The following is a 72,089-nucleotide window of genomic DNA, read 5'->3' as shown; positions in this document are numbered from 1 at the left end:
GGCGAGTATGTCAATCTATGCCATTCCAATACCATGTAATTTATCATCAATTATTTCGCATTTTGAACACTTCAGTTGATGTCTCACTATTTACATATTTGTATATGTATATATTTACATACAGTACATATTTATTTTACTAACTCTTAGCTGCTCTACATTTTTATTTATTCCTAGATCAGTGGTTCTCAAACATTTTAATTTCAAGGGTGAGGGTCCATTTGGAACCCCCTCAAGGAACCCAGAGAGGGGGGGGGGGGGGGGGGGGGGATTGTATCTGTAAATCTCTACAATCACTGCCAGTGTTTTTGTGTAAACTGACAGTCATGTCTAATGCACAGCACATCAGTCAGGTTTGGTTTGGTGTTGTCATCATAAGTACTATCTATACAGAGCATTGCAAGTGAAATGTGTAGTTAATCCAATCCAATGTCATCATGTGATTGCCAATGTGACAGCCAATAAAGTTCATGTAACTATGGCATAACTATCTCTGCTTGCTCTTGCAGAATGAAACATTCCTTCAGTAAATAAAATATTACAGCACACGCTGCCCTGTGAAAACATTTTTGTTTTGTGTGAAGCAAAATTAGAGCAGAACCACGAAGAAGATTGATGCTTGTATTTAAAATGTTATCTTGTTTTCAAGAGTCCTCAAGCACCACACAACTGAACAAAAACAATACTACACACATAAGGTTCTCCCACCACCTTAAACCATACATGTAAACATCACGTGATACAGTAAGACAGTAAATCTAAAAGGATGACACAAAAAACGTCCTGGGGACTTAATGTTTCCACTGGGGTCCAAATCTAAATAACAAAATAACAAAAATATGTCATTGACATGAATATATTTTGTTATTGGATTGTAATTGTACTAATTGACATGATGTCAAACACTATTTATGTACAAAAGAGACAGGACATGTAGGCCTACCTCCCATTTTGATCTTCTTATAGGTTTTTTCAGGTCAACTGTCTGACATGTGTAGGCTAATGCAAGGGTCTTCAATAGGGGGTCCAGGACCCCTAGGGGGTCCTCAGAGTCACTACAGAGGGTCCTCCAAATCTTTGTGTGATAGAAACCTCTCTCCTTTTTTACATTAACCAATTGCCAAAAATAGCAGATCTACAAGCTCACTGTGAGCTTGTAGATCAGCTATTTTCGGCAAAGAGCTTTGGTGTAAGGGGAAGAGGAGCTGACTAAGTACAGAGTGAAAGGTCAAGTTTATTAAGTATTAACGGTTCAAGTGGTTAAATATCTGAAAACACAAACTGACATGAATCCAAAATACACCGATGATTGGGCTGTCAAACGATGATGAAACTATATGGAATCTATGAACAATTTGTGGGGGGTCCGGGTCCCTGCTTCATCTCTCTCTCAACTAAGGGGTCCTTGGCCTGAAAACGTTGAAGAGCCCTGGGCTATAAGGCTAATAGTGCTAAAATGAAAGTACGCGACTTTACCCGAAAAAGTCAAGTCACCGTTAACCTACTAACTAGCCCAACAGATAGATACCAGACAGAGCAGATCATAAAACGCATGTACAGATACACAGTAGCCTACACACCTCTGAACTTGCTCTCCCATTCCTGCAGCCCTTGGCGGTGCAGGTAGGCGCACACGTCGTCCACAGTCCAGCCCATGAAGTCCGCGTCCTGCGCCACGGCCACGCAGGACACCCGCTTCAGCGGCGTCTGGAAGCCGGCGCACTGCTCCTCTTCCCCGGCCGCGGCTCGTTGACGTTTCCGACTGTCCATGGAGGATGTCTGTGTTGTTGTCGATTCAGTTTCGCGTCCCAAACAGCTAAAAAAGCGGTTTACCCTCCCGAACGTGGATTTTAAACACGATATACGTTTGTTAATACTGTTTTTTGAACGGGTTCGGCTTCTAAAGCACCTTTACGTGCCCTCTCTCAGACGGACAGAAAGCAACTGAAAACTGAATTTGTCCCCGCTGGAAAATGCCGGGTTTTGTTTCGCCTGCGTCACGTTAGGGGCGGGGCCGCTGAAGCGCGCTTGCGTCGAGCCGAAAGTAGCAGATCTGCAAGCTCACGGCGGGTGGTGGACGCGACGTATTGTGAGCTTGTAGATCTGCCGTTTACGACCAGGGGCCGGGATGTTACGTCCGACTGGGCGTTTAGCTCATCTCATTGGTGGTGGTAGCTGTCAGCTTGTGCCAGTCATAATATAAATAATATGAATTAATAAACAGCTAAATAACTAAACACCAGATAATAAACACAAAAACACAAAATAATTGGAATAAACAGCTAAATAACTAAAACACACTATTTCCACTAATAGTGGGTATCATATTTAGAATAATATTGGAATGAAATAATAATTTGGCTTATAATAAGCCTTCAATGACATGTGATATTATTATTTTACATTTGGTTGGTTTTTACTTAATCTTCTTCAGTGGTGCGAGAAAAGTGGGGTGGGGGGGCCTGGGGGGTACCTTGTCCAAGTGGCCACAGAATGTCATTATACTGTATACTACATACCTTTATATTCAGATGGTGTTTTCATTCTCTTCAACATTAGGCTACTTCACCCCTGGCCTGTAGCTAGTGACATTTTCAATCAACAAGAGAGAGAAAGAAAGAGCTCTCACCCTCTTTACTGGAACTTACCAGACAACAAACAGTCAAACAGGGCACACTCTACATACAACAACAGTAGCCTATGGAATGCACACAGTTTCAACACCATCTACAATGAGGAACATGACCTATATGCTGGCAGTGATGGGAAAAGTAGCCTACTTACTTTTTTACTGAAGTATTAATACTACAATTTAGAAAAGTAATACTCTGTTACAAGTAAAAGTATATAATTCAGAATGTACTTCAGTAAAAGTACACAAGTATTGGCATCAAAATGTTCCTTGAAGTACCAAAAGTAAAAGTGCTCATGAAGCAGAAATCTTCCATTTCATGTTTTCAAAATGTATACAATGATTTGAAAATAGCAGATCTACAAGCTCACAACATTGAGAGATTGTAAACCGGCTATTTTCAAATAGCCAAAGTGCTGGTGCTGGTCCCCCTTCCGGAGGGCATCATGACGACAGGACCTCAAACCCACGGGAACGAGGGAGGGTTCTGTCTGACCACAGCATCCCGTCCAATGCACTCATGCGTTGTCGGAGACCATTTGTAATGGGGACCTTCAACGCATGCACAGTGAGAGAAGAAGCTAGACTGGTGGAATTGGCACATTGTGCTGAAGAACAGGGGGTAGAGATCCTGGGAGTCCAGGAACACAGAAGAGTCCACACTAACACTAACGACCAGATAGTTTACTGCCAAGTGGAGAAACGCACGTTCATCACTGCATCTGCGTGGCGAAACAAGGCCCAGGCTGCAACAGGAGGCGTAGGACTAATGCTAGGCTCTCTAGCGCGCAGGGCCCTCCGACGGGTTCACAAGCACACCGAAAGGATCCTCATGGCTGAGTTCGCAGGTAACCCAGTGACAACAGTCATAGTGGTGTACTCGCCCACTAACACGGCAACACCTGAGGATGTTGAGAAGTTCTATGAGGACCTCACAACAGCAGTCCGAGGTGTCCCAGCGCACAACTTCCTGGCAATCCTTGGCGACTTCAACGCCAGGATCGGACAGGAGGATGCACCATTCCCATACCATGAGTCTACCAACCGCAACGGCGCATACCTCACAGCCCTTCTCATGGAACACCAGCTCCTGGCAGCGAACACCATGTTCAGGAAGAGAACAGGGAAGAGATGGACCTTCCGAGACCGAGCCACAAGGCCTGGGGAGCTACCCAGGCTATATCAGTTGGACTATATCCTAGTGAGGCAAAAGTGGAGGAATTCCATCCTGAATGCTGAGCCATACAGCACGTTCAGCTCTGTAGGCTCTGATCACCGTGTGGTCTCCATGAGGGTGCGACTGAGCCTCAGGGTCCCCAAGCCAAGCCCCAAGATTCGGCATGACTGGAAGGCACTCGCGACCAATCCGGGCCTCCAAACCAGGTACACGGAGGAAGTCAGGAAGCGCTTTCGGCAGCTGGATAGGGGAGGAGAGCCCAGCCGTGAATATGGGAGATTCATCACAGCGAATGAGGAGGCGACCAGACTGTGCGTGCCAGTGCTGAACAGAGTAAGAGCACCACCACGGTCCAGACACCCGAAGGTTGTAGCAGCACGAGGCAGGATGGAGGAAGCACGACTCAACTTTGAGCGTGAACCAACAGAGGAGGGTCGCGAGACACTGAACGAAGCCAAGCAGTCTCTCTTCAGCACCTACGACACCATCAAAGGGGAGGAAGTGATGGAAAGTGTGCGAAGAGTGCAGGCAGCGCAAGGTGAAAGGCAATACGGGGAGGCCTGGAAGGTAATAAATGAGATGACAGGGCGGAAGAGGGCCAAGGAGGGCCAGGTGGAAGGACACAGCCCAGAGGAGAGGGTGGCAACATGGTTCGACCACTTCCAGAGGCTCCTGGGAACATCAGTGGAAGAGGGAGAGGAGGAAAATATACCGACAGTCCTCCAGGGCCTGAACATCGACGACGGACCCTTCACAACCAGCGAGCTCGCCAGGGCAAAATCCACCCTGAGAGAGGGAAAAAGTGCTGGGCCTGATGGCATACCCCCAGAGGTCTTGAAGAACTGCGACCTAGACAACCTCATCCTAGACTTTTGCAACAATGCTCTACAGCACAACAAGCAACCTGAAATATGGTCTCTGTCTAACATCATCCCGGTGCCTAAAGCTGGAGACCTCTCAAAGCCAGACAACTACAGAGGCATCAGCCTGACATGTATCACTGCTAAGGTCTTCAACCGAATGATACTGAACAGGATACGGCATGCCATCGACCCTCACCTGAGAGAGAACCAAAATGGTTTTCGAGAGGAGAGAACAACCGTAGCACAGATCCTGGCATTAAGGAGATTAATAGAGCAGGTGAAAAAGGACAACCTAGCAGCTGTACTGTGCTTCATTGACTTCAAAAAAGCTTTTGATTCTATCCACAGAAGCAAGATGGTGAAGATCCTTGAGGCCTACAATGTCCCTCCCAACATTCTCCGGGCTATCGAGACCATGTACGCAAAAACAAGGGCCAAAGTGGTGACCCCGGATGGCAGCAGTGAGGTGTTTGACATCCGAGCTGGTGTAATGCAAGGAGACACCCTAGCCCCCTACCTCTTCATCATAGTTCTAGATTACGCGCTCAGGAAAGCCATAGGGGGACGAGAACAAGAGCTTGGCTTCACGCTAACACCAAGGAGGTCAAGGCGGCATCCCGCAGTAGTTCTGACAGACCTGGACTATGCGGACGACATCAGCCTGCTCTCCGACAGCATGGAACAAGCACAAGAACTCCTGAACAGGGTGGAGATAGAGTGTGCCAAAGTTGGTCTCAGGCTAAATGCTAAGAAAACTGAGGTTATCACCTATAACCTACCTGATCACTCACCTCTGACAACAACAGAAGGAGCTGTGTTGAAGGAAGTCAAGGACTTCAAGTACCTGGGCGCATGGGTCGACTCAACTGAGAAAGACCTTAAAGTAAGGAAGGCACTCGCGTGGAGGGCCCTGAACGGCATGAACAGTGTATGGAACTCTAACCTCCCCCGCCAAATCAAACTTAGCTTCTTCTTTGCAACGGTGGAGTCTGTTCTCCTCTATGGCAGTGAATGCTGGACCCTGAAGCCAACCCTGCAGAAGTCTCTAGACGGGTGCTACACTAGAATGTTGCGTGCAGTACTCAACATCAACAGGAGTGCACATGTTACCAACAGGAGCCTGTATGAGGGAATACCAAAGGTAAGCGAGAAAATTGCCACCAGAAGAATGAGACTAGCAGGACACTGCCAAAGACACCAGGAGCTTCCAGCCAGCAAATTGGTACTGTGGGAGCCAACACATGGGCACCGGTCGCAAGGACGTCCCACAAAAACATACGTGGACGTACTCAAGGAAGACGTAGGGACACAGAACACCAATGAGCTGGCCAGATGTATGGAGAACCGAGATGACTGGAAACAACGATGGAGGGCTCGTCTGAGGACGACCTAGATAAAGTCTATATAGGGCTGAAGTGGTTAATGTATGTTTTGTAATAATATTTAAAATCTACAAAGTAACTAAAGTTTTCAAAATAAATGTAGTGGTGTAAAAGTAAAATCCTTGGATCCGAGGTGTAAATTGCCATTTTCCAAATTGGAAATACTCAAGTAGGCTACAGTACAAATACCTCAAAATTGTATTTAGGTGCCACTGTGTGGCTACATCCAAATGTATAATGATTGGTCAAACACTTCTATAGCTCTGGCGTTAGAGGACTGTTAGAGAACACTCCTCTAAGAGGAGTGTTCTCTAACTCTATAGACCAGAGCTAAAACACTTCCAGCACTAAAGCAAATGGACACAGATCAATATTGGGGATCCCATTAACCAATAGAGAAGCAATCAACAAGACCACAGACCATTTCTTTGCTGTCGGGCAGAAACCTCTTCATCTCAATATTCTAACTTTTTGTGTTTTGCCATAAATGAATGAGATCATACTAGTGTCACACAGACAAAAGTATCAAAAGTAGCAGATCTACAAGCTCGTTTTGAGCTTGTAGATCTGCCAATAACAGTTTTGGACATAATGAGGTTTCCACCCAACAGGAGACAATTGTCTAGTAATGTTCATTTCAAGGATGATATACACTGACCTTTTTTATGGAATTGTTTTGATTTTGTATAGGCTATATAGGCCTATTTATGAAATTCATTTTTCAAAAATGTTGCTCTTTTTGGTGGAAATTTTAGACAATCTTTTGAAAACAATCTTTTTAAAAACAAAAAGGTAGGAAACCAAAAAATAAAGGGATATTTACAGCTGTGACCCATAAAAATCTATCCGAGACCCACAGATGGATCTCGACTCACTGTTTTGGAACCACTGTCATCTACCTTTAAAGGAAAATGACCGTTTTCCCTCTATCTATTACTCACACCATGGAGACTTGAATGTAATAATATCTGTTAGTATGTGACGCATTTCTAAGACAAAAATACAAATAAGAAAATATAGTACGCCGAAATTTACGCCCCCATTGATTCCAGATGGAATCATGACACTGGCTCTCAATCGTGTTCATCTGAAAATGCTTTGTGCCAGGAGATCCAGAAGAGAAGATGTGTAAAGAAATAAAAAATCTTCCAAATATTTTCTATATCTTTCAAATAAATTCAAAAACAGCAGTTCTACAAGCAGATTGATTGAGACATCAAAGGGCTCATCAAATTTATTGGCTTTGGAATGTGACAAAAACAAAATAATCTCCATGAACTCAAGGATTCATGGGGTGTAAAATTAATAGGCCTACGAGAAAAAGAATAAACCCACACACTTTTGCTCCAGTGTAATTTATGGACAACGTATAAAGCCAAGGTTCTTAATCAGGTCAAACACGACAAAATGAGTGAGCAGGTTTATTATTTTCCTTCATGTTTCTTTTCATCCCAGCACCTCAACCAAGTGATGTGTGAATTCTGTTAGTTTTTGCGTGAAATTTATAGAAACTATTATAATACTCTTTTAAGTTATACATTACATGAAACACACAAATATATATGGTATCAATATTACATGAAGTATGTTTAAATCAGGAAAAAGAAACATCTCAATTGTTATGTCACATCAGTGGAGATTGATTCTAAACATATTGAGTGCACGTCACACTCTAGTGGTCAAAATATTAATTGCAGGAGGACAGAGCAAGTGGGAAATAATAAATTTATTTCTAAACTTGTGGGCAACAATCACAATGTCTTTGCAACCTTTTTTAGCAGGAATAACCTCCAGAGGGGTTCCCAATAACCTCGGACAGGTTTTCCTTTACAATTCCTCAAACAAATATGTTCTTTTATAAACATCATGTGCAGTTTACATTAAGAAAAATATGTTTTTCTTCCCACCCACAAGATTAGCAGCACTCCCATCTTTTGTACAATGTAATATATATTTTGATAAAGATGCAGGCAGGCAGGCAGGCAGGCAGGCAGGCAGACAGACAGACAGACAGACAGACAGACAGACAGACAGACAGACAGACAGACAGACAGATAGATAGATACCTTTATTATCCCACGGGGGAAAATCAGTTGCCCAGAGGCAGCACAGCAGTTTAAGGTTACAAGTTACAAAGAAGTAAGAAAAAAAGAACAGTTGTGTACAGTCAAGAAAAGCAAGGCACAATAAAAAAGAAGAATATATATAAACATAAAGTGTCAAAAAGCTGTCACAAAAAAAGAATTTATACATAAAGTGTCCAAGAAACATTCAATGCTCATAAGTGTCACGTCACACACAAATAGCAATACTCAAAGCACAACTTTGCAGTGCCAAACCAAAGTGTACATAACAGTCAATGCAAGTCAATGCAACACAAGTATCTCACGGCCATGTCAACACAGCAATAGTACTCAATTCTACCAACACAACCCAATCCAAAACCCGATCAACCCCTACAACCCCACCCGCTCACTCAGATCAGCCAACACAGCGATGCTGACAGAACCCCCACTAAAAACCCCAGGACAAAAATCCACTCGTCCTAGACAATTTGCCCTCCTGGCCCCCATAATGTGGAATAAACTTCATGTCGCACTTAGAACTACAGACTCACTCCATAGCATCCACCATAGACTGAAGACTCACCTCTTCAGACTCCACCTAAACCCATAGCACTACTGTAACACGCCCCTTCCCTCAATGACCATACATGAAGCTAGATAGCGTTTTTGGAGCTGTGTGGAACACAAGCTCCCTATACGTGGCCGTGTGTGTGGCCGTGTCTGTGTGTCTGTCTGTCTGTCTGTCTGTCTGTAGCCTACAGGACCTTTTGTGACCACACGAGGGCGCTGTTGTTCAGGCCAGGCCAGACACCCACACACACACACACACACACACACACACACACACACACACACACACAGCTCCACTTCGAACAGAGGTTCGATTTTAGGTTTTGGAGAAGTATTTTTACTGATTAGGTGCGTGGTCTACCTATGTTATTGTTTTTCTAGATTGATATTCCTATGCATTTGTTGTATTGTTGTTGATGTACTGACATTATTATCTTGCTTATTATATATATATATATATATATATATATATATATATATATATATATATATATATATTTTTTTTATACTTTTTATCCCACAATTTTGCAACCCATTTTCACCCAGTGCCAATTGCCTATGTAATCCTGGGCTCTGCTCTCTGCCGCGCCTAACTTGCTTATTATATTGATGTATTACCTGCTTATTGTAAGTCACTTTGGATTAAAAGCGTCTGCTAAATGCTTAAATTGTAAATTGATTGTAAATTGCAATAGTGCAGGGCCAAAATAAGTGTCCATAGTCAGTGCAAATAAATCAAGAATAAAAAAGCAAGAAAGGGTGCCACAGCAAGACGCCACATGCAACCCTCTCTGGAAAAGTACTTATATCTGTACTTGTAAATATATAAGTGACAGACATAGTAAAGCTAGAGAAAGAGCAATATGGGCCAGTTGGGCTGAATATACCGTGCACACAATTTTAAGCATTACACAACATCAATCAGAAACTCCTCAAACCCAATACAACATGTAATAATATTCAAAGTAAATCATCCACAAAAACTTAAGTAAATCCACACAGTTAAATGCACAAATCACAATGAGACACTCAGCCCAGGCATGCAATACTCTCTTTATCATGGAGTACAAGAAGCATACTTTTGCACATTTCTTTTATCCTGAAAAGTAACAGTGTTGGACATATGAGGTTTCCACCTGACAGACGATATGAGTGAAAGAATATGACCACCGCCAGCCAGAGTTATGTTAATAAAAGCTTATTCTTAAAAAAAAAAAGAAAAAACATGGACATAAACTGAATGAAACGATACCCTGAAAACATTATACGCATGTATGTAAAAACAAGGAGATTTTACAGGTGGTCTTGAATGACATAGAGAAGAGATATAATCATAGAGTATATATAAAATAGAGAGCGGACGAGCCCCGCCCCCACTATCATTTCAATGCAAGTGCTCAGTGGCGTTTTGAAGCAACGGCTACGTGCTAGCATGTAGCTAATCCAGGTGCATTCTGGGGGAAATTGGCCAATATTCGAGACCACAAATGACGTCACGCTGCTCTCCGCTCACAGTCTGGAGTGGAGGGGCGGGGCCAAAATGCGTGTTTAGGCTGCAGTTCCAACTTTGGCCACCATCGGGGCTGCTTCAAATCTAGCCCTGGGTTCTGGGGGCTTGGATATAATAGAGAACCTATACTCTCTTTGGCCCTAAATGATACACAAATGGTACATAAATAGTAGGCTACTGGTACTAATAGAACACAAAACAACTATACAACATAGAAACATGGGAAAATTTTCAAATAATAAATAATTAAAACGCCACCATAATAATGCTCAACTTAAAATAAATAAATAAATAATTAAACACCACCATAATAATCTTCAACTTAAAATAATGAATAAATACATTAGAAACAGCAAAATCCTTGTAATATACCGTTTGTCAGCCTTCTGATTGGTCCCTGAGACTCCCTGACTGGCCAACCAGAAAAAATCATTCACTTTTTGCTATCGGGGGTGGAGTTGTGCAGTGGGAGAATGTTGTGTTGTGCTTTCAGCACGGTGCGCACTGTGGAGCACGGCGAGCGTGCAGTACGGCCCCGCGCGACAACAGCGATTTCGATCATTATAATGAATAAGCTTCAACAGACTAGTTCACATGAACAATATCAATTTAACTAAGAGTTTCGATTGGGTACATATATTTTAAATGGGCAGAATTACGACAGCCAGCCTATTTTGCAGTGGCTGGCTGACAGAATTCCTACCCAAGATGCACTGCGCTTTCTCTCTCTGTAACTCTCCTCCGATTTTTTCAGAGGATTAAACTAATTAAAACATGTATTTTTGGGGGCAAATCCCTGTTTTGCAATGTAACTACTGTACTTTGGTCTTCCCTTTTTATTAATATCAAGTAGATGTTTCTCTTTTGGTACTTTAAATAGCAATAATGAGGCTATGAAAAATCTTTTTCCCCCTCCACTTCCACTATAAAAGAATCTGCCATGGTGATTCTGTCCCACTGGGATTAAACAAATTAAAACATATATTTTCGGGGGAAACCCCCTGTTTTGCAATGTAACTACTGTACCTTTGTCTTCCCTTTTTATTGATATCACCTAGATGTTTTTCCTTTGGTACTTTAAATAGCAATAATGAGGCTATGAAAAATCTTTTTCCCCCATCCACTTCCACTATAAAAGAATCTGCCATGGTAAATTTGTTCTACCTAGTAATAAGAGCAAAATGGGGCGGGATTGACATACGATCTATTGGACACTTTCTTTTTAGTACAGGCCCTCTTGCACCTGTGCTTTCCACACCAGTTTATATATATATATATATATATATATATATATATATATATATATATATACAGATTTATTTCCAGTAAAACAAAGCTATTCACACTTCAAACCACACACGATTCTTTCCTTAAACTGCTCACCAACTACCTCTACTGGTGAAACAATAGACTTATATCAAAGTGACAACAAACAACAGGGGTGTTGGGTAGGGGGTGTGAGTGTGAGTGGGGCGTTTGCTGTGGTTCTCTCTTGAACCACTTGGTTGTGGCCTTCCCCTGCCAGAATCATAATCAAACTTTATTGTCACATGACATTACAAGTAACATGGGTGAAACCCTTAATTGTGCAGGCACATCAATGCTGTTTAAACGATAGATCAAGAATAGAGGTAAAGTTATGTATAAATTCAAAACTAATACAAATATTTGAAACAAGAACAGAGGTAAAGTGCATACAGAAAAAAGTGTGCTTAATAATTAGGAGTCATACAAATCTAGCTCTAAAGGAGAGTCCCATTAAAACATGATCAGATCAGTCAGTTCTTGTTGGACCTCTAGGTGTTGTTTATCCAGAACTCTGGCGCAATCACATCTACGTCCTGCGTGTACCAAAACACAGACAGGAGGTTATCAATATTAATTAATAGTGCTGTTAACTGAATGTGTACACTGGTGGGGATCACAGTTCAACATTCATCGATAGGACATATTATTGACCTAGGAATTAAAGCAAAAACTATCTCAGGACTAAAAATCTTTGTTAGGCCAAGTCACAATCTACAATTACAATGTTTTGTGTGTGTGTGTGTGTGTGTGTGTGTGTGTGTGTGTGTGTGTGTGTGTGTGTGTGTGTGTGTGTGTGTGTGTGTGTGTGTGTGTGAGTGAGTGAGTGAGAGAGAGAGAGAGAGAGAGAGTGTTCTTGTATTGCTATACTTGTGAGGGCAATATTTAACAATAGTATAATTCCATTGCTATCAGGTAGAAACCTCCAGCTCCATATTTTAACATGCTACTTGATCATACTATAGCATCGCACAAAAGTATATAAACTAAAGAGTAGATCGACACTTTTTTTATTTAACCTATGTTGATGCTCTTCTCTACATACAGCCAACCAGATAAAGAAATCACAGATTGGTTTGAGATATACAAGACCATTATTTTTTTATAGAAGATGTAACTGAACATTCTATTGTTCTAGTATTCTATCGCTAGTTTGACCAATTCACATACTCTTGAATCCGAAAATAACAGTGTTACAGTTACAGGTTCAGAGTAAGAGAAGCTGGACTCAAGCTGGAATTCAAATAACTGAAATCAGTCATGGTGAGGACCGTAATCCATATTAACATGTCTGCCCAATGCAAAGTCAGTTAGGAATCCCCACCCCATCTGATGTCTCACTCTCAAGCATTAGGAACCCACCAAAAACAATAATGTACACACAAATGGCGCCCTCCCTTGGTCAGATGTTATACAATGAGAGTGTTCTGCATATTACCTAAGGTTTGGAGAAGTTCTTGTCCGTACACCACTGGACAAAGTGCTTCTTGGCAGCCTCCATGCTCCGTTCATCATCAGTCTTCTTATAGTAGACTCTGATGATCTGCTCTCCAAAGGTCTCTGGAAGCAGCTTAGACACCTTCAATAATAGATATAGCGGAGGACAGGAACCAATTAGAACAATAATAAGGGGAAGTGGAACGACAAATGGTAAAACTTCCAATCAAAGCTGTTAAGGCGTTAAAGGCAAAGCTTTTAATGCTATGTCCTCCCTGACAGTGACACCATCCATTGAAGGATGTGTAACCGGGGGCCTTTATCAACCATCCTGGCTTAAGTTAGCCAGGATCAGAGCAGAATAGATACATGCTGCTCAGAACCGTTGGGAAATCCGCACCGCGCGGGGGGAGGGGTGAGGGAGAACGCCGCTCTGGTCTTTGGTGCCGCGATTGGTCACGATCAAGGAATCGACCCTCGATTACATGGTCTTATCAAGGAATACATGAACGCGCATTCAGCCTGGCCTTATGATCCTAGCTTGACAAAGTCGCTCCTTCTCAGCCTGGCTTGGCGTTAGCGGAACGGAATAAACGAGGCTATACGGGGGAGGCTTTGTCAAGTCTGTATTTGGCTTAAATCCTAGCTTACTACGCTAGGACTACGCTAGGATTTAATATATCAGGTGACCAAAAGGGGGAGTTAAATGTAATTTCCCCACCTATTTTGTACATACAGTATAGTGTTTGTATTTGTTGATGACATGTATTATTGTGTTAATTTTGTAGGCCATGTTGATGAATTGAATGCTTTTGTGTACTGTAGCTTCAGTGTCTTACTGTACCACGCACCCTTTACATTTCTGACTAAAAAGTATTCAATCAAATAATTCATTTGAAATAGTGTTGAGGTGTGACCTGGTCCTTGCTGATTGGGATGGGTTTGGTGGGGTCGTCCTTGCAGTAGAAGCGCACGCTATTGATTGGGTCCTTCTCTTTCATCCCATAGTCGAAGTTAATCACCTGAAACCATGGCGAGAAAAAAAGACTGATCAAGCAGGCTTTATTCACTGTGACATCACAGGTGACATCACAGTGATGTCAGATACTCAGAGCAGGGATCTCCATATATGGGCATAAACAGGTGACATCACAGTGGTGTGGCTGGTTCAGACAGGGATCTCCTTGTATGGTTCATAAAAGGGATTGTATGTTGTGATGTCATGGGAACCACTCTATGCCCATATATGGAGATCCCTGATGTCATCAATATTAAGCCCATATCTAACAGGACTTCATATGGGAATGCCCATATATGGAGGAAGACAGGCAATATCTGTGTGGCTGGTACAGATAGGGATCTCCATGGGCATAATATAAAAGGGATTGTATCTACGATGTCAGATGTGATAGACGTCATAGGATTTTCACATAAAACAAATAACTGAGTAAGCATGTTTGGGGTCTCACAGCCTATCTCCAGACATGGCACGACCTCGCCCTGCTTCTCGTCCTGAGTGTCTTACTAGTATATGGACTCTAGCATCTAGCAGCCTTATGTAATCACAAATGCAGTGAGAAAATATTTCATCAACAAAGAAACATGGTAGCACTTTTTGAGCGGTGGTCACACCGTTTCCTAAGAGTGACTTTGTCTGTATGTTACTATGTCTGTATGTTACTTTGTATCATGAGCTGCAATACCGCTGGTGACCAAGTGGCACTGTTGAGTCACACACACACAGGGTATATATCAGTGGTTCACAATTTCACAAAACACATGGAGAAAGAAATGTGTTTATGGTTCTTTTTTTAAGTTCCAGGCTTTTCCTCCCGGGTCTCAGTATGTTCTGTGTTATGCCCCCTTCTGTGACACACACGGAACTGCTTCACCTCTGCTCAAGACCGCTAGAGAAGTGCGCCTCCGATGTTGTAACTGTTTGCCTGACAAACTAAATGAGCCGAGTGGTCCAACTCGCGGCGTGCAAACAAAACTTTGCCTAAACCTTTAACCTTTAATCCTAATAGAATAATTTGATGACAGGGATTAGATCCAGTGGCACATTTATAAACATACTTGTGTGGATTACAGAGAAATTTGAAAGCAATCTTGATCAGGGACGTGTGCTGTGCACGTCTGGATTTCTTCGTGTCTGTGTCCGTGTCTGTGTGACGGGGCATGCTCCAACATGTGGTGCACGGCCCCGACCGGAGTGGCTTGGAGCAGCAGGCGGTCCTCGCTCTGAGTTTGCTCCGCCCGCTTTATAAACCCGCTCCCTGTTATGTAAATATCTTCCCACTCCGCTACCCGCTCACATGCTCTGCTAGATACTCACAGTGACCACCAGGTCCTCTGGCTGCAGCTCAACATCCACGTGTCCAGAGCCGGACTGATGCTTAGGCTTGGCTCTGGCCACTTCCCCTGGCCAGAGCAGACGCATTTCCTAGAGAAAGAGATGATGGGTAAGAGAACTATATACAGTACATGTCCTAATGGTAAGAGAACTGCTTGATTGAATAATTACTTAGTGTGTTTGCCCTAACAGGGCAATATATTGATATATTGATGATATCATGGATCTCTATATGGGCATGAAAGGGACAAGGATGGAATGGTTAGCACCACTCAAATAGGGTCAAGAACTGACAGATACAGAGATATTTGCAAGTGTGACTCACCTCAAGGCAACCACACTCGCAATTTCCAATTGCATCTTTATAGTTTATTAGACAGTTTAGAAACCGTAAACAATAGATATAGTAGGCAGGGCCAGAGACTTGGGAGTAGAACTGCTGCTCCTTCACTTGTAAAGGAGTCAGCTTAGGTGGTTCGGGCATCTAGTACGGATGCCTCCCGAGCGCCTTCCTAGGAAGGTCCTCGATGCACGTCTCACTGGGAGGAGACCCCGAGGTAGACCAAAGACCAAATGGAAGGATTATATCTCCACACTGGCCAGGGAACGCCTCGGCCCTCGGTATACTCCCGGAAGCTATTGTTCCAAACGTAGGAGACGGTGTTTGAAGGAGCGCTCGTTTTATGGTTAGATATGTCACAGTTATTGTCCACGACATTGCAAGCGGCGCGAAGGCCAGCGGACCTTGGTCCTGCTCTTCGCGCCCAAGCGCCGCAGGCGCGAGTTACGAAGCCGTGGTGAATGCAATCGTTATATTTATGCCCAGGCCGTAAGGCCTGGGCAAGCGCACGATAAACGCCCGCGCAGTCCAAGTGACCACAGCCGAGCGCTCCAGACCTCCGCTCCAGCCAATCACAAGCCGCGCCTTCTAATTTATGCAACCCCGTCTCCTACGGTAGGAATACTCGCCTCCCGGAAGGAGTGGAGGAAGTTGCTCAGGATAGGGAATCTCACACAAGACACACCACAATAATTGTATAATATGCCACTGTCTGCTGCTGTGGCCTCCTCTCCCCCTTCCTCCTTCCCCATATATGCGTGTGAGTGGGAGGGCACCTAAAATAATCTTGCATCGGGCCACCTGAGTCCTACAACCCGCAATGATAATAGGGTACAAGAACCACTTAGAACAATAATATGGGGAAGGTGAACACAAGTGGTACAACTTCCAACTAGAAGCAGTGCTTCCGAGCACAGGTCTCCACCAGGCCACACAAATTGCCCTGTTATAGCACCACCATGAGGCTGATTTGAGAAATTTGAAGTGGCATTTCTTCCTCTGCCTAGTGGGAACGTGCATGCCCAATTTCACCAAGATTGCACACTGTGTTCATGATTTGAGGCATTTTGTTCAAAATGGAGCAATCCTGCAAACTTTGGAAGCCAATTGTAGCCAATCAGGATGGAATATGGAAAATCGGACATAACCATGATGATCACATGACTGTAGAGATACTGTCTACCGATTTGTAGGATTTGTGGACAAAATCTCTAAGAGTAGTGTACAGAAATGTGTTTTGCAAACATCGGCCTCATGGTGGCGCTAGAACTTGACCATTTGAAAAATGTGGGGCAGAGGTTCTGAATTGGCATCCAGGGAGTGTGTGTGCTCATTTTGGCAGTGACCGGGCCAACGGCGCTGGAGATTAGCTGGTAACAAACTGGAGGGCACACGGACGCACGCACGGACGGACGGACGGACAGACAGACGGACGCACGGACAGACAAGGGCAAAAACATACTCTCCCCCATGCCTTCGGCTGGTGGAGACAATCAATGCTTGCAACGTGTCTGAGCTGAGCTGTCTGTCTGTTTGTCTTGTCTTTGTCATAAAATCTGAAAAATGTATAAAAATATTATTGAATTAAAAAAAAAATGCATTAAATGCAAAGTAATGCAAAGTAGTGTACATTTAAAGACCACGCACGCACGCACGCACACACACACACACACACACACACACACACACACACACACACACACACACACACACACACACACACACACACACACCTCAGTGACTTTGATGGGTTCCTCAGCTTGGGTTTGACCCAGGAACTTGTAGAGACGTCTGTGCACTACGTTGGTCAGGATCTCCCTGGCCTCGGCCAGCTCACGAGAGGAGGAGTAGAGGATCTGCTCGAACACGTGATCTACACACCATGGACACACAGGCACGAGGAGCACACGGGTCAAAGGTCACACTCAACCGGTTTGAACTAACCTGCAACTATTATGGCCTCTACATAACCAGTGTTGCCGGATTATGTGAGAGAAACAACCAAGCAGGTATATGTAAACAAAAACACAAGCACAAGGTTTTTAGATCTGCCATAATAAGAAATGGTGAGTTTTCCTTCAATGATTTGGAATAGGCTTGGAACATTTTCAGATGTGGCCAAATAAATGCATATTAATTTGGGTCACATGAAAATGATTGAGAACCACTGGTTTAAACAACATTAGGAATCAAGGACAAAATAAGCAACAACCAATAATATTTACGAGCGACTTTAACAGAAGAGTAAGACAAAGTCGCTTATATTAAATGGACATGGCAACATTGGAACATATCATACAGAAACGTCGGTTGATGGCTTTAAGAGACAGCGAAAAACCCACTTCTATGACCTTGATTTATCTCCTTTTACGTTTTTCCCCCTTTTAATTTCACTGTTTAAATTTTACTCTTGACAAAGGCTGCAACAAAAGATTATTTTCATAATCAATTAATCAGCGATTATTTAAACCATTAATCGGGCAATGGCACTTTTTTGCAATTACCATTACAATTTAGCTTGAAGTTGTTTTAGGCATTTTTTAGACAATAAAAAAAAATATTCTTCCTTCAGAGATAATATTTTATTACAGCTTTCTTGACTGTACATAACTGTACTTTTACATTTGATAAAAAAAAGTAAAGACATTTGTCAAGCTAAATTGTAACATGCTGTGAGTTTGTACATTAATACATCAATGGTGTTCCTTTCATGCGTTGTACACCGAAGCTCTAGGCAGTAAATCACTGGGCAGACATAAACCGCTGATTTCAAAGCACTGCAACGAAAGAGGCGGAGAGAGACACAAGCGATACACAGCATTTAAGAATAAAACAACGTCAAATACCTGTGTGATGCAAAACATCCAGCCGCGGGGACGCGTTGTTGTGTTGAAACGTGCACAGCATGTGAAACCACAGTTCTATGCTACCAGCCTGGATATCAGCCTGCTACGCTACATTCCGTGGATTGGGTTTGTCACTTAGTTTCTCAAAATACCTGTATTCGTTGCCGTTAAAAATCGATATCAAATTTGTTGGCAACAAATTCGTTGTTGCAGCCTTAATCTTGACTAGACTTTGACTTATTGCTGTTTTTAACTCGGAACTACATTTATTTATGAAAGTTGCTCTATAAATAAAGATTATAATTGTTATTACAGTGGTACTCACCTGTCAGCTTGGTGTAGGCCTCCATGTCATCGATGGCTGTGGAGAGCGTAAACATCTCCCCTCTTGAGCCTGGTATCTGCATGTGTAGGTCTGCTTTGATTAAGGCCTCTGTAATCCTGCACAACCACAGCAGAAAAGCACATATACAGGTCCACACAAGTCAACAAAAATATCTAGCTAAAATGTCTACAGCCTTTTCTCACTGTTCTCAAAGGGAGACAGAATGGAAGATATATATTTAAAAATAAGGGGCCACGTGATAAGACACATGCAAGGTAAATACAGAATATGGAAATACAATTTAAAACAAATAACATTATAACCCATATTCTAAACAGAAATGAAAATGAACAGATTAATGTATATATATTATAATAATAATCAACAATCACAGCCTTTAAAGCAATGACTGTTAATAAGGAGAGTAAAGAGTGTTAAATGTAATGTAAATTGTCATGAATAAAACACTCATCTAAAGTGCTGTTCCGTCCTCCCCACCACTAGGTGGGTGTACCCTCAAGCCCTTACCAGCTGACATCACGGTAAGTAACCAGGGACATGCTGTGTCCCTGATTCAGCCCGGGAAAAAGAGTTGGAGAGGCCCTACGTAGAGCCCTTGGGAATCCGAATCAACTAAGTATAGGTTTAAGTGGTTAAATTACTTACATGGTCTCGATGATGTTTCCCACTTTGTGCTGGTACGCTCGTCTGTGGAGGCAGTTTCTGGTGTGGAACAGTTCGTACAGATTACCTGCCTCCTGTTGGAAACAAATCATTCAAGTTAAAATATAAGCCCCAAGAGCCGTAGAAACCACAGCCTTGCTAAAATTATAGAACACTTTGCTGCATGGTGGTCAGGACCTTGTCTCTAGTGCAGATAAGCTTCTTTCCATTCTCCTCCTCGCACACCCGGGCAAAATGGAGGAAGCGGCGATAGTCAAAGTTATTTTGGAGGCCCAGGTGATGGCAGTCCCTGAGAACAGACAGGATAATATAAATCACATAAATCAAGTCATAATACTAATAGAAAGACTATAGGATCGATATTGCTGTTCATCCATCCACCACCACAACACCGGTGGACAAAGAGGACAAGAGAATCCTACCTGGCGAAGTAGTCAAACTTGTCCACATCGATACCAGTCTGTTTGTTGGCCACGATCTCGTACAGGAAAGATTTATTTTCGGGACGACCTTTGTACGGCCACTGTGGGCGAAAAAAGCATCTCAGTGCGATACAAAATAAAGAGTACGTCTTTTTACAACAAGGGTTCATATTTTAGATTTTAATTAGAGAAAAGGAAACATAAGTGTTAAAATGTTTTCATTTACTGCTTTCTATTGTTTTAGACATTTTAACGTTTTTGATTTCAGTGGGTGGGGGCATGCGTACAAGTGGCTAAATATGTATTTTTAGACATAATAAACCCATTCCCAAGATGCACCGCAATCTTTCATGGGCATATGTGACTTATGGAGGCCAGTAGTGTTACTGTAAATAGTAATAAAGAAATCGGCTTATTTAGCAACTTGCACGCATGCCCCCACCCACTGAAATCAAACTCGCTAAAATGGCTAAAACGATAGAAAGCAGTAAATGAAAACATTTTAACACTCATCTTTTATTTTCTCTTTTTACAATCTAAAATATGAACCCATGTAGTAAAAAAACAAAGTTTTCCTTTAAGTGTTTAACCTTTATGGAAGATATGGATATAGAAGTTGAAAATAAAAGAGTTTAATACTGCTAAAATAGAACAACAATGTTATTGAGATCCTTACAGTAACAGAAGGGATGTTCATGTACAATTCACCAGTAAACATGAAAGGAGAACTAAAGTCGATTGACTTTGCCTTATTGGCTGTTAGATTAGGCAAATCAGACTTGTAAACGCTGTTTAATAAATTAACACGAAATAAGTCACTCCTACACAGAAAGTTTGACGAGTTTCCAAAGAACCATGGCCAAAGAGTACCCAAACTAACCAGTGCTATCGTACTCATTATTGTCCCCTAATGAATAAAAAAGATATATAATTTTCCACTCCATATTTTTTGTCTCTTTTATAAATACAGCAAGAACCGATAAATTGGGAAAGAGCACTGCTGTGTCTGTGCAGCACTGTATATTCACAGTGTTTATTGAAACGACAACGAACGCAGTCATAAAAAGGAAAGGATAAGGAAGCCATTATAAAGGGCAGGTTCCCCTTATCTTAAGGGAACACTTCCCCAAAGAGTATTTGGAGTTCTGTGTTTAAAGCCCGTATATCTCCATGAATGTGTACATTTATGGAGATGTACGGCCCTTAAACATAGAACTCCAAACACAATTTGGGGAAGTGTCCAATGCCCATGCGGTCCTCGCTCTGAGTCCGCTTTATAAACCCGCTCCCCGTTACGTAAATATCTTCCTACTCCGCTCCCCGCTCACATGCTCTGCTAGATACTCACAGTGACCTCCAGGTCATCTGGCTGCAGCTCAACATTCGTGTGTCCAGAGCTGGATGGAGGCTTGGCTCTGGCCACTTCCTGACGCATGTCCTAGAGAAAGAGATGATGGGTAAGAGAACTATATACATGTTCTAATGGAGCAAGAGAGATGGGTAAGATAACTGCTTGATTGAATAATTATTGTGGTTGCCCTAGGGCAACACACGTACTTGTCCGACTATTATTCAAGAGTGACGAGGCACTCGGGTGGATTCAGAAAACTCCAAACAGAATTTGGGGAAGTGTCCAATGCTCAATACATGTAGATAGAATAGAACGTAATATTATTATATTATACAGAACAGATTTGTTTACTTACTGTTTACTTTTGTGATAACTACATGACTGCATGAATGATCAACTTTGGATTGTGATGCCATGCACTGTATATGAAATTCTGCAATGGCAGGAAATATACACCTTGTAAAATCTATTTATTTTGAGATATTCAAGCTTTTATATTTTAGAAACAGACCTATAGAGGTTATAGACTTTTCCCAAACTATTTTCTTTTCCCCATACTTATCCAGAACTGGAAATAACAAATTAAATTCCATACGTTTCCATACTTTTCCATACTCTCCATACGCTTTAATCTTAACATTGTTTACTGTAGTGGACTCTTTGGAATCCAAAATACAGAAATCAGTTGTGGCGTCCTACATTCAATCCGTGTCTGTGGCAGGGTATGTATAGTTATTACTGCAAGGCTGACTCTGACCTCGCTGAGAGAGTTGTCCTGGGGTCCGGCGATTTGCTCCTTGATGAAGTCTAGGTCCTCTGGCAACACCAGGCCATGATGCTTCATCACTGACTCCAGGCCATTCACCTTCACCAGGTAGTCAAACATGGCCAGAGACGCTTTCTCATGCTGCAAGACACACACACACGCACACGCACACACACACACACACACACACACACACACACACACACACACACACACACACACACACACACACACACACACACGATAACACAAAGATGACTATGAACAGGAAAAAGGATGCATCACAGAGCACATTTTCCTCCGGTCAGGCGGGGCAGTCTACCCAGCGCTATGTAATGCGCAGAACACAACATTAGTAGGGATTGATGTGCGACTTTCTGTCCCTGCCTGAGTTGTAGGTGCTCTCTGTGGTCACTTCCCGTTTGTTTTGCGGCCTGTGGTGCGTATATGGCATGCATGATGTATGGCCCTCTGCGTGCACGTGTGCACCGGTCCGTAGGTAATGGGGTACCTGTATTAATTGTATTCTGAAAGTTACCACAGGGAAGAGGCTGGGGAGGTGCAGGGGATTGGCAGTAGTGGCAGAGTGGAATGTGGAGCATGTAGGACTACAGTAAATAGATAGCGATTGACGACTGCCCAGACGATCATATCAAGCTGTTGACAATACTGTTGACTACTGTCTATGCCATGTCACCCATGGTTTCGGTCGCGCCTAAATCTAACACACACATCATAAATGTTATTGGCTGCTAGCCTGTTTATTACCTGTCTACATGTCCCTACATGAGAAATTATTGCGACCGAAGGTCGCAGATACTCTGAAAAACCGTGTCACTTGAGTGACCTTCCTTCCTTCCTTCCTTCCTTCCTTCCGTAAACCTTCCTTCTGTAAGGGAGTGACGTCAGTGTGATGTCAGCGAGTTGTGACATCACTTCCTGTACGGGGCGGCTACACGAAATGTGGATAACACTATATATAGAGATAGTCCAGTCCATCATGTCATAGACAGTAGCCAAAGGAGAAGGATACACAAGACTAAGAAAGACAAAAAAAGAGAAGAATAAAAAAGAAAAAAAAGGAGGAGGAGGATAAAGATACCAAAAGGAGAGAGAAGAAAGGGTGGATGAGGTACAATGTGTCTCAGAAAAGAAAATGTAACAAGGAGGTGGCAACGGGGCGGCTAGATAAAGTTATTAGGCCTGGATCCGACTTTAAGTCGACGCACAGGATTCCAGAAGTTAAGCGCTTATTCGCTCTTGTATCAAACTGGTACTCGAAACGTTCTTAGAATTTAATATATATTTTCTAAAGTAAATATGGGGGCGGCTGTGAAAAAAAGAGAAGAATAAAAAAGAAAAAATCACACCCGTGTGAAGTGGAGCTGTGTGTGTGTGTGTGTGTGTGTGTGTGTGTGTGTGTGTGTGTGTGTGTGTGTGTAGATCATGTGTACCGATTTGTGTGACATTTGAAGAAAATATGTAGGAAAAGGAGCAAAAAGTGTGTTTTGGAGAAAATTCAAGATGGCGGAAAATCTATCCTGGCGCAAATGGGCGTGGCCTATATGGGGAGATGCGTCTTGACCCAAGGAATCCAGGGAAAAAAGAATTTTAATTTTCCGATCCACGGTTCAAGAGTTACGGGGCAAAACGTAAAGTGGGCCGTTATAGCGCCACCATGAGGCCGAGTGATGTAATTATTTTTCGATTCATTCTTAAAATCATTATGAATCTCCTCTCCGAGGTTTGAAACTGTAGCTCCTATGGTTTACGAGAGAAAAATACTTGAAAGTGATTTCTTGCATTGTCCCATTATAAGTCAATGGGGACAATTAAGCGTCGTTTTTTGCCGATTACGTCGGCATGGTAAGGCGGATCGGAACGAAAGGTAATAGAACACCATTCCCGGCCGAGCCGCACATTTTGATGTATATATTGCGCGAGTGGCGTAAATGGTGCGGCACTAGTTACGCGCCGAAGTCAGGCTACATACACACAGACACACACACAGACAGACAGACAGACACACACACACACAGACCCACACAGCCACGTATAGGGAGCCTGTGTTTCACACAGCTCCAAAAAAGGAGGAGGAGGATAAAGATACCAAAAGGAGAGAGAAGAAAGGGTGGATGAGGTACAATGTGCGGTATCCTCCTTGTCAAGCTCGACGTTGGGCATTTGGACCTATACATGGAGAAATGGAGCGAACCTGTGTGGCCTAAACATGGAGATGTGGTACAGAATGACTCATATATGGGCATAAAAAGTATGTCATGTGACATCACTTCCTGTACAGACAGTCAGACAGACAGCCATTGACTCCGGCCTAACAATGGCTACTGTCTATGACGGTAGTCCCATATGACATGATGGACTGGACTATCTCCATATATCCACGGGTTTCCAACGCCCCATAGTGCATTGCGCAGACATTGCACCGAGCTTCCGACGCCGCAGCCGAGTGTGATTTACAAGCTCACAACGGGCTGCATCTGTGACGCGACGTGAGCTTGTATGTCTGCTGTTAAACCGGAAGTGTGGTCCAAATAATCTCCAGTAAACTCCCGCGGAAACAGGTGGATAGTGTTCTCCACATCTCCATGTTTAGGCCCTATCGCTCACACCCTAGGTGGGGTTGGCGATAGGGCCTTTTTTTGTGTGGAGTTTGCATGTTCTCCCCGCGAGTCTGTCTGACTGTCTGTACAGGAAGTGATGTCACATGACATACTTTTTATGCCCATATATGAGTCATTCTGTACCACATCTCCATGTCCACACAGAAAGGCCCTATCGCCAACCCCACCTAGGGTGTGGGCGATAGGGCCTTTCTATGTGGAGTTTGCATGTTCTCCCCGTGTCTCCTAGGGTTGATACCCTCACAAAAACATGAACAAACTCCCCCCAGAATGACAACAACTAGAATCGTCAGAGAAACGCTGTGGTTGGCCAGATGGTCAAGAATTGGTCGCATGTCACCCTGAGGTCGCATTCCACCCTCAGGTGTCTTACTAGTAGTATATTGGAATGAATTTGGGATAAAGACGACAATACAGAAGATAGCCGAATGGGGAAAAAATGATGTTCCATTCAGCATGTCGAATAGAAAATGTATTTGTCATCTGTAACGACATGCATGGTCAGTTTTCATGTTTTCATTTTGTAGTAGGCTTGGTTGATAGAGCATGGGGCCAGGTCACCTCTCATGCCTGTCTTTCGTAGCTTCAACGATGCTCCATTTTCATTTCTTGAATGTATTGAAAATTAAACAGGTAATACATGAGAATGAAATGAGGCAACCCGTAACAATAAAATGAGTCGGTACTGGGGTCATTTCTTACCTTCCATTTATATCCTGGTCGCACCTTGGGGATGAACATCTTGTCAAACATGTGGCTGAAGGGCCCATGTCCTGGATATGGAAGAAGCATGAGGAGAGAGATGTTCTTCATTTACTTGCAAGCGGAATGTTGACACCCCAATTGTACATGTTATGTTGTAATATTGTATTAACACTTGGGCTGCCCAACACGTCCAGGAACGTGATACGGGTTAGCCCTGTGGAGTGCTGTGGCCCCGTTATCACGTCTGTTAACTGGTTACCATGGTAACAAGGTAAATAGTAGGTGCTGCAGCGGCAGCTGGTAATTTCCCATGATGCATCTAGAAAGCCGTTGCTGCCCGACTTCCACTTCCTCATTCATATCCATTCCATCTGGGATCGGTAAAATGGCTTTACTCCCATTGTTTTCCCACATCGCTTGTTTGTTACATAGTGCCGCTTAACACAATGCCCGCCAAAGACATACAGGTACATGCCTTTAAACCCAGCTGTTGACGTGCAATTGTCTTTTCATTTGTTTACAATAGATGGCGCTCTCGCGCAGCCTGTGTGTTAATACAGGAGTCTAAATCAAAGGGAACCAGGTAATTCACTTGACAGAATCAAGACAGTAAAAAAAATGCATTGAAACACACGTGATCAGACCAAACAAAACACCAGAGGGACATGTGTTGAGGTAAAGAGAGGAGAGCTGAAAAGAGAGGGGAGGATAGTTGAGATTAGAATAGAAAAGATCTAAAGTTTCATTTAAACTCTTCAGCTTAGAGTTAACAATTTGACATTTATTAGAAATAATATAACCATTTATGCAATGATATTGCATTGAGTTTGGATGGGCTCTGCTCTGATGATATACAGATTTATCTGTGTAACCATAACATAACACAGAATCTGCTATCTCATACCCCCCAGAGCATAACCATAGTACAATCAACATTTCATCATACCACAATCATGGAATAACCATAGTACAATCAACATTTCATCATACCACAATCATGGAATAACCATAGTACAATCAACATTTCATCATACCACAATCATGGAATAACCATGGTGCAATCCACATGTTATCCTATCACAGAGCATCCATTACAACTGAGGCTAAATGCCACAGGGAGGATTTTTCCAACACACATCACACAACCTGCTTTGACAGCTGAACATGTAGAATGAGCGCGACCGAGTATTTCCCGGTGAACCTAAGCGCAAAGGGAGTGTGGGGAACACGCATCACTGACTATTGCTGATGATGGAGAGGTTAATATATAGCTTAGCCTTTATGTATTGAGAATGAGAGGCACTCTTGCCGATTTAGTAAGAGACTTGTCGCCAATTGCAAGATATTTAAACGTTATTTGGGGCCATGATGGTATCCTTTTCTTCTAGACTAAGGATTTATATTGTCTGTGTTATTGTTTACAACCACAATTATTCACGTGTGGCAAGATCGTGGTTCAAGTAGTTTTTAGTAGGCTATAGTGTGGGCTTAGAAGCCTTTTCAGAAGTTAATTTAATGTTTTCCATTTAATGATTTCCTTTATCCTCATCTCATCTTGCGCTAATGCACGCAACAGTTTTTGCCATGTTTTAAGGCCGTGTAGGCTTTTCAGAAGTTAATTTAATGTTCTCCATTATTTTAATGGTTTCCTTTATCGTCATCTTCCACTAATGCACGCAACTGTTTTCGCCAGTTTTTAAGGTCTTATTTTAGTTGTTTCTCATAAGCTCGCAACCCTCCTTGCCCATCGGCCCCCACCTTTGCACTTAGGTTCACCGGGAAATACTCGGTCGCAGAATGAGCAGTGAGCAGAGGCTGCATAATAAGGAATACACTGAGAAATGAGGGCGTGTGTGAAGTAGCTTGTAGCGAATGAGAATGAAGTAAAATGAACGTGGGTGTATGAATTAATTCGCTGTTAGCGAATGAAGAGGGGGGGTTCGGGTATATCTAGACTCTAACTTCCGTGTCCAAATGAACTACGCTGCGCTAGATTAGAGTTTAGAGAGTTGATTGATAGCCTAGAGTTGACAGTTGACTCGCCGTGTCGAGTGTTGCGACGATCGCATATGAGCCGACTCAGCGCCGTTACTGAGTTATGTGCCGTTATGGGCAGAATAGTAAATCTTCGCCCCCCCGACTTTCGGCACCTCCGTGCGGTCCATGTGAACACAGCAGAGTGCTCCCGACCTCCGTTCAGCCAATCACAAGACGCGGATTCTTAATTTATTCACACCCGTATCCTACGGACTCCATTATCGCGTCCCTGCAGGAGTTTGCCTGCAGGCAGGCCAGTAGGGCCTACGTCACCCATGCCAACGACTTTACTGCCCCCTAGTGGTTAGGGGTTAGGTTTAGGCATAGTTGCAAAAACGAGACACTTTGTTTCTCCACACAAGGCTGAGTGATTCGGTCAGTACTTTTTGCCGGTAGTTTAGTTTAGTTTAGTTTTATTTGCACATTGTTATAAAAAATAGAACAATATCAAGGATACAAAATACTGTGCAAGGAGAGGAATAAGCCAAAAGGCTTATTTTGAATCCTTTCCTTAGTGGAAGAGGTCATTAATTAAACAGATAAAAGTTCACTAAGAACAATACAAAATAAAATGTAAGAGAGCAGCTGGGCAATAAAGAAATAAAAACATAGAAACTGCACAAAAGAGAAAGAAATACATTAAAAAAAATACATGTACAAAATACATTAAGTAAGATAACTCGTCCGTAGATGAAATCATGTGTACTACAGTGAGGAAGAAATAAGATATTGTTTCAGATTTTTCTTAAATATTGGTAAGGATGGTGATGACTTAAAGGGATATTCCACTTTCAAAAAAACTTTTGGTCATTTTATCGTCTTAGGGTACACCCCTTTGATGTAAATGTTATCAGGCCCTCCAGGCCCAGTTCCCCTCCACATACACACCCATTGTAACTTCAAACTCCATTTTAACCATGATAGATTCATTAAAAACAACCGTTATTTTTTCTGGTGACTCATAATACCATCCTAATATGTGAGCAGGCCGTGTTTTGCGCTAACTTTTTTCATTTATTTTTAATAATTCATTTTTGTATTCAATATTTTTCATTTTCCCAAAGACTTTTTAAAAATAAATGAAAAAAGTTATCGAGAAAACACGGCCTGCTCACGTATTAGGAGGGTAGTATGAATCAACAGAAAAATATAATGGGTGTTTTTAATGAATCTATCATGGTTAAAATGGAGTTTGAAGTTACAATGGGTGTGTATGTGGAGAGGCTCTGGATCAAGCCTCCTGATAACATTTACATCAAATATCTAAATACTGAATCAAGCAAATTAAAAACTGTTCAGGGTGTTCATAAAAGCCTGATTAGATGATAAAATGACCAAAAGTCTTTTTGAAAGTGAAATATCCCTTTAAGTGATGCATCTAGAGCAGGGGTTCCCAAACCTTTTTGTCTCAGGGCACCCCTCAAATATGTTTTTAATCCGAGGCACCCCTACATTATAATTTTCACTCCAAGCACCTTATATTTATAGCATATCGTCGTTGTTGGGTGGAAACCGTTAGTTTTGTATTTATCATCTATAAAATGTACTAAACTAGTGAAAACAGCAGATCTACAAGCATGTTGTAGATCGGCTGTTTTCACTATTTTTTTGCGACGGTCTTGTATGATGAAGCAGGGCTTTGCTTTACCAAAAGACGTACACATTTGAAACTTGGAGATATGAGGTTTCTGCCCGTGATTATGTTGCGAGGAAAACATTGAGATAATAGCCATTTTGGTTAGAACTGACTGAAAATAACTTTGTACTTCAAGTTTAAAATGATATTAAATATGTTTTCACCCATACCCTACAAGGCAAATAGACTTCAAAACATCAATCATCAATCATTCATTACATTTAGAGGCCCTCATTTGTGGAGCTCTCTAGATCTCTTTGTCTAATAAAATATTCAATCAATGCTTATGCTCTGTTCTGGTCTGGTCTTTGATTAATGACTCCGCTTTATTACTCTGACACATTTGCTCATGAACTACTGTGATGTAGAAGTATCATAATGAGATAACTGCTGAGGTTAAAGGAGCACTTCGCCAATTTTCAACCTTTCCTCATAAAATTGGTCCTAAGCGCACTATAAAACGGCACCATTTCCGTCTACTCACTCAGCTTCTCTGGTGGGCTATGGACAGTTCAGAAATCCCATGGGGATGGAACTGATGGAATCAACAAATCATGCAGATGGAACTGGCGATCGAATTAGACCTACAAATTATGGTACTAGTCCTTACCCGTTCCAAGATATGTGCTTCAAATTATGTGCAGAGTGTGGGTGAGGGATTGAAATAAAGTTTGTAGAAGTGGTGAAACAGTGGTGATGGAATTAGACCGACACTAGTCTGGTAGGATTCACCTCGAAACATGGGCTACAGATTGTTGTAGTGTTGTTGTTTGGTTTTTATTCTGAATGTTTTGAAGGTTTGCAGAGGGCTCTACATCCAGTATTGTCCCAGCTCAGAGTCTGATATCATAGTTTTGGCCCAGAAGTTCTTCTCGCCTCCCTAGTGGCGGGGGAAAAAAAAAAAAAACCCTTCTGGGAACTCAGATTAGACAGACACATAATGGAGATGGGATTGATAGAATTAGCTCTACAAATCATAAGGATGGAACTGGCAATGGAATTAAACCTACAAATCATGGGGATGGAACTGGCGATTGAATTAGATATACAAATCATGGGGATGGGACTGTATCGAATTAGACCTACAAATCATGGGGATGGACTGTCTATCAAATTAGATCTACAAGTCATGGTTATGGGACTGGCTATCGAATTAGACCTATAAATCATGGTGATGGGACTGCATCGGGATGGAACTGGCGATGGAATTAGACCTACAAATAATGGGGATGGGACTGATATAATTAGATCTACAAGTCATGGGGATGGGACTATCCAATTAGACCTACAAATCATGGGGATGTCACTGTCTATCAAATAAGATCAAAAAATCATGGGACAGGTGATGGAATTAGAGCTACAAATTATGGGGATGGAACTGGTGTTGGAATTAGATCTACAAATGGATGGACTGCATGCGTGTGTGCATGCCCTCACATCAGGGTCGGATTGCATTGCATCAGACCGGCCCTCCAAGCTAATTTTGAGCATTATTTATTAATATAAACAGTACCAAACAGCTCACATTGCAGTGCAAGCTGCACGTTCTGAGTTTCATTTTCCCAGAAATCAAATGACAGACTATTATAGAAAACCTCTGCCGGATAATGTGTTAAAATGTTATTTCGATTAAGTTGGTTTTGTAACCCTGGCTGTCACGAATTCTGGGCATGTCTAAAGGCAAAAACAGCCGATCTACAAGCTCACAACGGGTCACAATGTGCCACGTTGTGATCTTGTAGAACACCCATTTTCAGGTTTGATGTAGAGGGAAAGAATGAGGGGTGGTCAATAGAGTAGACTGTCTCTGACGATGGAACTGTTCTTTTCAGGATCAAAATTCAAAGTCATCAAAAGTAGCAGATTGACAAGATCTGTGGATCTGCTACTTTTGATGGTTTGTGATATATATTGGTTCTTTAATCATCGTACCCAGGTCATGACAGAGTCCAGCGATCTGTACACAAAGGATGTCTCTGGGAGAGATGAGCAGCTCCGGTTGCCTCTCATCTAAAGCTTGGACCAGCTTTCCTGCAAGGTGCCCCACCCTGCAACAACACATCAAGTGTGTTGTTAACACATTTGACATCATTAAGGGGAGCTGTAAGGTATTTTTTTACATGTAACTTTTTCCTCATTTGCATTTTAAATTTGATCCATGAATAATAAAGAATAATGATAAATGGTTTTGCAACCACTGCACAACAATTCTGCATCCCGGATATAACAACAGTAAACTTTAAATGTACAGCCACACACAAGCAACTGACTGATATTAAGACAACAAAACATCTATTGTATACCCATACAGTAAACAAAATGTATGGTTTAATTAGCTCTATTGGATCCTGGACATATATTTTCAGTCTGGTCTCTCTCAAAATACAGATTAACGCCCCAAATACTTTGAAACTGGTAAAACTGCTGTATGGATACAATTGAATTGAGCCTGATATTTTCCCCACAGTACATAGTATTGGCATTGTTGTGGTACATGATTAACCCCACTCGTGAAATACTACAGTCATAGCCTACCCAATGCTGTGCTCAAAGCGGTTGTGGGACGCTCCGGGGAACACCCAGTATTGCCCTCCCAGCTGCTTGATGTTGCGAAGCCTCTGGAACTGCGGTGTGTCAATGATACTGATGAGAACAGGATGGAACTCAATATGCCCATGGATGGGGTCGTTAAAAACCTGAAGAAGAAAAACAAGTCAAGTTAAAATTTGAAAGTATTTATTCATTTCACTATCTGCCGTTCTTTTAGATATATTTATTACAAACTTGGAAGTTTTATGCTCAACAAGGAATACCAAAATGCTGGAAAAGGTCTCACACATTATTGTATAATGTAGTTGAACTCCTCTCTCATACAACAAAGCATTAGCCTCTTGCTAAGATCTCTTCCGAACAACTTGTTTTGGCCACTTGGAAACTGTCCATTCCTACCAAGAATGGACATTTGTTGACCTGCACTGTGTGTCCACAGTTCAATAAGGTTGTAATTCTAACCAGTCACAGTTGAGACCAAAACTACTGGGGTATCTGTTTGTCTTCTGGTATTTGCTATTTGGGCCCATAAACTGCCCTAGCCCTGAATACATGACGGTCATATACATGACCGTCATGCTGCCACCTCAACCTCGCGTCCAGTGAGGTAGACAAAGAGCAACGGTTTGAGCATTTTTATCCTGTTTTCCATTGTATGTCCTGTATTTCCCCCTCTAGTGGAGAGTTGCGTCATCTCTAGTCGCGTCATCTCCGTTCAATACAGTGAACGGCGATGACAGCGATGGCGGCGATGACGCAACTCTACAATAGAGGGGGGAAATACAGGAAATACAATGGAAAATAGGATAAAAATGCTCTTTATTAAACAATCCGCATATCATTCTCGTTGAACGGCATAATGTCTGACCAAAATGAGTCTTGGGTAAGCACTTTTTGAAATCCTACGTTGTAGCTCAAACCGTTGCTCTTTGTCTACCTCACTGGACGCGAGGTTGAGGTGGCAGCATGACCGTCATGTATTCAGGGCTAAAACTGACCGTGGTATCTCTCAGTTTGCCTCCTTTGTCTGTTTGTGTCTAAAGTTTTCGTTCTAATTCAGAGTTTTGAGAAGACACACATTACCTTGGAAATGACCTTGTTAGGCTCTGCTGTTATCTGCCAGAGCTTCCTGAGACAGTGGTGGATGTGTAGACGCACACCAAGGGGGCTAGAGAGAGAGAGAGAGAGAGAGAGAGAGAGAGAAAGGGAGAGAGAGAGAGAGAGAGAGAGAGAGAGAGAGAGAGAGAGAGAGAGAGAGAGGATAAGAAATTAAGGATCTGTGAGATCGCCAAAGTTAGCCATCAGATTCAGAGCTGTTATTGTAGGCAGTTGAAACAGTCAAACAGTCACACACTATACAGGGACACAACACTTACCCTATGCTCATATTCTCCAGGTGCTCTTCTGAGGGGTATCGAAGCACCACACACACGCACGCACGCACGCACGCACGCACGCACGCACGCACGCACGCACACACACACACACACACACACACACACACACACACACACACACACACACACACACACACACAAAAGGTAATTAAGATATTAAACTCAGTGTTCATCTGAACTGGCAAGAAGCAAAAGCTGGTATCTCAAAAAGCTGGCATCTGAGTATGTCAGTCTATGAAATTCCAATACCATGTAATTTATCACATGATCATATGTAATTTACAGTCATCAATTATTTCTTTTTATAAAAAAAAACAATCCAACAACACTGAACAAAAACATAAACAAGGACATACCACACACATAAGGCTCTCCCACTCCCACCACCTAAACCATGATAGGCCTACTACATCATTCATTTAAGTGCAATGGAAATAGGCTTTTGATTGATTGAATGCTATATTAGTCAGTCAGAAATGTAAACATCACCTGATACAGTAAGACATGATGGCTAAAAGGATGACAATAAAGTCCTGCATGGGGACTTAATGTTTCCATTGTGGTCCAAAATATAATTAACAACTTGGCGTTTCCATACAGCCGTTTTTCGCACATTAAAGGTGATACACCATGAAATTTCACTTTTCCTATTTTAAAACCTTTTTTTGGGGTCCCACTAGCACCTTCTATCCTCACAAAGTCCCATTTCTGACCGTTGTGTCTTTCTCTGGTTTTGAGAAGGTGAAGGTTAAAAGTATCCCACGGGTTCTCAAAACAGGCTATCCAGATTTGCTGCCGATTGTGACGTCATCTGCCGATTGTGACGTCATCATAAAAATAAAAAAAATAATAATCAAAAAAAACTTTTTAATTCTGTAGTCAAAACGGACTACACTTTGGCAGGAAACACCAAACCGGAAACAGTTTTAAGGGGTGCTCGCCGAGGGGTTGCCGCCTCTTGTTAAAATAGCCGGCCACACAAGCCCTGAGCCCCCACTTGTGAAGTTGTGATCAAAGCAGTCGTCCTCAAAATCATTTGTCATTAACCCTGTTCTCCATCCCGCAACGGCGTCTAAGATTAGGCTAATGACGACTCGAGTGAGTAGCTAAAATTAAAATATGCGACTTTAACCAAAAAAGGCAAGTCTAAACCGAACTGAAGGTTATCTGTAAACAGATAGATTTGATTGAAGACTTTATTCGAAGTTTGCATAAAAAAGGTACAGTTTCATGACGGTACAGTTCACTGGTACAAGGTCAACTAAAACTTTAAGGAGATCCTAGGAAAGCACTTGGCTTATTTAGGCCTACACAAGAAACCATTGAAGTATCTCAAATAACATTGAATGACAGACGGATAGAACTCAGTACTATAGATATAGTAAAAAAAATCAAACCTCGGTTCGAAGTGAAGCGGTGAATCTTAGTATAGAATTGTCTGGAGAGCCGGTATGACAGCCGGTATAATAGGTTTTAAAAATATATATAAAAAGTCCTGCTTGCTGGTCTCTTAGTTGTTTGTCAACTGCATCCCTCTATAATTATTTCAGTTTCTGTTATCTTTGTGGCCTACTAAATTTTTCAACTTCTGCTAGATTTTCAATGTATTTACTCTTGTCTGCTTTAATGCTCCTTTTTACCATTCTGTTAGCATCTGTATATTCTTATTGTGCCTTTGCTTTTGCTCTTATGCGGCTATTTGTCATACATAGGTGAGACCTATTGCATGTACAAGACAGATAAAACCTGAAGGCCAAATTATCATGTGAAGCTTGCTTGACCAATCCTCAAAGTATCCATTCATCTGACCGGGAGGGACACCGCACACATATTCTGGACGTACAGGACAGATAAAGCCTATTCATTCTGAACTGAAATGACCATATGGACATGGGACACACATTTTGCTTTTTGAAAAAGCCTATTCATTCTGGACTGATATTTTGCACGTACGGGACAGGAAAAACCTGTTCATTCTGGCCTGTAGTGACCATATATGGACATGAGGTGACATACATTCTGTTTTTGAAAAAGCCTGTTCATTCTGGACTAAAATGACCATATATGGGCGTGATACACACAAAGCCACTCATAGGAAGCGGTTTTCACCGCTTCAAAAAGTAAATCAAAATCAAATAAACAGTGCAAAGAAATATATACAGTAGGTAAATACAAAGAGGGGTCAGTAGTTATTGCCAGTTGCGAATGGCTGCCGCCTGTAAGTGGTTTTTCAGGGCGATTTTAAAGGATGCTAGGGAACCACACTCCCAATTTAAGGCCTTCGGTAAGGCGTTCCACATTTTTGGTTGTAGCCTATAGCAGAAGAACGAGTTTGACCCTTTGTTTGAGTTGACTTTGGGTTGAACATGATCTGTGGTGCTGCCTCTGGTGTTGTAGTGGATGTCCTTAACGTTTATAAAGTATTTTGACAGGTACATGGGTATCTTAAGCCCATTTTCCACAGGCCCAACACCACACCACTCCACACCACACCGCCAACTTGTGCCAGGTTTTCCACTACAAGGACCTGGGTAGAGTGGTGTGAAAGTGGTAGGCTACTAAACGTGGTACTAAAAGGTATCCAATCTAGAGTAGGTCTGGGCTAGGCCAAACAGGGCCAAACACTTCATAATGATGATCACTCACTGACTTTTCATTTAGACCACCAGGATGTAGTTGTAATACATGATAATAGATTCTATTGTGTTATAACCACTATTATAATCTATTATAGTGTATTATAATTATCATAGTAATACATTAATACTTTATAGTGTATTATAATCACAGTTATAATCCAATATAGTGTATTATAATTTAGGATAGTTGTAATACAAATTTATATTGTATTATAATCACAGTTAAAATGGTCAATTTGTTTTTTTTACCGATAGGGGTACTTTTGTGTAATGGAAAATGTAGATATTTTTATGTGGTGTTGTGTTGTGTGGTGTAGTGTGGTGTGGTGCTAAAGCTGCAGTCGATAAGGGGCTTTAGTGGTGTACGTAGTGTAGCCTATCTTGTACACTGGGCGGGGTTGCACCAGCTGTTACTAAGTTATAACGTAGCCTAGTTGTAACGTAAATGGCTTCTAAGTCAAGACTTACGCATTACTAAAATGTCAGGTGTTGCACCACACAAATTAGTTCTTACGTATCTCTAAGTAACAACTAAATATTTACACACCACCCCTTGGGCAGCACAGTCTTTACTAAGTAACCTATCTCTATGGGAGTAGAGCAACTTCACTTCTAACGTGGCAGACAGCATTATATCGGATATTTAATTAATTCAACAATGAAACGACCCATCTGTTTAAAACATAGACCTACATTAAGCCCTATATAGGTCTATATTTCGGCCATTTGAAAATAGTCGATCTACAAGCTCACGATGTGTCTGCTATTAATAGAGTATTTATATATTGCAGGATTGATACTTTTTTTAATTAATTTGAGTACTTTTCAACCACTGCATACAGCACAACAGCGAATTGAACGGTGCGCTCTCTTCCCCTGTGTCTCCAAATATGCGTTGCTCTGCGTTATTTCACAACGGGGGATACAATCCGTTTGCAGGGCAGTGCGCTGCGCAGGGATGCGCTCGCCCTGTGCGCGCATATCAGTGACTTGTGTACTGTAGCCTACAGTAGCCTGCAGTACAGTACAGTAGGCCTACAGTCTGTAGGCCTACTGGTCCGTGTATTTTTCGGCCACTGACGAATCTGTTTTAAATGTTTTAACTTTTAAATCAGAATACAGTCCAAAACAGTCCAAAACAGTCCAAAACGGCCCGTTTCTGAATCCTGTTTGGAAGTGGCAAAACAAAACTTTGAATTAGGTAGTGTAAGAACAAAATAAGACCCGGTTCCAGATACTCATTGCTGTGGTTCAAAACAGAATGAAGAAGTCCATGCGTGGTCCGAGCGAGAAGCAATCGGTTTTGATGCACGCTGGCTGCTCCCAGAGGTGGGACGTTCGCGAACGAATCAAGTCTTTTGAACGGCTCTTTGAAATGAACGATAGGATTCGGTTCACAGTAGGGAGACGTTCCTTTCTAGGATATCTGGATGGGACCACCCTCGCCGCCCCAAGCCCGACTTGGGTCACCCTTCTGGGCCTGAACGGGGGTCGGGTTAGGGGGTCCCTGGAACCTCCAGAGCTCCAGGGACCACCCTCGCCGCCCCAAGCCCGACTATAGGGACACCCTTCTGGGGGTCAGTTTAGACCGACCCAGGGGGTCCCTGGAACCTCCAGAGCTCCAGGGACCACCCTCGTCACCCCAAGCCTGACTAGGGACACCCTTCTGGGGGTCGGGTTAGACCGACCCAGGGGGTCCCTGGAACCTCCAGAGCTCCAGGGACCACCCTCGCCGCCCCAAGCCCGACTAGGGACACCCTTCTGGGGGTCGGGTTAGACCGACCCAGGGGGTCCCTGGAACCTCCAGAGCTCCAGGGACCAGGCCCACCGCTGGGCCCCGAGTACCCACCTTTAAGCACCCCTCGGCGGGCACTATTGGCCTGCGGCCCGCGCCGCAAGCTCCGCGGGGACCTGGTGATACTCTGGACTTTGAAACTTTTCCGCCCGGCTGGGTATTCTGGACTTTTTGGACTTTTGGTTCCGCCCCAAGCCAGACTAGGGACACCCTTCTGGGGGTCGGTTCAGACCGACCCAGGGGGTCCCTGGAACCTCCAGAGCTCCAGGGACCACCCTCGCCACCCCAAACCCGAGTTAAGACACCCTTCTGGGGGTCGGGTTGGACCGACCCAGGGGGTCCCTGGGTTAGACTGTCTAACCACCCCCTGGACAGGGAAGGCCTGCCCAGGGGGTCCCTGGAACCTCCAGAGCTCCAGGGACCACCCTCGCCGCCCCAAGCCCGACTAGGGACACCCTTCTGGGGGTCGGTTTAGACAGACCCAGGGGGTCCCTGGAACCTCCAGAGCTCCAGGGACCAGGCCCATCGCTGGGCCCCGAGTACCCACCTTTAAGCACCCCTCGGCGGGCACTATTCCTAGAGAAAATATCTGGATGATTGCAGTATTGATATTTTTACTTAAGTAAAGACATTTAGTACTTTTCCCACCACTGTTCCCTAGAAAGGAACGTCTCCCTACTGTGCACCGAATCCTATCGTTCATTTCAAAGAGCCGTTCAAAAGACTTGATTCGTTTGCGAACGTCCCACCTCTAGGAGCAGCCAGCGTGCATCAAAACCGATTGCTTCTCGCTCGGACCAGGGCAGGGACTTCTTCATTCTGTTTTGAACCACAGCAATGAGTATCTGGAACCGGGTCTTATTTTGTTCTTACAATACCTAATTCTAAGTTTTGTTTTGCAACTTCCAAACAGTATTCAGAAACGGGCTGTTTTGGACTGTTTTGGACTGTTTTCTGAATTTAAATGTAACACATATAAAACAGAATCATGAATGGCCAGAAAATACACTGACCCCTACTGTACTGTACTGCACATGCCAGTGGAGAGACGGAGGTCTCAGGTCTCTGTTGACAAAAGACGATACAAGCTTTATTTCTTTCTAGAAACAGTTCGCTTTCATTGGATTCGGGAGCTATGACGTCATTTTATGCGACTATACATTACTTTAGGAACAGTCTACGCATTACTAGTTACGTTATGCCTTAAGAAGTCGTGGTGCAACACCTGTTAGTAACTCACTTAGTTACAAACTAACTAGTAGTTACTAAGCCTCTAGTAAGGACTTTACTCCCTAACTTAGGGCAGAACTTTCTGAACGTTCTGGTGGTGCAACTGGCCCCCAGGCCCATTGCAAGTTGCTGTAATCTGTCATCTACTCTGAGCCACGCCACTCTTAACTGGTGAGTAGCGGTGAGGTGAGTCTGATAGGGAAGGTTAAGCAGGACCCTAATTAGTTTGTTTTGGGCTAGATACCAGATATACCAGACAGAGCAGATCATAACACGCATGTACACACACACACACACACACACACACACACACACACACACACACACACCTCTGAACTTGCTCTCGCATTCCTGCAGCCCTTGACTGCGCAGGTAGTCGCACACTTTGTCCATAAAGTCCCTGAAGTCTGCGTCCTGGTCCTGCGCCATGGCCAGATTGGCCACGGTGCCGGCGCGCTGCTCCTCGTCCCCGGCCGCGTCTCGTTGACGTTTCCGACTGTCCGTCATGGAGGATGTCTGTGTTGTCGATTCAATTTCGTGTCCCAAACGACACGATTTATTTTTATTTTTAACGGTTTAAGCTTCTAAAGCACTGACTCTCACATGGATAGAAAGGGAATGAAATTTAATTGTTCGCCGCTGGTCGCTGGAAATGTGTTAGTTTCGCCTGCGTCACGTTAGGTCCGCAAGCTCACGGCGGTTTCGTGGATGCGACGTGTTGTGAACTTGTAGATAGATCTGCCGTTTACGATCAAGGGCTGGGTGTTTATAGTCTAGCCTACGTCGACTGGGGCAGGTGGGGCTGGGGCTTTGTTTAGCTCATCTCATTGGTGGTCGCTGCCGCCGTCTATGTTGTCAGTAGCTATTGCCATGACATCACTAGTTTTCAATCTGGTATAGCCTGGCAATACCACTTTTTCCCTGGATCAGATGGCATTTTATTCATTGTTGTTTATTGTTATTTATTGAATGGATCCCCATTAGCTGATGCCTTGGCCACAGCTAGTCTTCCTAGGGTCCATATCTTTTTTTTTTTAGTTTTGAGCCCATTTTGTTTATTTCTTTTCAATGAAAAATATAGACTATATCAATATTTTCTTTGTTGAGTACCTAATTGTGTTGGATGACTTGCTCATTATTATGTTGCAGGAGATTTGTGGTAGGCCCTACTGTACATGGTAGCCTACTGTACATGATTGCATCAGATGAGAACAAGACAGCTAGAAGTAATATTTGACCAGTAACACTCCCTAATCGGGAGATAAGCGACCGTTTTGATTGATTGATTGAAGACTTTATTAGAAGTTTGCATAGGAAAAGGTACAGTTTCATGACGGTACAGTTCACTGGTACAAGGTCTACTAAAAGGAGATCCATGAAAAGACTAAGCTTATTTCCACTGGAAACCATTGAAGTATCTCATATAACATTGAATGACAGACAAATAGAACACAGTACTATGCAGTAGATATGTAAAGAAAAACAAAAAAGAAAACAGTAAGTCTAAATAAACAGTATACAAAGAAGGGGCAGGGGAGGGTAGGGTTGGGCTAGGTTAGTTTTTTACCAGTTGCGAATGGCTGCTGCCTGTAAGTGATTCTTCAGGGCAATTTTAAAGGATGATCCACACTCCTTTATGACCTTCGGTAAGGCTTTCCACATTTTGGTGGTATAGCAGAAAAAGGAGTTTGACCCTTTGTTGGTTTTGACTCTGGGTTGAAAGTGATCTGTGGCGCTGCCTCTGGTGTTGTAATTATGGACATCCTTAATGTTTATAAAGTATTTTGACAGGTACTTGGGTATCAAGTAGGTCACTTATCTCCACAAATAGGGCAAAAATGTGTTTTGCCAAAATCTTCCTGATCCATGTTGATGACATGAGTGTAGACATACTGTGTAGTGATTTTCGTGATTTTAGGGCAAAATCTGTAGGAGCAGTGTCCAAAAATGTGTTTTTAAAAATCGGCCTGGAGGTGGCGCTATATGGGAGAGATTCATGTTGATGGGATGAGTGTAGACATACTGTGTACCGATTTGCGTGATTTTAGGGCAAAAATTGTAGGAGCAGTGTCCAAAAATGTGTTTTGCAAGAATCGGCCTCATGGTGGCGCTAGAAGAGGGCCATGTGAGAAATGAGGGGTGGGGTGTCCGTGCCGGCAAGGCGGACGAATAGGTACCGGCCCCGGCTGTCTCGGTCGCTCCTAGCCGGAGTTACGGCATTTTATGTGAGCTGCAGTGTCGGGGGTCCTCCACTGGGGGCGCCACCACTTTTGCATCCGTTCTGGAGCACCAGGAGTGGGTGGTCCCCGGGAATTCCCCGTGAGCAGCCCCGTGGGGGTGGTCATTTGGTCAGTTTAGCACATTTGGTAATTTTTTACATCTGGGGGTCCCCCAGGGACCTGGGGGTCCCTGGAGCTCCGGGGTCCTTGGAGGTTGTAGTTTGGCAGGTAAGGAACGTGTGTGCAAAATTTGGCATGGATCGGGGCAACGGTTGCGGAGATATGAGCAGGGCAAGAGTGTGACGTGTGAGGTGTGACAGACAGACTGACTGACTGACTGACTGACGGACTTACACTTTGTGCAGGGTTTGATAGTAAATGCGACCTACGGTCGCAACCAGTAAGGCTCCCTAATCGGGAGATAAGCGACCGTAGGTCACTTATCTCCACAAATAGGGCAAAAATGTGTTTTGCCAAAATCTTCCTGAATCCTGATCCATGTTGATGACATGAGTGTAGACATACTGTGTAGTGATTTACGTGATTTTAGGGCAAAGTCTGTAGGAGCAGTGTCCAAAAATGTGTTTTTAAAAATCGGCCTGGAGGTGGCGCTATATGGGACAGATTCATGTTGATGGGATGAGTGTAGACATACTGTGTACCGATTTGCGTGATTTTAGGGCGAAAATTGTAGGAGCAGTGTCCAAAAATGTGTTTTGCACGAATCGGCCTCTTGGTGGCGCTAGAAGAGGGCCATGTGAGAAATGAGGGGTGGGGTCTCCGCGCCGGCAAGGCGGACGAATAGGTACCGGCCCCGGCTGTCCCGGTCGCTCCTAGCCGGAGTTACGGCATTTTATGTGAGCTGCAGTGTAGGGGGTCCTCCACTGGGGGCGCCACCACTTTTGCATCCGTTCTGGAGCACCAGGAGTCGGTGGTCCCCGGGAATTCCCCGTGAGCAGCCCCGTTGGGGTGGTCATTTGGTCATGTTTGCGCATTTGGTCATTTTTTACATCTGGGGGTCCCCCAGGGACCTGGGGGTCCCTGGAGCTCAGGGGGTCCTTGGAGGTTGTAGTTTGGCAGCCAAGGAACGTGTGTACAAAATTTGGCATGGATCGGGGCAACGGTTGCGGAGATATAAGCAGGGGAAAAGTGTGACGTGTGAGGTGTGACAGACAGACTGACAGACAGACGGAGGGACGGACGGACGGACGGACGGAGTTACTTACACTTTGTGGTGGTTTTGATAGTAAAGTGCGACCTACGGTCGCAATAATAACCTTAATTCCCTGAAAATAGCAAAACGTGTTTAATCCTAGATGAGAACAAGACAGCTAGAAGTAATATTTGATAATAACCTTAATTACCTGAAAATAGCAAACGTGTTTAATCCTTTGTTGGAGAAATCTATTTTTTGGACAATGGATTCATATGGTGGTCAGGCAACTATAAGTCAATGGGACCGCAGTGAAAGATTGTGCAGTAAAAATATCAAAAACAGGTCTGTTCAGAAGGATCTATTTGCTACAAAAGCAAAGGAGGGCAGCACTGGACAAGTAAACCCTTCAGAGAAAGTGTTTGAAAGTGTCAAAAAATAACAATATGCTGTAGTAACACTCCATAATCATAGTCAGTGGAAACCACTGACCACAGCCTAGGGTCCACATACAATCACCATCAGACCTCCAGCTTCTACATTTGCTCACCTCTGATTAAATTTAGGAGCCATCGCATGAAAGTAGTTGTTGTGACACTGCAATCCTTTAAATCCTGCCATGCCTTTTATCATTATCTAATCAATGGTCATGTAGGCCTACGTCACATACAGTACATGACCTTTCTATTTCCATTGTTCCACATATCTTGTATCACAATTCTGAAAGGTCTAAGACTTTCTCATCATGATAGAAGATGTCTCATCAAGATATCACCACAGTGGAAAGAAACCACAACTCTCGAAGCTACCGTACCAAAACATAGTTTTGGATTGATAGAACAGGTAGAACTTGATCTCCTCCTGACCTCAACTAACCTCTGACAAGCCAGCAATCTCTACAATAACCAAATGACACGCAGCCACTCACCTCTGCACCTAAATGGCCCTTTGGCTCATGTAATGTGCGATGGAAGTACTAATGTACTGATAAGACCCAAATATTGAAATCCCAAACACGGAATAGACTTTCACCATGCCATATTTAATGCCTGTCTTAACCTCCTGGAAGTCTTAAGGTTTTCTTCAAAATATGTAACCTGGCATGCCCCATGTTGGGCATGTCAAAATAGCCATGTTTCCATAAGCTTATTCGAAAATAGGAAGCGAATTATCAGAAATTCGCATTAAGACAAAGCGAATTTAGGCTGTTTCCATTTGCGGGTGTCATTCGAATTAGCGACGGTCGCATGAGTTGATAGGGCAGATTTTTTCAGACCGAACCGAGACGTGAGCACTGCACGTCTGACTGCTGTGACTCGATCGCTGCACAGTGCACACTCATCCTGCAAGTTTCAGCGTCCTCTGGAAGGTGGCCGATCTGCAAGCTGCACAGGGCGACGCGGATGCGAGCTGCTAAGAGCTTGTAGATCGGCCACTTTTGGCACATAACACTGTGTGATGAGGAAGGGTTAGCCACGGATGGCTTGACTCTGGAAGGTGAAAACGGGAGGAATTTTACACACGGTCCGACTCCGTGTCACTCAGTGTGTAACAAACAACCGGTTTGTTTTGTGGGTTAACGCTATACAATGGACGTTAAGCGGCAAGGGAAAGTGTTAAGTTGGAGGACGATATGGACCCAGAACGTCACATTTTTTTCGGATTTATTGTCTGACCCGTTTCCATTCACAAATGCGCATTTAGTTTTTTTCGATAAAGCCTCAAAATCCACCTCCTCCAAGTGGATAAAGGTTTTTGCGGATAATGAAAGTTTCTTCGAATTTTGAAGTGTTTCCATAAAAAGATTTAAGCGAAAAAGGCTTAATGCGCATTAAGAGGCTTCATGGGAAACGCCACTATTGAAGGCCAAGTAAATAAATACGTAATGAGAAATATTTCTGAAAATGTGTTGTGAGCTTGTAGATTGGCTTTCAAAACAATGGCTTATTATGTTTCTTTGTGGCTCAGTGGTTAATGCAGACATACTATCGTAAAATGTGTAGCACATAGGCATAGACAATAAGGAGTTTATTAAGTATTTTTGGTCAAAGAAAATAAATGTGTTGATTGATTTGTGTTAGTTGAAATACATTCTCGGTAGCTTTGCTATATTTAGTTTTTATAGATATTTCAATCCGCTGCCTTGGTACATGACGACGTAGGCCTACATTTAAACTTACGTTTTTAACCACATTTTCTAGGTTTATATTTTAATTAAAAAATGCTCAGAACTAAATAAAATGCCAAATGATCCATATGAGTGTGGTGTTGCCAGGCAATAATACCACCAGGAAAAGTAGTGTTTGTTGCTATATGGCAATACTGGCAACAGGCGGTGGCAGCCATGAGAGAGAGATCTCTCTCTATAGCGCTGCTGCTAAGTCAAAGATTGGCCATTTCAGGTCATGAGAGACAAGCCAGTGGGCCAATTACATGAGTTATATTTACTTTGTGGGCCACCCAGCCCTCAAAATGGAACGAAGGCGGTAACCGTAATTACCAGCAGCCAACCTTTTTTTCTTTCTTTATTATTATTATTTTTTTTAAATTGCTGGCCTGGTCCGGCTGGGAATGGAAGGCCATTCGGGAGTTGTCCCGCTTTTCCCAATGGCCAGCACGTCCCTGACTATCACATCTGCAAAGAAGCCTATAGTGCCCGCAGGACAGTGATGATGACTCTGCACCGTGCCCCCACTTACCACTTGGTGCAATTACGACGTTATCATACAGTAGGCCTATTGTAGTTGGGTCACAAATTAGGGAAACAGTTAAGCCAAGTCAACTCCACCAGAAATTCAAGCTCTCTCTTCTCATTGATTTTGAAGCAATGAATAAATTATTGGCTATAAAGAACAGCCTGGTGCTTTCTGCTAAAATAGGCCAGGGCCATTTACTGTATGAACCACACTCATAGCATACACAAATTCACACTAAACTGTGGGCATATCCTTGCATTCTCTTGTATCCTCCCATTTGCCTTTGTATTCTCAAAATGCTAAATGCATATAGGCTAAGTCAAACCCAATTAGGCTACTTAGAAATGTGGTATTTGATTGTGGAATTCTCTATATTAACATTTCCTATATATTTATACTCTTATATTTATACTCTTAATTGTGATAAATCATTCAACAATTTCCTTATATCTTAATTTATTTTAGTTGTTAAAGGGATCCCTGGCTAATACGACAAATATGCCTTAATACATTATAATTGTCCTCTATAAATACAATGTAAATTTAAAAACACCTTAATTATTTTATTTCTTCTAGAAATAGCAAATCTTTCACTCAATAGGGGAAATGCCCGTCGCAAGTTGATGATATCATAAATTTAATTTGTGATCTATCCCTATGGAATTTAGGGCATGCATGTGCAAATAAAAACAAACGTGATACTTCCAATGGTTAATATGAGCAGATTTAAGGTGTTTTTACTTCTACATTGTAGTTATAGAGGACAATTATAATGTAAATTAAGGCATATTATTTGTAGTATTAGCCAGGGATCCTTTTAATGTGCATGTCAACACTCTGACATCACGCTCTGGATTGATGTCCTTTTTATGCCTATATATTTTATGCCCATATATAGTCGACAATGTGATGTCAGAACATGCCCATATATGGGCATTCCCAGATCACACTTGCAAATTAATTACGTCCTTGTCCGTTTTATGCCCATATATGGAGATCCCTGTCCCGATGTCATCAATATTAAGGGCATATCTTGGAAAGCCCATATTTGGTAATGCCCATACCGGTATATAGGCATGTTCTGACATCACATTGTTGACTATCATGCAGGAATCTCCATACCGGTATATGGGTAACTGGTCCGATATATCACTGGCCAGATGGTCAAGAATTGGCGCGACGGTCGCATGTCGCCCTGAAGCGTCTTACTAGTACTGTATATTTGAACATTCAGCAACCGAGGGACAGCCAATACACTTTCCGGCACCCTAACCTTAACCCTAACCCTAACCTCAGTAAAACTATACCTAAACCTAACCTAACCCTAACCCCTAACCACCGTTGTACCATGGTAAACTGCCGGTCCGTGCGGTAGTGGCTGCCGCAGCAGTTACCGGCGATGCCGGTCCTACTGCCGATGACGCAGTGTGACTGCCGGTCTAACTGCCGGTCTGTGCGGCGGCCGCCGGTCCTATTGCCAGCGATGCAGCGCGACTGCCAGTCGAACTGCCCGTCCTGTTCTGTGCCTGCCGCGTGGAAATCTCACTCTTTCGAACGACCGTCATTTCGACAAAGGAGCGTCGGGAGGCTTAGCGACTCACACCACGGAGGTTAGGGTTAGGGTAAGGGTTTGGGTTGGGTGTCGAAAAGATGACACGTATTAACAGTGAAGCGCTCCCCCTGCCGCGCCAGTTCCGCGGCAGGTGCCGGCACCGGAGAATGTATTCGCTCCTTCTGGAGCAACCACTGAGCCCTGTCACTGCTGGCCACTCTTGAACAAACCACTTAGCCCAATATAGACCTACTATGACAAATACAGTAGATATATTATATAGTTTGTGTTGCCTAATATTGACCGCCCAAAATAGGGATGACAGGTTGAAATTAAGTTAATTTGCCTGTGGTTTTGTTGTATTGTTCAATAGAAAGGCAAAGTTGCCAGGACAATGTTGTCTGTTGAACTTAACCACCTTGATAGGCCTACGTTCCAGAACACGATAAGAATCATGTCGTAAAGCTGTCCGCTACCACAGTTTGGTTGCTTGGAAACATGCAAATGCAGAATCACCATTGTTCTATCAGCTAATCTTTAAACAAAGTATGTTTGTATGGAAAGTGTGTGAGAGGCGAACGTCATGGAGACAAATATCTATTGTAGCCTAATGCCCAATAATTATAGCCATGACGTTTATAAAACTAGAAATTCAGCTTATGTGAACTTTATATGGGGAAATGTAACTTCAAATGGATTGGCTTGGTGACAATTCTAAATATCAAAATACCAGAGAACTGTCTTCAGCTTCAGTTGAACCACAAGTGTACTGCCAAACTGGTGATTTGTTCTTGGCTTATTTATAGTTTTATCAACAATTACGCACATGAATCCTTCCCTGGCAATACTACTTTGAAAATGGTGACGGCACCTACCGGTATGTACCAGACCACCAACAGTCAAACAGGGCAACCTCTACATACAACAGCCTATGTAATGCACACAGTTTCAACACCATCTACAATGAGGAACATGACCTACAGGTATATGCTGGCAGTGGTGGGAAAAGTACTTACCTTTTTACTGAAGTAAAAGTATCAATACTGCAATGTAGAAATACTCTGTTACAAGTAAAAGTATGGAATTCAGAATTTACTTCAGTAAAAGTACAAAAGTATTGGCATCAAAATGTACCTTGAAGTACCAAAAGTAAAAGTGCTCATGAAGCAGAAATCTTCCATTTCATGTTTTTAAAATGTATAAAATGATTTGAAAATAGCAAATCTACAAGCTCACAACGTTGAGAGCTTGTAGACCGGCTATTTTCAAATAGCCGAAGTCTATATAGGGTTGAAGTGGTTGGTTTGTTTTGTAATAATATTTAGAATCTACAAAGTTTTGTTTTGTAATAATATTTAGAATCTACAAAGTAACAAGTTTTCAAAATAAATGTAGTGGTCCGAGATGTAGTGGAGTAGAAGTAAAAGTATTGGAAATTGGAAATACGCGAGTAAAGTACAAATACCTCAAAATTGTACTTAAGTACAGTACTTAAGTAAATGTACTTAGTTACTTTACACCACTCTATGCTGGCTACATCTAAATGTATAATGACTGGTCAAACACTTCTAGCTCTGGTCCATACCCTTAGAGGAGTGTTCTCTAACTCTATAAGACCAGAGCTAAAACACTTCCAGCACTAAAAGCAAATGGACAGTGATCAATATCGGGGATCCCATTTATCAACAGAGAAGCAATCAACAAGACCTCAGACCATTAAGTTGCTGTCTGACAGAAACCTCTTCATCTCAGTATTTTTCTAAGTTTTGTCATAAATTAATGTGATCATACTAGATCACACAAAATAATCAAAAGTAGCAGATCTACAAGCTCGTTTTGAGCTTGTAGATCTGCTACCTTTGCTATTATTGAATTTAAATCCTGAAAAGTAACAGTTTTGGACATAACGTAATGAGGTTTCCACCCAACGGAGATGCTCCTGCGAAGCAATATATATATATATATATACATACACACACACACACACACACACACACACACACACACACACACACACACACACACACACACACATCTGGGTTTGTGTGTGTATACTGTATGTCTGTCCGTATGTCCCGCACAGCTTGGCATTGGCCAAGCTTTGCAGGACGTTTCTTTTAATTCCAAAATGGAAGTCCCCAGGGGATTTTTCTGTTATCCTTTCAGCCTACTACTTACATTTCTGAGTATTCAATCAATCAATCAAATCCTCCAGAACCTTGGTATCTTGTTTATCAAACATGTTTCTCTTTTTATTTTTACATTTGTTTGACACATGAAAAACAAACTTTAGTCACTGCCAAGAAAAGCAAAGTCTTTGCCACCATACAGTAGCCCTTAAGTGGTGCTGAAAATGCAATGTGGTAACCTTTGGTATCTTTATTTTACGTTGACTGAAGGTGCAGGGTCGAACAGTTACTGCTTTTAAAAGCATGGCTCTTGCTTCAGAGAGCGAAGGCTATGTTTATTAATGGGCTTGCTTTAGCGAGCACACACTAGTAGTCCCCTATTTATATTTATTCTTCTTTATTCCTTCACTATATTTTGCATCCTACTACTCACATTTTTTTTAGTTTTTATACCTTTTTATTGATTTTTGAGGGGAAACAAAAACAGTTTCCCAGTGGATTCATCTGGGAAATGAATTCTGTTGAATTGTGTTACTGCTTGGGCTTGAGCTGAATCAAAAGTCTGTCTACTGTACATTTCACCCCCCTAGTGGCGAGAAAAGGAACTTCTGGGAACTCAGACTGACTGTACATAATATACTTTGTGCATGTTTTCAGCGAGCCCACACAGTTTCTGCACCAACTGCTTTTCTAGTTATGTGTTTTATTTTCTGGAGCAGTTGGGATTTGGAGGCGTGTGTTGTGAGGTGGGTTGTGTGTGTGTGTGTGTGTGTGTGTGTGTGTGTGTGTGTGTGTGTGGGGGGGGGGGGGGGGGGGGGGGGGGGGGGGGGGGGGGCATAGGGTTTGATTTAAAAAAAAGAATAAAAGAAACCTCGGTTCGAAGTGAAGCGGTGAACTCTAGCTTATTATGTGTTCTAGAGCTTAAGAATTCTGAATTCTGAATGATTTTATCTGGAGGGCCGAAATGTCATGTGAAGCTTGACCAATCCTCAAAGTATGGTCTCATTGGACATTTTTAATCATCCAATCATCAGACCGGGACGGACACTACACACATATTCTGGACGTACGGGACAGATAAAACCTGTTCATTCTGGACTGAAATGACCATATATGGACATGGGGGGACACACATGGGACACACATTTACGGACAGATAAAACCTGTTCATTCTGGACTGAAATGACCATATATGGACGTGGGGACACACAAACCCACTCCTTGGAAGCGGCTTTCACCGCTTAAAAAATAACACCTAGTGCGAAGTGAGCAGTGCTATCTATGAGAAGCTTGGCCAACGTGACCCTGGGCGTACAACAAACCTTGAGACATTTGTGGCAAGATGTAGGCCAGTTGTAGACCAGATGTAGGCCACGCTTCAGAGCCCGGACATTTCTTTGGGCCCGGACAAAGGCAGATGTTGGAGCTTAGCTCCTTCCAGGAGCGTTGCTCAAAAAACAGATGGGGGGGGGGGGGCATTATTAAAAATTCAGACTCAGTAATCGTCACCCCGGCTCACCACCTCCTTGCAGGTGGGCCTGAGCAGGATGGTGTGCTCAAACTGAGCTGTGTAGCTGCCCTTGATGTCACAGAGGGGTGGGTAGGCCTCCACGATATGCAGGTCACACAGCTTCTTCAGCGCCATCTGGTACTTGCTCTCGCCTGTGCGGTCGAGCCAGCGGCGGCAGAAGGCCAGCGTGCCAAAGTTCTTGTTGATCACATTCAGCAGGTGCTTGGCTCGGGGGTGCCTGATGGGGACGTACCCGACGTCAAAGTTCTTCATGTAGTGAGAACAATCCATGTCGTTGTTGACAAAGCCTTTTCCTGTGCTACCAAACGTCTCGATGGCATAGGCCTCTCCCTCCTCCATTCTCGTCGCTGGTCCTCCCTTAACAATGGGCACGGACTTACCAGCGTGTATTCTGTACTGAGCGATTGCGTGACCACTCAGATTCTCGATCGACTTCACCTGATACGTTTTCCCGTCGAGCTCGACCTCGTACGACTCCATCACTTCCTGAATTGCCTCTCCGATGTCGCAAAGGCGCACATCGATTCCGGCATTTCTGATTCCGGTGTTGGTGGCGTCTCTCACGGCCTCCAGCAGCCTGTCGTACTTAGGGTTAAAAGCGACGGTGAAGGCACAGTCGACGATCCGCCCGTTGACGTGCGTGCCGAAGTCGATCTTGCAGACGTCGTCATACTGCAGGACGGTGGCGTCTCCGGCGTTGGGGGTGTAGTGGGCGGCGACGTTGTTCAGGGAGCAGCCCGTGGGGAAAGCCAGGCCCGCGTTCAGCCCGTTCTCCTTGATCAGCTTGCGAGAGCAGCTCTCCAGCCGCTCGCAGATGTCGATCATGGTCAGACCGGGTTTGATGAAGCCGCGGACGTGCTGGCGGACCTGCCTGTGGACCTCGGCAGCCTGTCTGAAGTCGTTCCACATCTCCTCGTTGGCCCTGTCCCGCGCGCGCCTCTCCTCGTTGGTGGTGCGCCACACTGCACTACAACCGTCCTGCACCACAGGGTATTCGCACTCCTGTCCGACAGGGAAGTCTCCGTTTGGGTACAACTCACAGACTGGCACAGACGGGGGGTCAGTCTGAGTCTTGGGTCCTTTCTTCTTCTTTTTCTTCTTTTTCCCCGTGGAGTTTTCGCCACCGTCTCCGTCATCCTCTCCATCAGCCTCCTCTTCCGCCCTGTTATCCAGAGCCTGTTTCTCCAGCTGCTTGGTTATGCTGGCCACTCCATTTAGATCTGCCTCATTAGCTACTGGTGTTGCAGACTTACTCTTCCTGTTTTTCTTCTTCTTGGCCGTCTTCTGGTTCGGGTCAGTGCCCTTCATGCCATCAGTGTTCACATACAGGGATGCGTCCTTGTCCGGCTTCTGGTCTGGTACCTGGTGCTCCTCTGGCACATTCATCATGATTGCAGGTGCTAGTGGGGAAAAGTGCAGTTCATAAATGTTCAATGCAAGTAAGCTTTCAGAATAGAATAATGCTGTACGGCTGTACCCCTTTGTAATATAAGTTAGGTTCCGGTTGTCACAGTACTTACTGTTACTGTTACCGTTAAAGCCAGGTTATGACATCATATTGATGATGTCAGGGATCTTCTTATATGGGCATAAAGGGTCATACATAGATACTGTAGATACTACTGTATATAGATAGATATCACAAACAGTTGGCACTCTGTCGAGGTGCCAACTTGCGACTTGTTATTATTTATATCAAGTCGCACTTGTTGGTAGTGACGTCACTGTTACATCCCATGGTATGTACAGTACTGTGAATAATGTGCCATTCTATTTAAATCTAGTGTGGGACTCCAGCTCCCTGATTGGAGGGGAACTCGACACTTCCTGGAGAGATATTCAAATCAAGTGTGTGGCTCCCGCCTCCTGATTGGTGGGGAACTCAAACCACCTGGAGACCTATCAGAACTCTGCCCCATGGTGATTGGTGGGGAACTCTCCAGCACCTGCCTACCAACCAGCACTCACCAGTGTTCCTATAAAACTGTCCTGATGTTCATTTGTATGGTCTCTCTTCACTAAGCATGTCCTGCATGGGCATGCTGTCTGTTCAAAGTCAATACTATGTTTGACCTTATGGCAGGGGTAGGCAAGGTAAGCTGGGGTGGCTACATTGGGCACACATGTAGGATGTAAATATAATGTCTAGACTCACTAGGTAAGAGGGTAGGGGCCATTTGTTGTATTTTGGTAGTTTACTTAGTATAGTCAGTTAAGTTAGGTTTATTTTGGTATTCCTTATTTTCTTTAGATTATTTAGGTAAGCGTTAAACCCTGAGTTAGTTTAAAGGTTCTTTTGGTAATCACTGGCCCTGCCCAGCCTTCCTCTGTCTGGTCATTATTCTGAAGTCATTCATGCATTCAATCCTGCCTTATTCATTCATTCAATGTTAAAATTACTTAATGTAAATCAATCCATTTTCTTTGCACCTTAAAATCGTGTATTGTTACTCCCTGTGCCCTAGACCTGTAGCAGGGTCGTAACAAATGGGGGCTCGTCCGGGATCTCTTTCCCGTAAGTGAATAAAAAAAAAAACATTAAGTTACCTTAAATTGGTGTTTGTAATAACTGGTGCATTACTAGTGATTAGTAGGTTGAGAAGTAATGGTGGCTTTTGACATTGAACAATTTGCAGCTGATCCAACCTTAGAAGCATTAGACAAATGTCTTAAAGATGAACTGTTGCAGATAGCTGCTTATTACAAGTTACCTACTCATAAGAAAGACCATAAGAGGGATATCCAAGCTGTGATTGTAGCTAAACTGTTTCCAGTGTCTCTCGTGCTCGAGGAAAGCCCAATGGCTGAGGGTGGTGTAACTTTGGGGACACCCTCCCCACCTGTGCCTGCTGAGAAAACCAAATCTCCTGATACACGCTCGAAGTATGAAGCTCTTTCTCCTTCTGGCGAGGATGACCCACAACTCAAACTCCGTTTGGCCCGTCTCCGCATAGACGCAGAGGAGAGGGAAAACAAACGTCAACTAGAGTTGCAGCTAGAGATCCGTAGACTGGAGGTGGAAGCAGAAAAAGCTGTTAAAATGCACCGAAATGAGTTAGAAGCCAGGCAGGGTTTTGGTAATGTTGCTCATCCTACCTATCCCTCTGGTGCAGCTGGTCCTATCACCCCTCCGGGTGCGGCTGGTTCTGTTCGTCCCAACCAGCCTTCTCCAGGTCCTCAGTCTTTTGATGTGAGTAAAAACATTTCATTGGTACCGCAGTTTCGTGAAAATGAAGTTGACTCATATTTCAGTGTTTTCGAGCGCATTGCTGCTGCTCTTCAGTGGCCACCAGAGGTATGGCCTCTCTTGTTGCAATGCAAGCTCTCGGGTAAAGCTCAAGAAGTTATTGCCGCTCTTCCTCTTGAGGAAAGTTTAAAATATGACTCAGTAAAAGCTGCCATTATGCGTGCCTATGAATTGGTACCAGAAGCCTACCGACAGAAGTTCCGTAATCTCAGAAAGGGCCCCAGTCAAACCTATGGTGAATTTGCTAGAGAGAAGAGTACCTCTTTTGATAAATGGTGTAATTCATGCAAGGTATCAGATTTCAATGCCCTTCGTGAGATGTTGCTGCTGGAAGAATTCAAACGATGTCTTCCAGAGCGCATAGTGACTTGCTTAAATGAACAGAAGGTCACTAAGTTGACTCAGGCTGCTATCTCAGCCGATGAGTTTGTGCTCACACACAAGAGTTTGTTTCACAGTGGGTCACCTGAAAGGTCTGCAGTGTCCCGTCCCGCTAATGTGTCTCAGCACAAAGATGTGTCCCAGCCCAGAGATCCTGTGACACGGCCCCGAGAGGAGCGGGAGTGCTTCTACTGTCACCGAAAGGGTCATGTTATTGGTAATTGTTTAACCAGAAAGCGCAAGTTGGAACAGCAACAATCTCATAGTCCTAACCAGCAAAAGGGTGTGGGGTTGATTAAAACTGTTCACTCTCAAGCTACCAGTAGCACTGCTGAGATCCCAGATCCTTGTTTCAAGCCATTTATGTCTGAGGGGTTCGTATCTCTTACGGGAGATTCAAGTGATGAGCAACCTGTTCGTATCTTAAGAGACACAGGTGGGGCACAGTCTGTTATGCTCACAGGGGTTTTGCCTTTTACATCTGACACTGCCTGTGGAGCTAGTGCGATAGTCCAGGGGATAGAGATGGGATTTGTGCCGATGCCATTGCATCGCGTTTTTGTTAAGTCCAAGATGATCACTGGATTCTTTCATGTAGCTGTGTGCTCAGCGTTGCCTGTAAAGGGGGTGGAGTTCTTACTGTGTAATGACATTGCTGGAGGTAAAGTGACTCCCACCCTCGAAGTATATGATCACATCCCAGAAAGTGTTGAAGATGATGATCTTGATGTCTCTTTTCCAAATGTGTTTCCAGCTTGTGTGCTCACCCGCTCCCAGTCTAGGAAGCAGAAAGAGGAGATCCCCCTGTTTGACACTGTGTTGATGCCATTGCTTGCTGGTGAGGAGTCTCCTGCGAGCAGTGTAGCGCCCTCACAGGGTGTTGGGGGAAACGGCAGAGGTACCACGACCACCACAGCAGGCACTGAGCTCTCAATACCTGCCACTCGAGAGAAGCTCATCGATGCTCAACAGGCTGATCCAAGCCTTGCCCACTGTTTGGCGGCTGTGGTGAGTCAGAGTGTGGCTCATGAGAGAAACCCTGCCTACTTCCTCGACCAAGGTATGTTACTGAGAAGATGGTCCCCATCAGTAACCGAGAAACTAGACTGGGGTGGTGTGTACCAGATTGTTGTGCCTACAAGTTACCGTGATCAGGTGTTGTCCATAGCTCATGAGAATCCATGGTCTGGTCATCTTGGCGTAACAAAAACATACAAACGTATTCTCCGTCACTTCTTTTGGCCTGGCCTCAAATCCGATGTTGCTAAATTTTGCCGTAGCTGCCATACATGTCAGATTATTGGGAAACCAAACCAAGTCATTCCGCCTGCTCCTTTGTGTCCTATTCCAGTAATGGGAGAACCCTTCGAGCGCATTATAATTGACTGTGTTGGTCCGTTGCCCAGAACCAGGTCTGGAAATCAGTTCCTCCTGACAATCATGTGTGCTGCTACTCGATTTCCTGAAGCTGTTCCCCTAAGGAACATTACTGCTAGATCAGTGATTAGAGCCCTAACCAAGTTCTTTTCTACCTTTGGCCTAGCCAAACTGGTCCAGAGTGATTGTGGGAGTAATTTCCAGTCTAAGGTCTTTAACCAGGTTTTAGAGTCACTGGGGATTGTGCATGTAACGTCGAGCGCAAATCCATGTTGCGCAAGTATTGCCTGGAGAATGGCAGCAGTTGGGATGAGGGGGTTCCCTTTGTGTTGTTTGCTGCCCGTGAAACTGTGCAGGAGAGTCTGGGTTTTAGCCCTGCAGAGTTAGTGTTTGGGCACACTGTCCGGGGTCCCCTTAAAGTGTTAAAAGACAAACTGCTGTCAAGTACTGAGTCTTCTGGTCAAAGTGTGCTAGAATATGTCAGTCAGTTTAGGGAAAGGCTACACAAAGCCTGTACACTGGCAAAAGAGTCTCTGGCCAGTGCTCAAACTACCATGAAGCAGCATTATGACCAATCTGCAGTGCCCCGATCGTTTAAGCCTGGGGATAAAGTTTTAGCTTTGCTCCCCATCCCTGGTTCATGTTTATCAGCTCGTTTTACTGGCCCTTACACCATTCAGAAAAAACTCAGTGAAACGGACTATGTCCTTAATACACCTGAGCGAAGGCGTAAGAGTCGGGTTTGTCACATTAATATGCTGAAGCTTTATCACTCCAGGGAAACCGGTTCCAGTCCAGGGTGCTCTCCTGAACCGGTTGCTGTCTGTCAAATGTCCTCTATCATTGTTGAGCCTCAGATCAGTGAGGAAACTGAGTGTAAGGTGGGTAACACTAGTGTGAGATTGCCAAACTCTGAGATGCTAACTGTGCTACCTCACCATTTGACCCATCTGAGGGAGAGTCAACAGCAAGATGTTATTGACCTAGTTAATGATTATGTTGTGCTCTTTGGTGACATTCCTTCCCAGACCACGGTGTTGCAGCACGATATAGATGTGGGCCATGCAGTTCCCATCAAACAGCACCATTACCGTGCCAACCCTACCAAGAGAGCTTTGATGAAAACAGAGGCTGAGTATCTGTTAGAAAATGGGCTTGCCAAAACCAGTTCTAGTCCTTGGAGTTCCCCTTGTCTCGTCCAGCTTAAATCTGATGGGTCTCCAAGGTTTATTACAGATTACCGTAGAGTAAATGCTGTAACTGTCCCTGATTCTTATCCGCTGCCGCGGATGGAAGACTGCATAGATAACATTGGTCCTGCTAAGTATGTGACAAAGTTAGATCTGTTAAAAGGGTACTGGCAAGTACCTTTAACTGAACGTGCCTCTAAAATCTCTGCTTTTGCCACTCCAGATTACTTCCTCGAGTACACCGTCATGGCCTTCGGAATGCGGAATGCTCCAGCCACGTTCCAACGGCTAGTCAACATTGTCTTGAGTAATGTGCCAAATTGCAACGCATATCTGGATGACCTGCTGGTGTACTCGTCTGGGTGGGAAGAGCATATGGAGACATTGAGGTTAGTATTTGCACGATTGGCAGAAGCCTCGTTGACAGTTAATTTAGCCAAGTGTGAGTTTGGTAAAGCCACTGTAACTTACTTAGGGAGAGAAGTGGGTCAGGGTCAGGTGAGGCCTGTGGAGGCCAAAGTCTCGGCCATGCTTAAATATCCTTCTCCCACTACACGGCGTGAGTTGCGCAGATTTTTGGGTGTTGCAGGTTATTACAGATCCTTCTGTAAGAACTTTTCAACTGTAGCTCACCCTTTGACAAATTTACTCAGTCCTAATCAAGAGTTTCAGTGGACTAGTGAATGCAACCATGCCTTTGAAAGTATCAAGAGTTTGCTGTGTAATGCTCCTGTGCTCTCTGCTCCTGATTTCATGTGTCCCTTTAAGCTGGAGGTGGATGCTAGTGGTGTAGGTGCGGGTGCAGTATTGCTGCAGGAGAAGCAGGATGGGGTGGACCATCCAGTTGCTTACTTTTCACGTAAATTTGACAAGCATCAAGTGAAGTATGCGACCATTGAACAGGAAGCTTTAGCTCTTCTGCTGGCTCTCCAACATTTTGATGTGTATGTTGGATCCAGTCCTCTTCCTGTTACAGTATTCACTGATCATAACCCCTTAGTCTTTCTATCACGTATGTATAACCACAATCAGAGACTCATGCGTTGGGCTCTGGTTCTACAGGAATACAACCTTGAGATTAAGCACAAGAAGGGGTCTGAAAATGTCATAGCTGATGCTCTATCTCGTGTTTAACTTAACATTGGTTAAACTTTGAACAAACGGACGTTTGTTCTTTTAAGGGTGGGGATGTTACATCCCATGGTATGTACAGTACTGTGAATAATGTGCCATTCTATTTAAATCTAGTGTGGGACTCCAGCTCCCTGATTGGAGGGGAACTCGACACTTCCTGGAGAGATATTCAAATCAAGTGTGTGGCTCCCGCCTCCTGATTGGTGGGGAACTCAAACCACCTGGAGACCTATCAGAACTCTGCCCCATGGTGATTGGTGGGGAACTCTCCAGCACCTGCCTACCAACCAGCACTCACCAGTGTTCCTATAAAACTGTCCTGATGTTCATTTGTATGGTCTCTCTTCACTAAGCATGTCCTGCATGGGCATGCTGTCTGTTCAAAGTCAATACTATGTTTGACCTTATGGCAGGGGTAGGCAAGGTAAGCTGGGGTGGCTACATTGGGCACACATGTAGGATGTAAATATAATGTCTAGACTCACTAGGTAAGAGGGTAGGGGCCATTTGTTGTATTTTGGTAGTTTACTTAGTATAGTCAGTTAAGTTAGGTTTATTTTGGTATTCCTTATTTTCTTTAGATTATTTAGGTAAGCGTTAAACCCTGAGTTAGTTTAAAGGTTCTTTTGGTAATCACTGGCCCTGCCCAGCCTTCCTCTGTCTGGTCATTATTCTGAAGTCATTCATGCATTCAATCCTGCCTTATTCATTCATTCAATGTTAAAATTACTTAATGTAAATAAATCCATTTTCTTTGCACCTTAAAATCGTGTATTGTTACTCCCTGTGCCCTAGACCTGTAGCAGGGTCGTAACATCACCGAGAACACTGCTCCCTCATTGGCTACGGATACGAATACAGACAGCACCAAACACAGTACTTGCGCGCTCTGCTGTAGTAACTAGCTTGGATTACAGCAATGAATGCAAATTGCTTTTATTTCAATTTCACACAATTCAGTGGTTCTGTTTGTTTAGTGTGTGACATCATATCAGAACCCTGGTCAGACGAATATATACGGTGAAGTAGATGGCTTTAAAACACTGACTTCGTCCAAGGACGATTAAGAGAAAAAGGAAAATAGTGTGAGACTCAATAACGATAGAGACAGGCAGAGAGAAAAAGGGTACAGGCTGGTAAATTTGCCAATACTGAGAAAAACGGTCTGCTGACCAAAAAGTAGACACATTAACAACATTTAATTTTTTTTTAATACTTAATCCAGGCGGAGGACCATGGACTGGAGAGAGGAATCCAGAAATCATGATGAACGTTTCACGGTTATTCTGAAAGAGAGTAACAGACCTAAAAGCCTAACAATTGAAGAGACAAGCGATGATGCTCTTAATAGACCTAAAGGCCTAGCAGACGAAGAGATTGCAGATGGATTCTACATAGCTAGTGATCTGAATAGACCTAAAAGCCTAACAGAAGAGGAGGCCGGTGAATTCTACATGGAGCATGATCCGAACAGGTTTACAATTGAAGGAGGGGTTGAATTCTACCTGGATAATGCTCTGAACAGGTCTAAAAGCTTAACAATTGAAGAGATGGATGATGAATTCTATATGGATAGTGCTCTGAACAGGTCTGAAAGCCTAACAATTGAAGAAATGGATGATGAATTCTACATGGATAGTGCTCTGAACAGGTTTAAAAGCATAACAATTGAAGTGATACGCAGTGAATTCTACATGGACACTGGTCTAAATAGGTCTAAAAGCCTAACAATTGAAGAGATGGGTGAGGATTTCCACATGGATAATGCGCTGAGACCTAAAAGCCTAACAATTGAAGAGATGGATGGTGAATCCGATAGGGATAATGCTCTGAACAGACCTGAAAGCCCAACAAGTGAAGATATGGGTGAAGAATTCTGCATGGCTAATATACTGAACAGGCCTACAAGCCTAACAGATGAAGAGATCATCAAAGAAATGTGCATGGCTAAAACTAAGAAGAGGTCTAACAGGCTAACAGACGAAGAGATCATCAAAGAAGTGTGCATAGTTAATGGAATATCTTATGAAACACAGGGTTTGAGCTCAATTACTTCCCTGGAGATGTTTTTCAATGGTTTTCCCAGGATGGTTGGGCTTTGCCGCTTTCCAAGGCTCTGCCAGCTCACAATAGTAAATCAGAACATAAGAAACATCAAAGGCCTTGAATGTTGCCCTCTGCTCAGAGAGCTTTGGGTGGTCGAATGCCAACTGAAGGAGATATCTGGGATACAGGATTGCCTTCACCTACAAAAACTCTATCTTTATGATAATCAGATCAGTGAAATTGAGAATTTAGAGTTGCATGTTAATCTTCAAGTGCTGTGGCTCAACAATAACTACATTACTGATATTAAGGGTCTGGATACACTTAGAGAGCTGAAGGAGCTAAACCTGTCTGACAACTGTATTGAAAACATAGGCCATAGCCTTGAATGGAATAAGAACCTTCAACACCTTAATCTGACAGGGAACAAAATCAGCTCCTTCAAGGATTTGACCCTGCTGGCCAAATTGACACATCTCAAAAAGCTGGAACTGAAGGGCCCCCTGTCAATCCCCAACCCGGTGTGCCTGCTCTTTAACTATGCAACCCATGTCCTTTACCACCTGCCTGGCCTCCAGCGACTTGACACCTATGATGTCTCGAGCAAGCAAGTGAAGCAAGCAGCCGAATCCACAGTTATGAAGAAGATGATGTACTATAACATGCGTGTCTGCACTGTTCAGAAGAGGAAGCTAGCGGAGATCCAGGCCAGTCTTCTGGAGCAGAAGAAGACTGAGTTAGAACTGCCCATGGAGTGCATCACGGAGCTCCGTTTCGCTATAAAAAATCTGGAGTGTGAATTCTCGGATAGGCTACACTGCTGCAAGAAGTTACGCAGCAAGCTGGAAATAATGAGAGGGAGGCTCCAACATTGGGATAGGAAGTTGGAAGAGATTGAAACATGGCATAAGCACAGATTGTCCCAAGCAACAATCAGGAACGAGTTTATGTTCAACTGCCTGTTGACAGAGCTCAAGACTTTGGGAAATGTTCGTTTTGAAGAAGGTTGCTCTGCAGACGCTTGGTTCATGTCCTGTCAAGATCTTGTGCAATCTCGCTTTTCAGCTCTAGACTACTTGCATCATGGCATCACCGGTGTCAAGGTCAACCACATTATTCGCATCCAAAATCGTGCTTTGATGCTTCGTTTTGATGACAAACTTCATAGCCTCTTAGGCTTTGAAGGAGTCTACTCTGTGTTCTCGCAAAACTCTAAACAACGACTGGACTACTTGTTTTACAGGTCTGACCCTGAAAGTACCACTGAGCAGAATGGAATTTTATACATTGCAGAAGAAGGCTTTCAAAATCCAGAAATGTATAAGGCCTCAGGCAGAGAGGGTGCTGTGCCCTTATCCAATAGCCTGTTTGTGGCTGAACAACCCAGGATTGAGTATGCACAGCGCCATGCCAGTCAGGGCTCCTCCAGACTAAACAAGGACACTGTCCCTTTCAGATATGGTCAGATCATTCTTGCCAAAGTATTCTTTGGTCGATGCTTCCCTGTCCGGGAGGGAGACCCAGTAGACAGCAGTTGCTATCCCAAAGCCCACTCGGTTTATCGTAGTGTGAAAAGTCGCTGTGCAGCGTCACTTCTCACACAAAGCCAGTGGTTTGTGTTTGACCATGAGCTGGTTTTGCCTGAGTACATCATTGACTTTGAGTATATCACCCAGCACCCAGCACCGTTTGCCCTCCCTAGCCTCGGCATGGGCAGAGATCAGATCTCCCTGGATGAGAAGGCCCTCAATATGGACCCTGTGCTCAAACCGCGGCATAAGCTGTTGAGCCTGGATGAGGGGATTCTGCTTAATGTGGCCAAAGCTGATGCACTCAGCCAGATCACTATACTGAATCTCAATGGCAATAGCCTGACTAAGCTAACAGAGATCTCCCACCTGCAGGCACTGCGGCAACTGACCGTCAGCTTCAACGAGCTCACACGCCTGGATGACATCTCACATATGCCCAATCTGGAGTTTGTGGATGCCAGCCATAACCGTTTGGTGACCCTGGAAGGGCTGAGGGGGCTGGGACTACTGAAAGAACTGGACTTGCGCTGGAACAAGCTGACAAAAGCACGGGAGGATACGACTGTGCTCAGAAAACATGCCCCCTCTCTTCAGAAACTGGACACTCGGCACAACCCTTGGCAGAGGCCAGAGACAGTCAGGATGACCATACTGAGTCGTCTCAAAGACCTCACACACTTGGATGATACATTGGTGGCAGAGGACAAGGCTGCTGCTGTAAAGAGGGTTGGTTCCATAATTACCCAGTCATCCCTTCTAACTCACAGCCGTACAGACGGCGATCGACCGTGCAGCCTCAGCCTGCTTTCAACAGCCCAGCTCCTATGCCAAATCAGCCCAGCATCCTGGGACCTAAACAAAGAACAAGATATTGGCTGGGCTTACAAGATCACAGCCCTGAATCTTGACAACCAGGGGCTCTCCAGGCTGTCCAACCTGGATAAGCTGATCAGCTTGCGTTGGGCTTCCTTTAACAACAATGACATTTCTAAACTGGAGGGACTGGACAACTGTCTGCACCTGGAGGAGCTGTCCCTCGATGACAACTGTATCACCAGTATGGAAGGGTTGCCCATCCATACTGAGTATAGAAAGGGTCAACTGTCTAAACTCAGTCTGAATGGCAACAAGTTGTCTTCTCTGGAGGCCTCTGTCCTGGGTCAGCTGCCATACCTGCACTTCCTGTCAGTGGAGAATAACTGCATCGAGTCCATGTCCGGCATCCAGATGGCCCGCTCCCTCATTGAGCTTTACATTGGCAACAACCGTATCAGCACAACACGAGACATCAACTATTTGAAGCCACTGAAAAAGCTTGTCATTCTCAATCTTTACGGGAACCCTTTCGTGGAGAAAACAGAACACTATCGGCTTTATGTGGTGTTCAGACTGCCCCCCTTAAAAGCACTGGACGGTAGTGAAGTGGGAAACACTGAGAAGGATAATGCAAAGGATGTGTTTGGGGGGCGGCTGACTCCAGACATGCTGGCAGAGAAGCTGCGCCACTCAAACTACTCAGATATTACTCACCTCTCTCTGCAGTCCTGCTCCATTCGTATGGTGGACCTGGCTCCAGCAGACCTCTTCCAAAACCTGCACCATGTCAACTTTGAGCACAACAACCTTAAGTCATTTTCAGGCCTAATCGACCTGCCTAAAGTCAAGGTTCTGAATCTGAATTACAATTCCATTGATTCAGTCCTACCCAGACAGCAGGTTCATGCGCACCTGACCAACAGTCAGATGTTGTACCACAAAGTCACCTCCAGTGGCTATGGTCAGCAGACCAAGGGCAGCAGAGATGGCCCCGTGGAAAGCTTGGAACCACTGATGGACAGCCTAGAGGTGCTGCATTTGAGTCACAATGGCATTTCCAACATGGCCAAGCTACAGCTCGGCAGGCTCAAGAATCTTAAATCACTCTTTCTTCACAGTAATGACATCAGCCAGGTGGAGGGCCTGGAGGGGTTGCTGTGTCTCAGGGAGCTCCAGCTGGACAAGAACCGTATCAAGGCCTTCAGTCATAGCTCCTTCATAGGCCAAAAAGCACTAGTGGAGTTGCACCTGGCAGAGAATCGCCTCCGAGAGCTCAACTACTTGCATCCCATGGTTGAACTCCGTCGCCTGTTCCTGGACAAGAACAGTCTAAGGGACGTTACAGAACTCGAAAAGCTAGAAGTCCTTCCCTCGCTGACTGAACTCTCTCTTACTGACAATCTGGTGAGCAGACGTTCCATACACAGACTTGCGCTAGTGCAGCGTCTCTCCAGATTGCAGGTCCTGGATGGAGCAATTGTCACCCACGAAGAGAGGGCCGGGTCTGAACTCCTCAATACGGACACACTGTTCCCCGCAGCCAGTTCCTCTATGCCTTCACTGGATCTGACTCCGCCTGGAAATATGTCTCTGAAGATGACAAGCCTGAGCGGGGGGGCGCATAACTTCCTGGCCTCCAACCTGGACAAAGTATCTCATCACGACACATCTAAACACAAGAAGCAGAAACCCAGCAGTGCCGCACGTAGTGGCCTAAAAGAGATGACCAGGTACATCTCTAACAGAGGTGTGTCAGAGGAGCGAACACAAAAGCAGACGACAGAGGCAGCAGAGCAGGTGAAGTCCGGTAAACAAACTAAGTTCAAAGTCTTAAAGGCACCAAACAAATCCAAATTAAAAAGACAATTCCAGATTCAAATATTAGGGCAAGAGGGGCCAAGATAGGCTGCTCAGGCAGGCACATGAAACCACAGTAAGAACAAAAGAAAACACCTAGGACTCTACTCTGGAATGGATTTAAACCTTGGATTAGACAACAGTGTTATATTCGTTTTTTTCTTCCACTAAACGTATTCATGCTGGACTATGTTTTCTTGTTTTCTAGTTTTTCCACTCACTTTCCCTCTGTCTTCTGTGTGTACCGTTGAAAGTTAAGGTAAGCCTGTGAACACCATTAGAGGAATGCAGTTAGAAGGGAAGATCTGACATTCCAAATATTTGTAAATAATTACATTGTGTTAAATGTATGACTCTTGCTTGATCCTATTGTATTATGTATTTATGTTACTGTGTTTGCGTCACAGGGGTGGACTCAGGTGTGTTCTCCCAGGCACGTACTATTGTGTTTTGAATAGTTACAGAGGCTATCAAAGTAGCACTATCTTTCACTGATCACATGTATTATTATTTGTTTATAGCGGCGATGATGATGAATAGGATATTTTTTTGAGAATCACTCTAGTACTATTATTAATAGTTCAAATTGTCAATTGTTAATGTTAGCAATACGTTCCATTATCATTAGTATTATTTATTTTGTATTTATGTCAATGATGACTACTGTATAGTGCCGCTAAGTATAAAACGTCGGTATGTATTAAAGGGAGGGGCTGTGCATGTATTTTCAATTACTTTTTTCATTTATTATGGGCTCGCAATTGCACCAGTTGTCCTCAATTTATATTTATTTTTTCCGCCACTTTTTTTGGCATCCTACTATTTCCACATTCTTTGAGCTAGAAATGTTGTTGAAACGTCAACTTTTTCAGCTTTACGCAGTTATCATTGCTTGTACTTTTCTCTTTACAAATTGGCATACTTTTTGAGATTTTTGAAAAAACAGTTTCCCAGTGGATTCCCCTGGCCATTTAGGCCATGGCTACACAGAGCTGGATATTTCTGAAGCTAGACATTTTTGAGCGGTGGTCACAACGCTCCTATACGTGGCCGTGTGTGTGGGTATGTATGTCTGTCTGTCTCCGTGTCCGTAGCCTGCAGTAACCTTTTCTGACCACACATGTTAAGGGAGGGGCGCTGTTGCACACACACACACACACACACACACACACACACACACACACACACACACACACACACACACACACACACACACACACCACCGCTCAGTTCACACGAGTGTGATTTTTTTGTGCTGTTGGGGCTTGCAGCCACATGAAGCTGGATATTTTGGCCGCGAAGCTGGATATTTTTTAAACCGGATAAATAAGTGGAGAGATTGAAAAATATCCGATTCACTGGATCCGTGTAGACAGGGAACCCGGATATCTCTGAAGACTTTACTGTGTGTGTGCTTGTTAGACCTAGATATCTTTGTCGTGTGGACCTAGATATCTTTCTATGTGGATATCTGAAAAACCGGGATATATGAAATATCCAGCTCCGTGTGGACCTAGATATTTTTCTATGTGGATATCTGAAAAACCAGGATATATGAAAAATCCAGCTCCGTGTAGCCATGGCCTTATACTGTTGGGGCTTGAGCTGAATCGAAATTCCGTCTGAGGAGGGATGTGTACATTTTCTACTGTACATAATATACTTTGTGCTTGTTCTCAGCGAGCCCACACAGTTTCAGCAGGGACTGCTTTTCTAGTTTTATTTATTTATTTTTAAATTTTTACTTATGAAGAGTAATTGAAAAAACACGGCCCCCACACACATTAGAAGGACAATATCAGACACCAGAACCAAGGATGGGTATTTTCGATTAATGAGATCGAGGCCGGAGATGATGTTTTCACCCATGTTTGTCTGCCTGTCGGTCTGTCTCGGTCTCTGCCGGATCTAATCTCGCAAACTAGCAGCAGTTCGCGAGATAGAAGTGTGTGGATGGCCAGAGACATTCTGAGGTTTACTTACGGCAACACTAAGGAAATTAAAGGGTATATCTGTCTTTCCTGATTTGATCTGATCTCATATCATTCGATTTTTGGAGGTAACCTAAATTGTGCCTGAAGACCTGTCCATAGTGTAGTGATACGCGGAAGCGGGGATTGAACCCGGGACTCCCACTCGCCAGTCCAACGCACAACCAGTCGTGCTAATAGGGCTGAGCCCGATTAGCAGGGCTGTTGTCGCTGGTTCATGGCTGGTACTAACTGTGGGGGCTACATTCACCCCCCAGGTCTTTTGGAGCGCGCCCTCGCGCTTCACAGTTCACGCCGCAGACCGCCGCACACGACGTGCCACTGTTGCTCCTCACGAGGACATTACGCTTCTCATCCTGCCGACAACGCCAGATTGTAGTGATACGCGGAAGCGGGGATTGAACCCGGGACTCCCACTCGCCAGTCCAATGCACAACCAGTCGTGCTAATAGGGCTGAGCCCGATTAGCAGGGCTGTTGTCGCTGGTTCATGGCTGGTACTAACTGTGGGGGCTACAATAGTATAGAGTTGCGATTTCCGATGTGCAAATTTCCGAACCCTCATTCGGTGTAATGCTTTTCAGAAGTCGTCATTTTGTAGTCTAAGCGGACCTTTTGACCGAAAAGTTTGGTTTCGGTCAAAGTATGGACAGGCCTTTGGATCAAAATGTAGACTGACTTGTACAGTGATAAAAGGTCACAACCTGGGTTTCCGATTAAAATCTTAATTACCGGTAATTGACCTTTAAATAAACATATCGTCGACCACACCTCAATATTATTACACATTACAAAATACATATATTTACAACCATTTAAATCATATTTAAAGTTTTTAACTTTTTACATTAACTGTGGTTTTACTTAACTGTAAGCCTAATGTGCCTCGAGGCAGCGAAAAAGACATCCCTTGCTATATTTTACAATGATTTGCTGCAGAAAACAAAAATCTTACATTGTAACTACACTTATCTCTCCCGCTACCTGAAAGCTGCGATTAATGAATTTTAAAACTAATTTTACTTCAATGGAAAACAGAAGAGCAGAAAACTGTTTCCGTTGGAAATAAGTGGATCCAGTCAAGATTGTTCAATGAACTGCAAAGGCACCTGCGTGAATTGGCATTGTTAGGTGTCCATAGTGACAGTTTCTGTTGTATGGGTGACATCTGTCTTTATACATAAGTTGTCGAAGAAACCTATAGACGTCAAAGTAGTCCGATGACGACCGAGAGCGAGAGTGAGAGCGAGAGTGAGAGTGAGAAAGACAGAAGTCGACAGAGCATGAGAGGACCTCTTGCCTCCAGTCTATACAGCACCACTTCAAGGTCCCCAGAGGGGGTTAGGTTAGATCAAACTACCTTGGGCGGCTTCCGTCAGGTCTATACAGTGGAACTCAACAGTCTCCATAGGGGTTAGGTCACACTAACTTGGACAAGGGTGTCTCCATGGCTCACATCGCACCATTAGGGACGGCAGGGGATAGGGAAGGTGTTCCGTTGCCCCCGACCACCCCATCTGCAGGTTTCCCTTCAACCCTCCTTCAGCCTACACAAGCACCCACCACAACCTCTCTAGACATCAGCATCTACATGTCCTCTGGGGTAACGGATAGGAAGAATGAGGAAGTGCGAATGCCAACCTTCCTTAACTCGAATGGAACTGTTCAGTCGGTCATCCTTACGAAGCACCTAGACAAGGTTAGACCGGAGAACACCACTGGAGGCGCATACGAGCTCACAGAGGTCATCTCCTTCACGGACAGAGCGAGTGAGAATGATGGCGACAATTGGTCAGAGATGGTAGTGAATTCCAGCCAAAGCAATGTCACCAGCACCACCGACCGGAGCCCTGAACCACCGGCACCTCTGAATGAGACCTCCCTTAGCATCCTTTTCCAGGTAGTGTTTCCATTCCTGTTGGCCGGGTTCGGGACTGTGGCAGCAGGGTATGTACTAGACATTGTTCAACACTGGAAGGTTTTTACAGATGTCACCTATATCTTCATACTCGTCCCAGGGCTGATGGGGCTCAAAGGTGACTTGGAGATGACACTGGCTGCAAGACTCTCAACAGCAGCTAACATTGGTCAGATGGACAAGGGCAATGACACGTGGAAGAGGATCATAGGCAACTTGGCCCTCATCCAGGTCCAGGCCACTGTTTGTGGTTTCGTTGCCTCTATAGTTGCGGTTATTATTGGCTCTATCTCAGAGCAACAGTTCCGGCTGGATCATGCCGTACTGCTGTGTGCGTCCAGCGTGGCCACTGCATTCATTGCCTCTCTGCTGCTAGGGTTGATGATGATTAGTGTGATCATTGCGTCCCGGAAGGTGGGGATCAACCCTGATAACGTGACTACGCCCCTGGCTTCCAGCCTGGGAGACCTCATCACCGTTTCTCTGCTGGCAAGCATCTCAACTGGACTGTACAAGCAGCTGCTGACCAATGACTATGCCAACCCGTTAGTGTGTATGCTGTTTGTGGCATTGTGTCCCTTGTGGGTGCTCATCGCTAGGAGTGTCCCCTCCACCAGGGAGGTGCTTTACTCAGGCTGGAAGCCCGTCATCATCGCTATGTTCATCAGCAGCATTGGCGGTCTCATCCTAGAGAAGACCATCTCCAATCCAAACTTCGAGGGCATGGCTGTCTTCACTCCAGTCATCAACGGGGTGGGAGGAAACCTGGTCGCAATTCAAGCCAGTAGAATCTCCACCTATCTGCACATGAACGGCCTTCCCATGGGGGCCCCGAACCCCAATGCCAAGAGGTGCCCCACACCTTGCACCACCTTCTTTGGTCCCATGTTGAACTCTCGTTCGGCCCGTGTGCTCCTTCTCCTTGTCGCTCCGGGACACCTGGTCTTCCTCTACACCATCTTTGGCCTGACGGGAGGTAACCCAACGTTTATCTTCGTCGCCTCCTACTTGAGCGCTGCACTTCTGCAGGTGATTATCTTGCTCTACCTGGCTAACTGCATGGTCAACTGGCATTGGTGCCACGGGTCGGACCCCGACACCTTCTCCATCCCCTACCTGACAGCCTTTGGGGATCTGCTGGGGACGGGCTTCCTGGCCCTGTGCTTCCAGATCATGTGGCTTATTGGCGAGAAGGCTGAACACGCATGAGACACGCACATGTTACACACCCAGAATTGCACTACACCTTACATGGAACTGGATGTTGTCAACAGTCACAACGGCTACTGTCATGACACACACGTGTCACACCTTACGTCGCAGGCTTCCAATTGATACCATGAAACTGCTTCAGCAAGGCAGCCTGCTGGAATGGACAACCCACTCAAGACGACGGGACATGGCGACCACAAGAGTCAGTTCATCAGCTTTCACCCTCCTGAACTATGAACCTTTATCCTTTATTTGGTTTGTCCCACAATTTTTTTTATCGTGTTGTTTTCACTTGGGTGATAATTTTCATTCTTGGTAATTGCACATTGTATATGAAGAATGGATGTCTGCTCCATGTTAGTAGGGCCAGTTCCTCATTAATTTGAATGAAGATTCTAGCCTGTGAAAAAATATAAATCTTTTTTTTCTGAGAATATTCAGTCTGCTACATTAAATATTACATATCTTTGAGCGGTGCTCCTGGAAGGAGCTAAGCTCCGAAGTTTGTTGTACGCCCAGGGTCACATTGGCCAAGCTTCGCTTAATGAAACTAAAAATTGCCTGTGTGGTTGTTGTCTCTACCTTAACCTTAGCATTTTTGATACATTCGGACTGAAAGACCTGCGAAAAAGACTCTCCCATATATGGAGATTTCTGCGCCAGTCTTTGTCCCTTTTATGCCCATATATGGCAATCCCTGATGTCATCAATATTAAGCCCATATCCTGTAATGCCCATATAGGGACATACTGTGCTAGTCTCGTGGTCTATGACTTCAGATGATGTCAGTCATCTCAATGGAGAAAATTAACTCACAAATAAATGTATATAGATTAAACTATATATAACGCATCTCTTCGCAAAATGCACCCAGACGTGTCTCGATGAAGCCGGTTGATTTCCAATCCCGACCGGATCAGAAACCCGAAATTGGAAGCGATCTCAGGCTACTACTCCCCGTATACCCATCACGATTGCGCACCCACGCACAGCTCAGTGGTCACTGGTCAAGTTCCTACAGCTAAATTTGCCTCTACACGGGGAGGATCACCTGGCCTCGGTCACACAGCTCTCTCCGTGGTGATGAACGTTTTTAATTCCAAAATCGTTTGTGTGAATCGATGCGGACCGTGTTGCGTCAATCCTTGTTTTTACATAGGCTACTAAAGAACCCTAAAACTATCCCTAGTCCTACTTTAAACTCATCAAAAGCTACGCCTAAATAATCTAACCCTCACCTCACAAAAAATATGCCTAAACCTAATCGTAACAATAAACCTAAAACATTTAAATGCAATGTACCTCAAATGTAACTTTTTGGGGGTCCACAGACGTTGATCATAAACGCTTCTGCAGAAGCAATGGTTCCTCTGGCGATTTATTGGGTTGCAAACAGGAGGCTGGACAGAGAGCACACTCCGATCTAACTCCTAAAAAAAACGTCTCCCTTTCAATAATACCATTTGTTATTGTATTTTATATCGTTGCTATTGTTGATTAGTCACCTTTACAACAAGGTATAACTAAGCAACACAGCTAAATGTGTCCAAAACAAGGTGACTAATCAACAATAACAGCGTTTTAAAATAGCACTAAGAGTTGAGGAATTACATTTTGTATAACATGGTTCTATTGTGAAAATAGCTGATCTACATGCTCACAACGCCTCGCAACTTTGGAAATGTGCAGATACCCTCTATACACTTAAACTTTATGTTGGTTTGTTTACTGTTGAGTGAGAAAACAATGTTGCACATTAAGTTAATCATCTGGGGACCCCCCAAAATAATTTGGGGACCCCCCTGGAGGTCCCGACCCACAGGTTGAGAACCACTGCTGTAGACAAAATAAATGTAACTAACAAATGAATAAATGTAACTAACAAATGAATAAATAAATTAATAAAAGTATGCACTCATTGTCTAAATTAGCAGTTAGCTTAACAGAGCCATGTGACTAAGATGCTGGATAAACTGAATGCATCTATAAATCCAATAACATCATGATAGGGGAAAATAAAATGGATCAACAATATTTATTAGCGGACTCAGGTCCATAAACAAGGTACAAGGAATAGACATAAAATCCAATGATCCAATGTAATAAAGTAGTAATTATTTAGTAAGTCACAAGCTCTTGTTACTCATTTCTGTTGGTTCAGTATTTATGAAAACCAACAGACAGACTTAACCGCTGTCACTTGTTGTGGATTTGTAGTTGTTGATCTGCTATTTTTGCTACTTTGGTTTGACACTGTAGTATGAAGTATGGCATTCATTTAGGAAGAGAAAAGGTTTAAATATGAAGATATATACAAGGTTTCTGCCTGGCAGCAACGATATCTTACGTCTACATATCTTACTACACTTTTGTAATGAATCCAAACCTGCTTTTAGTTCAATGGCACAGCAGAAAACAAACTGCAAAGGCGCCTGGTAAACTGGCATCCATGGCGATGGTTTGTCTTGTGTGTGGTCATTGTATATAAGGCGATGTAGAGCCTTCAGAAATCAACGTAGTCCAATGACGAACAAGAATGAAACAGAGAAAGAAGGAGAGGTAGAGAGAGCAAGAGAGAAGATCTCTTGGCATCTTCCCACTTCTTTGGGGTATTTCTTGTCGCAGTACGTCTGGACATACGCATAATCGTCTGCATTTTTACTCATCCTAACTTCTTAGGAGCAGTGGGTGCCATTAAAACAGCACCCCGGGAGCTGTCGGGGGTTAAGTGCCTTGCTCAGGGACACTTAGACACGGACCGCGGCCCAGGGGGCGAACCGGGGACCTTCTGTTTCCCAATACTGTCCACAGAGGGTTAGGTCACAAAAGCTTTGACAAAGGTGTCTCCATGACCCCTGCCACACCACCGGGAGAAGGTGCTCCCTTGGCCCCCACATCCCTCCTTCAGCCTACACCCGTCACAACCTCTCTAGACATCGGCATCGATATGTCCTCTGGGGCGCCTGATGGCTCGAATGAGGGAGGGCCTCTGATGACGCCAAGCTTCCTCGACTCAAACGGCTCCGTTAACCCGGAGGAGGGCAGAGCAAGTGAGAACGACAACGACAGCTTGACGGAGATAGCAGTGAACGCAGGCCAAGGCAACGAGAGCGAAGATGCCAATGCCGCCGACCGGATCCCCGAACCCCCGGCACCTCTGAACGAGACCTGCTACACCATCCTCTACCAGGTGTTGCTTCCGTTCCTGCTGGCCGGCTTGGGGAGTGTTGCAGCGGGGATGGTGCTAGACCACGTTCAGCACTGGAAGGTGTTTACAGATGTTACCTATATCTTCATACTAGTTCCAGGGCTAATGGGGCTCAAAGGTGACTTGGAGATGACACTGGCTTCAAGACTCTCGACAGCAGCTAACATTGGTCAGATGGACACGGCCTCAAACATGTGGAAAAGGATCATAGGCAACTTGGCCCTCGTCCAGGTCCAGGCCA

At 43.9% G+C, this 72,089-nt stretch overlaps 6 protein-coding genes across 6 annotated transcripts in view; 3 read left to right on the top strand and 3 right to left on the bottom strand.

Moving 5' to 3' along the window:
* The window catches only part of LOC308290648 (deoxynucleoside triphosphate triphosphohydrolase SAMHD1-like), a gene marked incomplete at its 3' end in the record, with an annotated part of 439,146 nt that extends 437,468 nt beyond the window's left edge, over positions 1 to 1,678 (bottom strand). Inside the window, exon 1 of the mRNA XM_080732559.1 lies at positions 1,581 to 1,678. Within this exon, the coding sequence (XP_080588685.1) occupies positions 1,581 to 1,656 (76 nt within the window). The remainder of the gene's footprint in view (positions 1 to 1,580) is intronic.
* Positions 1,679 to 12,943: 11,265 nt separating this feature from the next.
* LOC308290646 (deoxynucleoside triphosphate triphosphohydrolase SAMHD1-like) lies at positions 12,944 to 39,167 on the bottom strand (the record flags this gene model as incomplete). Its single annotated transcript, XM_080732556.1, has 14 exons — positions 12,944 to 13,084; positions 13,860 to 13,964; positions 15,278 to 15,385; positions 17,369 to 17,508; positions 18,807 to 18,922; positions 19,473 to 19,564; positions 19,668 to 19,779; positions 19,913 to 20,013; positions 22,021 to 22,170; positions 25,374 to 25,444; positions 30,982 to 31,097; positions 31,585 to 31,745; positions 32,683 to 32,767; positions 38,998 to 39,167. The coding sequence occupies 14 exons, from the start codon at positions 39,165 to 39,167 to the stop codon at positions 12,944 to 12,946; spliced, it is 1,668 nt and encodes a 555-aa protein (XP_080588682.1).
* A 10,737-nt stretch (positions 39,168 to 49,904) lies between these two features.
* On the bottom strand, positions 49,905 to 51,329 carry LOC308290645 (methionine aminopeptidase 2-like; the record flags this gene model as incomplete). The annotated part of the gene is made up of 1 exon (XM_080732555.1): positions 49,905 to 51,329. The coding sequence occupies one exon, from the start codon at positions 51,327 to 51,329 to the stop codon at positions 49,905 to 49,907; it is 1,425 nt and encodes a 474-aa protein (XP_080588681.1).
* A 7,925-nt stretch (positions 51,330 to 59,254) lies between these two features.
* LOC308290644 (leucine-rich repeat-containing protein 9-like) lies at positions 59,255 to 63,974 on the top strand (the record flags this gene model as incomplete). The annotated part of the gene is made up of 2 exons (XM_080732554.1): positions 59,255 to 63,470; positions 63,928 to 63,974. Exons 1-2 carry the CDS (start codon positions 59,333 to 59,335, stop codon positions 63,972 to 63,974), a joined length of 4,185 nt encoding a protein of 1,394 aa, XP_080588680.1. The 5' UTR covers positions 59,255 to 59,332.
* Positions 63,975 to 66,730: 2,756 nt separating this feature from the next.
* On the top strand, positions 66,731 to 68,637 carry LOC308290643 (solute carrier family 41 member 1-like; the record flags this gene model as incomplete). Its single annotated transcript, XM_080732553.1, has 2 exons — positions 66,731 to 66,767; positions 67,034 to 68,637. The coding sequence occupies 2 exons, from the start codon at positions 66,731 to 66,733 to the stop codon at positions 68,635 to 68,637; spliced, it is 1,641 nt and encodes a 546-aa protein (XP_080588679.1).
* A 2,851-nt stretch (positions 68,638 to 71,488) lies between these two features.
* Positions 71,489 to 72,089, top strand: part of LOC308290642 (solute carrier family 41 member 1-like) — a gene marked incomplete at both ends in the record, with an annotated part of 1,569 nt that continues 968 nt past the window's right edge. Inside the window, one exon of the mRNA XM_080732552.1 lies at positions 71,489 to 72,089. This exon is cut by the window's right edge and continues 968 nt beyond it. Coding sequence (XP_080588678.1) covers positions 71,489 to 72,089 — 601 coding nt within the window.

The sequence above is a fragment of the Nannobrachium achirus genome, assembly GCF_963921795.1.
Source record: "Nannobrachium achirus genome assembly, chromosome: 9".
Taxonomy (NCBI): Eukaryota; Metazoa; Chordata; class Actinopteri; order Myctophiformes; family Myctophidae; genus Nannobrachium; species Nannobrachium achirus.
The sequence above is the reverse complement of the archived record's forward strand: the minus strand, read 5'-3'. Positions and strand labels throughout refer to the sequence as shown.